Genomic DNA, 57,978 nt, shown 5'->3' with positions numbered 1-57,978 from the left:
TTTTCTTTGAAAACCCAAGGATCACTGAGGTGACTTTCAAGCTTCATCAAGTCACTTGCGTGTAGTGTGAAGGTGTTCCTAGGTAATTAAGCAAAAAGTGTTGTTTCTTGCAGGCTGGAATAGAGGCCTGTGAAAACAAACTGTCACTCAGCTATGACAAGCTGTGTAGAAACAAACGTGCCCACCCAGCTATTACTTTCTTTGCCTGTAGGTGGTAAATTCATCATGACAAGATATGCATGTCTGAACTATGGCTGCGATTACGTTCCTTCCCCATTGTTGACTGATTAATCCTATGCAAAGAGAAATTTGGAGGTATCAAGCAAATGTATCTAAATATATACTTGATATTTATGTATATTTTTAGATTTTTAAAAATAAATTAACCAGTATTGACTACCCATAATATGTTTTATTGATGGAAAATGAGTGTCACAAGAAGTTTAATAAAACTGCATTCAACCAGCATATGTGCATGAAAGAGCCTTCTTTTATTTTTTGCAGTCTTGATATTTGTGCCCTGCTGCTGCTTAATCATCCTCTGAAGCAGCAGCAGGGGTAGTAGATGTACAGTGGTGCATGTGTGTGAGGACATTGCACTTGCGGTAGTTAAAAGAAGATTTTCCATGCTGAGAACAAAGCAGTACAGTGGCTGAGAATGGCAGCAAACACTGCTGACGTATTAAGTGGCACTGTGCATGTGTGTTTGGTGTGTGTGTGTGTGTGTGTGTGTGTGTGTGTGTGTGTGTGTGTGTTAAATACTCCTGGGGGAATTAGGGCCTAATGAAAGGCAGACTGACTGTAGTCCCAGGCAAACTGTGAGACAGCGTGACAATGTGCTAATAATTTATAATAATAATAATAATTACACTGATTTTTTTCTACTTTTTCCTGAGCTCACATGAACATTGAAGAAAAAGAAGTTTTTTTGTTTTGTAAAACCATGATGAAATTGTAAGGGGTGAAACCCACAACTCTCAGCCCACAATCTGATAACTGAAAGCACTTTAGGTGGGTTGCATGGTCGAACGGTTAGCAATGATGCATGTGACACCAGGGGTGCTGAGTTTAAACCCCACATCAGTGAAATTGCTTTTCCACAACCAAAAGTGTTCCAGGAAGAAAGTTGTTGCTCAGACAACCGAATGCCCAAGCAATCACCATCCCAGCATTGACAAATTGTGAGCTTAAAATTATAAGGTTTGGGGTGTTTGAAAATCAACATTTTGACATCCATTCTGATAGCCAAAGCTTTTATACAGCGGAGTTTATCTTTATAACTCAGTAATGCCTGCAACCCAGCTGTGTTTCAAAGCACAATGCTATAAAAAACACTCATATAATTATGTATTTTATTTTTTACAGGGTCCAAACCAAAAAAAGATATTCTAGCTTAGTGGTTCTTGGCTTCTCATGTAATCCTCATATTCAAATGTGGCTGAAAGAAAGAGGAAGAACTTTCATACTAAAATTAAAATTAGTTATCGAAGTGGAAAAAGATAGAGATAGATTTTGCATTTAGATAACTGGAAGTAAAGGTCTGCAGCTATGAAAATGGAAGCAATTTATGCATCCAAAGCTGTTATTCCCCAAATTATCTTGGAGTAGTTATTTTATTTATCAGTCTATCCTGAATTGACTCAGTCAACACCTAAAAAGTACAAATCATGATTAATGTTGTATTTGACAGCACCACACACAAAAAAAAAAAACACGCACAATTATCTAAGTCAGGAGAAAAGAAGCAAATGGTTGTCATCTTTTCTGCAGGTGGTACTGTTGATATAAGTGCTGCTAAAAAGCAACCTGCAGCCTGTAGTAGCTGTGTTGATGATAATGATGGCCTTGTTTTTCCATTTCCAAGTAGGTCCAGTCAGCATTTTATGTCAGTCAACCAAGATATGTTTTTTTTAAATCTTTCAAGTACACACAACAGCCACTTGTCTAGGCTTATACTGTGTATTTACAAGGACCGATACTATTCAACTTGGACACATAAAGACAGAAAGCAAAACCTACTTTCTCTCTATTCATGCATTTGATTTTCCTCAACACCTGTTTTTCTTAATGCTGAATCTCAAATGTATCTTATTAAACATTAAAGCGAAACCACAAAGAAACAAAAACCAGGGAGATTGTTCTTAGTGAGAAACATTCACTTGTATAAAAATAACTAAATAATGTCTCTTTGTAACACATCAACAGATGACTTTATGTGCGTGCGTGTGTGCGTGCGTGCGTGCATGTGTGTGTGTTTCCTGATTGTGGGTGGGCCCATTAGCCCACAGCCTCTCATAGCTTATGGGTCAGTGGTTTCTGAAAAAAAAAATGTTCCGAACCACAACCACACACACACACACACGCACACACACGCACACACGCACACACGCACACACATAAACTAACTAGCCACAACACAGATAACCACACCACCATGCCAAACTATATATACAGCCGCACTGAAAAAACACCCTGATCCTGTGACACCCATCATAATAAACAGTGCTTACATAAACCAAACACCCTGACGTGGTGTGTGTGTATTGTATGAGTCTTTCTTTATTGAAGTTTTATGATGAAACATGAACTGACCCAAATTCAAACCATATGAAGGTACCAGTGTTTGATCTCCACAAGCTCTCTGAGTCACAGAAGGGCCCACGGTGTGTGTGGTCACACATTCACTTCACACATGTGATGGTTTAATGGGCACACACAGACACACACACACACACACAGACACACACAGACACACACACACACACACACAGACACACGCAAAGGCAGAACAAGGCAAGTGAAGTATCCTTGACCAAAGTACTATCAACTACCAATTCAGGCACATTAGCCTGCAGCCTGCACTAAAACATGGTTTGGTTGTCATGTTGTTGACTTTATATATTTAAGCCTAGTGTGCAGATCACATCATGAATATAGATATAAAAAATTATTTTGTATTGATCGTGTATTGTGCATAGTTGGAGAATTTGAAAAGTAAAAGAAAGTGTTGTGTTCATGAACTCAGATGTTGCCAAACAGACTAACAGAAAACAATAACAATAGCCAAACATGAAATTGTTCAAATATATATTACTTATATATTACCCAAAGTTCTCCCAAAAAAATTTGGCAGTAGGAATCAGTTATGACCTATTTGAGATTGTAATGCTTTACTGTATGTGGCAGTGAGTTCAGACCATGCTTTTGTGGAGTTGGACTTCAGATTGCAGTCATAGTGTTAATTTAGTGCACATGTAGCATTAACACAAATAAAGTAAAATTTCATACACACCATAGAGTTAGAGGTTTGCACCTGGGCATACTGAGGCCACATGGCACTTGAACTTCCTGGCACTACTTGTTAGTGTTTCTAAAATTAGGGAACACAACTACACCCATTGGTGATGCTTATATAACACACTCACACTCAAGCTAATTTTTTGTCCGGTTTGCGTTATCCTCTGACGTCTGAGAAGTTGATGCTCATATAGACTTTTCAGGAACACAAAATAAAGCAGTGTGCTGTACACTGTATGCAGTTATTTAAACAAATAAATGCAGCAATAAAATATCTTAAATGAGACATGAGTGAGTCAATCACAAATGAGATGCAAACCTGAATTGAATATACCTTTAAAACACACACCTGCTAATAAACACTGAGTTGTGACAGCACTGGTGCTCCCATTGCCTAGAGGCTTTATGCTGACCCAAGCTAACCACAACTTTTATTACTGTACAAGGACATGAATACAAACAAACAAGTATCCCTCAAGGTGTTGAACAGGTGATTTAAGAGTTAAGAGTTCATTTGTTCTCTTTTCCTCATTTACTCTATTTTCTTTTTTCACCTCTGAACATTTTTTCAACTTTCTGTATTTCTCCCATTTATTTATTTTTTTTCTACAGTTCATTCAAAATGCTTACTCTCCCATTTGTTGTTTTCTCTCCCTTACAGTCTGTATTACTCGCCACCTTTCTCTGCCTGTTTGTTGTTCTCTATTGGCGATGTCTCTCACTCCTGCTCTCGCCTCCTTCTCATGTTTTCACTCTGTTTCTCACCGGTGGTTCTCTTGTGCTGCTATTCTTTCCTCTGGGGAAATCTCACAGTAGAGCAGCACAAAGCTGCAAAGCCCCCATGACTATGTCTGTGTTTCCCATGACAGCCTTACAGGATTCACTGTACACAGAGAGCACACACACATATACAGTACACAGCCACACAAACATGTAGTAATACCATGATGAAGATAATACACACCCTTATACTGTATCACAGTGTGTTTTTTGTGTGTGTGATAGACTGAAACAGGGAGAACTGTTTGTTTGTATTTATTGCATGTTGACCCTGATCAGCACTGTGATGCTGCAATGGGGAAAATTTACTCACACATTCACACGTGTTGAAGCTTAAACAGAATCAAAGTACAGACATACATATACTCACATACTATTGATATGGGAAACTGAATAATCTGAGCAACACAAATGTTTAAGCCAACAAACACACACATATATATGTTTGCTATTGTAGATTGTTACAGTCCTGAAATAAATCCAGTGAGCTTCCAACCAGTTGCAGGTAAATGCACTGGAAGCAGATAAGGTGACTTTCTGTACTTCTTCATATTATGCTCCTGCTGTTAGGTACATCTCATCCTGACATACTCACTGTATTGTTCATGGGTTCACACAGCCAATATTTAGAATGAATGCATGGTACACAGGCAAAAAAGTATATCAGAAGTTTATGTGTTACTTTTGAGCCATTAGTATCTGTCTACTCGATCACAGCATCTTTTTTTTGTTAATACTACATATAGGAGTTCTAAGAAATTCATAAATTAGTCAAATAAGTTTGCAAGGGTTTCATCAGAAATGTATCCACCTCTCCAACTCCTAATTTTTTATGAAATTAAGGTTTTTTATTCCAGTCTGAAAACCTATAATTGCTAAGGGTGCAGGCTTTCTGCAGTCATGGCCAGTTAACCTGTATATTGGTTTTAAAGTCTGAGGCATGAAAGCGTTGATGCTCCAGTATCCTCTAAACACAGATGAAAGTATCTCATTTGTAAGTGGGCCTATTTGCAATTGGCACAAATGTGTGTTTGCATATACAGACGTGTGTGTGTGTGTGGTTGGAGTGAGTTTGTGTTTGTGCGCACGGGTGTGTGTAGCCCCGGGCTGCTGAGAGGAGGCATGTGGTGGCCATTTGGATGAATTAGAATTGTCAGAGACATCAAGCACTACTAATTATTCTGTTAGCAAACTATACTGCAGGGATGCAATGTGTGTGTGTGTGTGTGTGTGTGTGTGTGTGTGTGTTAGCAGAGGGGCTACAGGCAGGGTAGGATGGAGGCAGTGTACTGCTAAAAAGATAAAACGAGCAATGGAAGATAGATGGAAATCAATTGTTTGAGCCAGACAAAAGAGGGCACGAGAGGGTGAAAGAAAGTTCTGAAAGCTACTGTTAATACCCAGAGAGAACAGACTTTCTATATAAAAGATGAATTTCTATGAACAGAGAGAAGGGTAGATTCAGAGGTGTATTAGTGAAAAGCCCTGTGGGAAAATTGGGGAATAACACCAAGATTGAAAAAGAAAGACAAGAGAAGAAAAATGAGAAAACAATGACGCACAGAAGGAAAGATAAAGAAGGAGATGTTCGAAACAAGGTATGGGAGAGAAGAGAGGTGACCTACCTCATGCCTTCATGGATGACTGCATTTGTATCCAAACATCCCAACATGCACTGCTCTGCCACTCGGGGCGAAATCAGCCTGCAGCACCCAATCAGCCGTGGCCTTTTACCACCTCGCCGCGGGGTACTGTGTGCGAGAGTGAGTAAGTGAGTGTATTTGTGTGTTTGCATGTGTGTGAGTTCAAGCCTAAATGCACAGACACACACATCTGTTTGTGTGTATGTGTTTATGGATATAGACCTCCTCACTACACTGCCTCTCTGATTTATCTTCAAACAGACAGCTCACCCATCTCCTCTCCCACACCTCCTTTTTCCATTTATTCCTCCCATCCCTCTCTGTCTCTCTTATGCTCACCACCAAATCCATCCATCTTCCAAAATACTTCTCTCTCTCAATCTACCCCTCCCTTGCTAAATCCATCTCTCCTTCCACACATTTTACTCTCACATCCATCTCTCCCTGTTTCCATCTATCCATCCCTCAGTCTGCATTTACTTCCCGCAGGGTAGACAATTTCCTGAATCCCACTGAAGTGGAAAGATTTCAGATTTAATACATCCACCACTCATGTGATGTGCTCAGGCTTCAGACGAAGGCGTGAGGGGTTCAAAGGGGAGGAAAGGAGAACAAGAAAATGTGCAGCATATTTTAGGATGAACAGATGGATGGATGGAATTGTTAAGGTAGGCTTCTGCTGATCAAACACATAAGCAAGTCTTCATCCTAGAAGAGCTTTTCTTTCTTTTACAACATAAAAATGGAAACATAATACTAACATAAATAACATTCACTAATTAGCACAAATCAAGAACTACAACTGAGGATGATGGGTGTGTCATTAATTTTACATGTTGGCGAATGTGTTTTCACTTTACTGGATAGTTCTTTGTGAAAAGGCAGACAAGTGATATGTGAAAGAAAGCGGGTGTGTCACACGCAACATGGTCCCCAGTCAAAAATTACCCCAGCAGTGCTTTGTCTGAGCAAAATAACATTCTGAGCTTACATTACAATAAAAGAACCAGGACTAACACATGCAAACCTGCAGTACAACAGCACTTCTGTTGATGTTGATGCAGACGTTTTGCCATGACAGCATTAGAGAACATCATGTTACTTCAGACTTTTTGGTCATGGAGGAGATAAATGGTGGGAGGAGTTGAGAATAGACAGAAAACAGAACCAGGCATAGACGAAGGAGCAGTGAGGAAGTTGCAAGCGAGTGACCCAGTGTGTTAAATTGGAAAGCTGCTTTCACTTTATGCTGTGTGTTGATTTTTCCTTAGTATGACAGAGAGATTGTCGCATCACATCACTGACACTCCTCTCTTACTTGTCCATTTGTATTTATGTTTGTGACTCTGTTGATGGATGTACAGTGTAAGGCCCACACACTCATTAACGCACACACAGAGCAGTCATGTGTCTTGCCTCTGAGGGATGGTTGTCAAGGTGATGTATGATGTCTGTGTATAATGTCTGATCAACCTCAGCACCATCACTGCAGAGACCCTGAAGAAAATTAGCTTCACCCAGTCACAGTGTCTTGCTTGTTTGTGTGTTTTGTGTGTACCTGTGTTATGCATTAAAATCCTTATCCAGTGACTTCTTAATTAAATGCTTTTGTAGGTAGGTCCCACGCAATTAGCTGCCAGCTGCGCCACAATCGTAAAACTGCACTATAAACTTCATAGAAAGTGTTTGAATTACCTGGCAGCAGCTGATGTTTCTGACAGCTGTGTGAGGTATGAGAGAAACTTCCTATTTAAAGTGTAAATCCTTGTTTTTTCATGTGATAGTCAGATGGCCTGCATGGTAATCAAAGCCATGGTTACTGCCAAACCAACATCTGCAAAATTACATTCACTTCAGCTAAGGCAGAGAATGACAGTCCTGAGGACAACGCCACATTTTGCTTCATGCTCAGTTTACGCTAAATAAATTTTAGCATCAACTTTGACTTTGTTTTTGTCCTAAATGTGAAACATGTCATGGATGCTGGTATGGCTCTAATTCATTATGCTTCAAGATAAAATGAGTGAAATTCAATCTGCGGGCCTTTTCCCACAAAGTGGAGGCATTCATTACAGCTTTATATGGATTTAAAACTACCTCAAGCTTAAAATATTGACTGGATATCTGGACAAAATGGAAGCGCAGGAACTAAGTTTTAGTTTGGAGGAAACATTGCAACAGTCAACCTCGGAAATTATTTTTAGAGGTAGTCGCTAAAATATTAACATGCCATAAATGTTGGTATAGTTGCTTCAAAAAAGCTCAGGAAAAAATAATTCTGCTTCATTGCATTTTGAAGACCTTGTGATGTTGATGTTTAATTCAACACAACCTTATTACACGTATTGCTTACTAATTATTACATTTCTCTGCCAATCCTGCTCAGAAAATTAATATGGTGGTAGTTACTGCTCTCTGCTGGTGAGAATAGGGAATTATACTAGATATAACAAAGTCAAAATGTATTTCTCAGTTTTTAGAAAGTTAGCTTTATTGTTATATCCCCTCAAAATATTTGATCAATATGAGAAATATTCTCATTTCTCTTATTGTGTCTTATAATTCTGTTGAGAATGTCAGTTTATGTATCTCATCTACATTTGTCTTATTTCTGGTGCTCCCTCTGTCATTTACAGAATAACAATAAAAGAATGAGGCCACACAATACATTGCTATTTTGGTCATAGAGAGACTAAGAAAAATATTACTAATACTCAAAGTGAGCATCTGAAATTTAGGAGAACTGACAAGTAAAAAAGAAAAACAAGACCGACAATTGAAAGAAGAAGACTATCTTCTCCACTTGAAAAAATGATCAGAGAAAGAAAGGGATACAGACAAGGGAGGGAAATGAAAGAAAGAGCAAGAGAGATGATAGACAATTAAAGTCAAATTATGGGAGCATGCCAAGCATATTAGCTGTGATAGCTGAAAATTAATCATCATTGTGCTGCTTGTCAGTGGGTTGTACTCACATCTGTAATTGGGACAAATTGGGAAGCAGTGGGGCATTTAAACTTCAGTGTGTGTGTGCATGTATGTAAGAATGCTTTTGTATTCTCATTACTGTAGAAAGCATAAAATGAAAGCACCATCAAGGATAAACAGCGTCTACTTTTCATTCCTTCTAACTGATTACACTTCATTATTTGGCACCTTGTCAGCTGCAGAGGAGAACACAATCTCTGAAATAAGCAACAATATGCTGCTAGAAAATAATTGTCTGTGGCTACTGGTATTAACCACTATACAGTCTTTCAAAAGAAAGAATGAAAAACAGTATTTTCACTGATAATCATAAGAATGCAGACATTTAAAATATATGAAAATATGAAATTATACAGACCTCTTGATTTAATATCCATCCATTATCTATACCTGCTTAGTCCTAACCAGGGTCACGGGGATCTGCTGGAGTCTATACCAGCTCTCTTTGGGTGAAAGGCAGGGGTACACCCTGGACAGGTCACCAGTCCATCACAGTGATTTAATATCTTGCATGTTAAACTTGTTGCATCCATACATCCCTCCATTCATATATTATCAATATAGTCACAGGGAGAACATGCAAACTCTACACAGAAGAGGTCAGACGGGATATAAAACCTTCCAATGTCTCACCTTATATTCATATATTCAACTTCTATTTCTATAACCTACATTCTTACATATGTATCTCTGTATCAGCCACTCTAATTCACTTTGTCCTCAAGTATGTAACAATTTCTCATTGGACATATTGTATGTATGACAGATTGACTTGGTCCAGCAGAGATACATGCTGATTTCCATTCTTATTCTTTTAGAAAACCACATAGCATGGCCAAAATCAATAACAGATTCTTTATAAATACTGACAAATATAAACAAGTGTTTCCTTGTTTGAGAGAAATTTGTGTAATTGAATTATATTTTATAAGATTCATACTTTTTTATTTTAATTGCCATCTTGCAAAAACAATAAAAAATATTGCATGGGAAGAATGATACTGTATTTCATCAAGTGTACTTTTGACAGCAGCATGCTTTGATTTTAGGCAGATGGAGCTGTTTTTAAATTAAACCATATGATTTAGAAATCCATCCATCAACTGGACCCTTCACTGAGAACAGACTTTACTCCAAAGGATTCCAGCGAATAACAACTTTAATGTTTGGTGCAAAAAGGGTGTAAAAATTCCAGTAGAAAATTTGGCAGTCAAATGTGTTTTCATTGAAAATGTCAAATGAACAATCTTACAGAAAGATACAAGGAAAGAAATTTTCTAAGTTTTTAGAATTGGGGAAAAACAGGCTAACAATTGTTTGGAGCTGTTGAAATCTCTTTGTTTTCAATTAATACCATTGCTGCATCCTTGATGGGACTGATTCACAGAGAAGAGAGTAGAAGTAACATATACACCATATCTTGATTGGTCTGTTTTGATCATTATGAAAGAACTAAAGAACCACTTGAAATAATAGTTTTATATTGATATCAATGATTGGATGACTTATGATGTCAAATTAATATAGTGGACCAGAAAGTAGTAACCTAATAATAAATAGTAAAAAGTAGTATTGTGGGGGCAGCATGGTGGTTAGTACTGTTGCCTCACAGCAAGAAGGTTCCTGGTTTGAAACCCAGCAGGGGCCTTTCTGTGTGGAGTTTGCATGTTCTCCCTTTATGTGGCCCTCTATTAAAGTAGACTACATGAGTGTCAGTGTTGTAGGCTCCTTAAGTACAATTCAGAGGCTCCATCACATATATTTGATAGCTTCTGTTACTAGTCACTTTGCAGATTCATACTATAGAGCAAAAATCGAATTAATTGTTAAGTATGATGTTATTACTTTCTAAGCTACCTGGGATGTAGCTTTAGTAATGGTAAAACTAAGGTTTACACATCTGTAATTATACTTCAATACCTGGCATGGGTTGTTCTGCATAATGAATACCTCTACTGCTGGTACTTTAAGTATACTTTCATGTACTTTACTCAGCCTAACTAAAGTTTTGAATCTGGGATTTATGGCCTGCTGTCATATAATGCCTGCCTATTAAACCCGTCATTTTACACATGCGCACTGCGCCATTGGAGGTAGAAGTGAAGTGGGTCGAGACTTGAACTGACTTGATCCGCGCTGTGGTTTTAAGGATGTCACGCTGTAGCCTGCGAAATAGGACGCTTTTACATCATGTTTAGGAAGTAGCTGGTGACATTTATAGGGGCAATCTAAAAAGTGATACAGGATCTTCTCAGCTCCACCGCTGGCCCGATAAGTTGGGACAGAGGCAGCTGCCACACAAGCTAACTGCAGGTAATGAAGTGTGCTAGCTATTCACATAGCTTTAATCCATTTGGTGTTTAAACTGCATCGTGATCGCTTACTGTTTTCCCACAGTTGCATAAAATTATTTTGTTGCTCTCAAACAAAGTGTTTCACATTTCTTGTCCTGGGTAACTGGCCATAATAAACAAACACGCCTCATAGCAGCATGCTACGTTAGCTAATTTGCTACCAACAACCATCAACGCTAGCTCGTGTTTTAGCAGCAGGTCTTTACCGCAACCGTATTTCCGGCTAGGCTCGTCAAAATAAAACTATATTTGAGCAGTAAGTCGCACATCTCATAGTGGAGTAAAATTAATTTTGCAATAAATATAAATGAATGCTACCCAATGGTAAGAAATACACATATGTTTTATATAACTAAAAATATAACAATTATTCATGTAGTCATAGTTTTAAAAAGATGCCAGACATGATGACCCAGCTTCTAAAACGTGAGAACTTGCTTTTTTTCCCCCGACTTAATATTATCATAATAGCATTGTCTCAGTATTATAGCTGTAAGCAGTTACAAATGGCGTTTTTAACTGTTTAATAGTATCCTGAAGCTGTCTGCATTTAAAATACAGTATGAAAGAAAGGTTTACTTTGCTGTTAGTCAGTGGCGCCTCCAGAAAATTTTCACAAGGGAGGCCAGAGAAAATCTTGGGGTGGCACACCAAATTGGGCCTTTAAATGGTACCTCAGACTGAGTTCAACTCGTGGCTGTCGATGCATGGTCCTTGACTCTTTTCCATTAAAAAGACTATATAAGTCAAACACTTTTACCTCAATTTTGAGAAACACACAAACATTTTGAAAAAAACACGTTTCATATATATATATATATATATATATGAAACGTTTTTTTTTTTTTAAACAGCTTGACTTGTTGTAGCTGTTTATGTCTGTAAATTGACACACCGCCGCGGTCAGCACGCACATTGACTAAAATAGCTCATACACATTGTCAAGACATGATAACATTAAGGCCAACACTACTTAAAATTAATATTACAGCATTCATTTACTTACTGGTTAGCTTTCTGGACTGTCTGGACTGGCTTCAACTGAATAACAGGCTGCTAGCTGCCAGTGTTAGCCTGCCGCAGTGTCCTTCTCAGACAGAGAGAAGATTCTGAAAACGGACAACCTGGAGAGGAAATTAGAGTGAAAATGTGTGAGGCGACTAAGTTTATTTATTATAGATTACAAAAAGTGTGTGTTCTTATTAATATACCTTATGTATATTGGTCGCAATGTTGCTTCTGCTTCTTCTTCTGTTGAGGCACTAAACGCATTTTGGGACATTATCGCCCCTCACAGGTGGAGGTTGGATTTGTTGTTACCAGTCAGTTGAAATTGGTGGGCAGCAGCGCAGGGTTGTATATATATTCTCTTCATGAATCACTTACTTATGATTTATTTTAATTTATTTATTTAGGCTTTGCATTTATGTCTTGATTGAAGATGACTGTATGTGTTGTATGCACTGAGTATGATTTATTAAAAGAGTGGAGCTTTTCTGGGGGGGGGGGGCAGTTCGGCCCTTGGGGGCGCCATTGCTGTTAGCATTGCATACTCGAGATATCTCTCTGATTATCTTGCACTGCACCTTATCAAACATCAGTGTCGCGATATTTGTTGTGATATTTTTAAGTTTGATTGTACGAAGATGTACCTTTATTTTGAAGACAAGGAGCTCTCACATCCGGGTGGTCTTGGCCGTTGGCGGTAGCTTGACGAAGCTTCCAGAACTAACGGCCGCCACAGTGGCGCCGCTAACACTAGCTAAGAAGAACAACGCGGGCACAGCGACTTCAACTTTATTTTTACCCCACTGAAAACAGTTGTAGTGTTTTTAAACTCAACCGCGAGTAGAAAACCTGCTGCTCAGTCATGTCATTATGCCGTTGGTGAGCTGCTGTTAGCATTTTTTGTTCCAGGTTCTGCTTTGTTTGGTCTGCCAACCAAAACAAACGTTTTTAGGTTGTAGTTTGTGGAGCTGAGTACTTGTATTATGTGGGAGTGGTTTCTGATGTTTATATACATTGAAGATACAAAATATTAGCCTGACCTCCTACTAAAAGCCTATAAATCACCTCTAAAACAGCTTAACCTAAAACTTCTGTGTCATCCTCTTGTCCGTCTTCAGATGGTGTCATATGTAGGACTGTGATTACGCACCTCACACAAGAACAGCTGATTGCTCTCTATCAGTCCTGCCAGGATCCACATTGCCCTGGCTTTCTGATGATGTGAAACTGTGTGCACAACATACATATCGTCAGAAAGTGCCTGTCAGACATAAGTCAAAATGTCCATCACCAACACACCCACCAGCAATGACGCCTGCCTGAGCATCGTGCACAGTTTGATGTGTCACAGACAGGGTGGCGAGAGCGAGACTTTCGCCAAGCGGGCCATCGAGAGCCTGGTGAAAAAGCTGAAGGAGAAAAAAGATGAACTGGACTCCCTCATCACAGCAATCACCACCAATGGGGCCCATCCCAGCAAGTGTGTTACCATTCAGAGGACACTTGATGGAAGGTTGCAGGTGGGACAAAACAACAACACAACTGTATGATTTATTAAATGCATACAAGTACATAAATATCAAGGCAGCTTGTACTACTTTGACTTACCCAGGTAACAATTGAATCTGCTGATGTTTGCACATGTTTTTCTAGTCTCACCTATAGTAACCTATACAGGCATCCAGCTACCAGTGCACAACACAAAGATATTCAGGCAATTATCAAAGAAAAGCCATATTTGAGTAACATAAACCTGTAAATATTTGTCATTGTGGTTGCAAAACAACTATAAAATAAAATTATTAATTATTAAAATAATAACTTAAAACTACATATGGCCTTAGCTGTAAGGAAAAGTGAGTTTACATATGAATTAAATCTGTTTCCCTGTATTTCTTTGTCTGTGGTGGTAATGTGTTTCCAGGTGGCAGGACGTAAAGGCTTCCCTCATGTAATCTATGCCCGGCTGTGGCGGTGGCCAGACCTGCATAAGAATGAACTGAAACACGTCAAATACTGCCAGTTTGCCTTTGACCTCAAATGTGACAGTGTGTGTGTCAACCCCTATCACTATGAGAGAGTGGTGTCTCCTGGCATAGGTGAGTAATGGGGAGGTTTCAGTTCTGGATAGAAAAAAAAAGTTCTTGACGTTGTGCAGGGAACAAAAATAAACTCTTAAGAAAGACTAAAATGCAAAAGTTTCAGTTCAGTTTGTTGCAGCACCCTGAAGTGAACTGAGACCAAAAGCTGCCCATTAAATGAAGAAGCTGAAAACAGCAGTTTTAGTAAACTGTCAGGCTAGTTTTAGTTTACACCACTAAAGTGACATGAACTTGAACTTAAATTGGCTTATCTTGAAGCCAAGGTGACATTGTGCTGTGTTTGTACATGCTGACTTCTTCTGCTTCTAGATGCAGTTATTTTTGTTCAACTTGTCCAGCCCCACTTTGCATTGCTGATAATCAGTTTGCTTGTCAGTAACTGTTCCATTACTTTAGTCTTTTCTTTGGTCCACAGACATATCAGGACTGACCCTGACCAGTTCTGGACCCAGCTCAGGACTTATAGTGAAGGATGAGTATGATTTTGATGGACAGCAGAGTCTGCCCTCCATTGATGGAGGGCACTCCATCCAGACTATCCAGCACCCCCCATCCAGCAGCCGCCCAGCCCCTTCAGAATCATTTGTGGCCCCAAACCTGCTCCCACCTACTGAACCCTCCACCTCTGCCTCAACCTCATCTTTCCCTGCTATTGCTGCTGGATCAGGCAGTAAGAAATAGTTTGTTTGTTTTTTTTTTTGGCTGTGCAGTTAGCCTTTATTGTCTTGTTCCAAGATTTTGATTCCATGAAGCAAATGGTTTTTGGACATGTTTGCACGAAATCATTCATAGATAAATCCTTGTCTGCTTCTGTTTTGTGAAATGTACTTTGAATGTTTGCAGAAGTGACAGCAGCACATTTGAGAGGTTGTACTCTTTGTCAGTCCAACTTTGGATCCTGTGACTACTGTTTTCATTTTCTTCTCAGGCACCAGCTCCACCTGGCCTAGAAACAGCAGCTTCACCCCCAACATACCCCACCACACCAATGGCCATCTACAGCACCACCCTCCTATGCCACATCCAACACACTACTGTAAGCACATACTATTACTACAGTTCTACGTTAATCCACAGACAATAGCAAATATGTAAATATAATGCTTTGCAAAGCACGTGGTTACTAACATTACTTTCCTTATTTATCCCAGGGCCAGTGCATAACGAGCTCGCCTTTCAGCCCCCTATTTCCAATCATCCAGGTGAGGACACTCAATCTACAAGTACATCAACAATGGCCATTCAGTTGATAATCACTTGAACTGAAGATTGAACTGAGAACTGAAGGTCCTCAGCTCTTCATTTAGATTTCTCACTTTAAACCATTGACATCAGATTCTTCCCTCTGTTTCAGCTCCTGACTACTGGTGTTCCATTGCCTATTTTGAGATGGATGTTCAGGTGGGGGAGACATTTAAGGTACCCTCTTCTTGCCCCGTCGTTACTGTGGATGGCTATGTCGATCCATCAGGAGGAGACAGGTTCTGTTTGGGCCAGCTCAGCAATGTCCATCGGACTGAGGCTATTGAGAGAGCAAGGTAGGTGACCCAAGTACTCGCTAAAGACATAAATTAGATTTAGAACAAAACACCTGGTGAACAGCATACTTTGTATAATAACACTTGACATTTTTAGACATAGTTAGATCTGACATTTCATTTCCACATTAATTGGTTGTGTGTGAGACTTGACAGCTGACGAGTAGAAGTCACACTTGGTACCTTTTATTCCCTCCTGCGTTAAAGATGCCCTTTAGTTTTAGTGCTAACAGAACTGTAGAGGATGGATTCATGAATGCCCCATAGATTGGTTGTTTGTGTCCTTCTTCTCTCAGAATAACACAAAAGGTACCCACACTTGCAGTCTTGAGCTTATAAGTACATTCACAATCAGCAGATGAACAACAGGAAGATCATGATGTGTTGGATTCAGCAGCATTATTATTTCTTAATAATAATAATTTTTGTATTATTTCTTCTTATTTTTTTCATGTCCAAACACTACAGAGTTATTCCTAAACTTTGAAACACAATAATCTGTCCTTCTCAGTGCCACTGATAAGAATAGGCTGTCTGACAATATCAACATAATTATTAGACATACACATTTACCAGAGACTTTGAGAAGTACTTAAATTCGTTCAGATTAAGTGTTTTAATTGTGCCATGTGCAGTGCATGTATTTACAGGAGTGTGTCCCAGGGAGCTCTGATAAATCACAATATGTTCACAGCCTTAAGCACTGTGGCAATTACCAGAAGTACTTCATACAAGTGGGCCCTTGACTTCTTGCTAATACTGCAAGTATAGGTATTAGGATCTCAGGGAGATTGTGAAAAACATCTAGGGCAACTATGACATGAAACATTTTGCTGTACAAAACAGACACACACTATGTTTTGGTGCGGCTCGTGGTCTAATTGAAAGCTCCACATGGTTCTGTTACTCCTCCCATTCCTTCCCTGTTTTCCTTATTCCTCTCAGGCTTCACATTGGTAAGGGGGTCCAGTTGGAGTGTAAAGGGGAAGGAGATGTTTGGGTGCGATGCCTCAGTGACCATGCAGTATTTGTCCAGAGTTACTATCTGGACAGAGAGGCGGGCCGTGCCCCTGGAGACGCTGTTCACAAAATCTACCCCAGTGCTTACATCAAGGTAAGGACTTGGGCTTAACTGCACTGTAACATGCCCACTTATATGAACTGTTTGAACTGTAAAAAGAAGATGTCACCATTTAAGGTTGAGAATTAAAGAAATGTTTTCTTTTTATCTGGACAGTATTTAAAGTCTCTCCCCTCCCACCAGGTGTTTGACCTTCGGCAGTGCCACAGACAGATGCAACAGCAGGCTGCGACGGCTCAAGCTGCAGCTGCAGCCCAAGCAGCAGCTGTGGCTGGAAACATACCTGGACCGGGATCAGTAGGAGGCATAGCTCCAGCCATTAGTAAGATGCCCCCTCACACACATTCAGTAGGAAGTAGAGACAATGTGTCAGTGGTTCTGGTTCTCGCTTATGATGCAAGTTTGATGTAAATGTTTCCTGTCAATAAGTGTGAGTGTGTGAGCTTTAAAATTTTAGCAACAGAACAAAGAGTTCCTCAGAAAGATGTCTCACCTAATTAGCATTAAAAAAAAAAGAAATGTATCTGTGCTGGTCAAACTTATTTGCTATTACAAAATTATATTGATGTGTTCTGATTTTTTATTATTCAAAAACAGCAACTAGAAGCTGAAACCTGTATTGTTTTGTAACTAAAATGTTCACTAATCAGCAAATCTTTTCTGAGTCTTGAGCCAATGTAACTGAGGTGACTATTTCTTTAGACTGAAGTGATTAGCACATTGGTGTTGGGTTTGTCAGACATACACTGAGATACACTGAGCTGATTGTAACTCCCGTCCTCTCAGGTCTGTCAGCAGCAGCTGGTATCGGGGTTGACGACCTCCGGAGGCTGTGTATTCTCAGGATGAGTTTTGTTAAGGGCTGGGGGCCTGACTACCCTCGTCAGAGCATCAAGGAGACCCCTTGCTGGATTGAAATCCACCTACACAGAGCTCTACAGTTACTCGATGAGGTTCTGCACACTATGCCTATAGCAGACCCACAACCTCTGGACTGAGGTCTCTGCAGCATCGCATTGTAACATACAGTGGCAGTGGAAAGTCTTCCTTGGATGGAGACACCAGTGGGAACAGCTGTGAAGCTGTGATGTTGAAACTGTCCCCACATGAAAAAAATACTTTCGGGTGCGTTAGAGGCAGCTTTGTGCACTGTGGCCCTTACTTTTGCTTTGAAAGCAAAAGTGAGACTCAAATGAGCCAAAGCCGTATATTAAAGGTACCTTTGTCTATTTTTGATAGACGGCTTTGATGTGTGATGACTGGATTTATGTATTTTAGGACAAAAATAAGATGTCAAGATGAATACAAATACACATGCAACACATGAAACATCCACTTAGATGACCTGCAGATCCTGTGAAACTGGAATGTACACCAACCACTAATTGTGCTTGAAGTCCACATCCACTAACTATTGGCAGACAATAGATTCACTGAACAATATAAGAGCATCAAAGGGCTGTACAGCTATAGATGGTATATGGTAGTATTCAATGTGTGGGTGTCAGGGTCCTGCTGGTTTTCTTTTGTGTCAGTTGTCATTTTAAAAAACAGGCTGCTTTACACCTGGGAATGACATGCAAGTTCAGTCAGCTGTCAGAAAATCAGCAGTGCTGTGAACTGCAAGGATCACTGCTGAGCATCATGCTGACAGGACTAGGGACCACCCAGCTGGACATTCACAGCTATCCACGATTGTCATTGAGAATAAAATGACATGCATCATGCCTAAAGCCGAATCTCAGTCTCTGAGCTGAAACAAGTTTACGGACTTTTCTAGGTCAGGTATTGTCAAACTACGGGTTTGGACTTTTAAAAGACAGTGATGAGTCTGCCTGGTGGATTGTCAATGACAAATCATTTCACCTTTTTCCTGTTCAACTGGACACAGAGCAATGAGCGGAACACCTGCTTGAGGTTTTTCACCAGACAATAATGTCCTTTATAAAATCATAGCTAACTAATGCAGATTTTCGAGGGCATCACGACATCATGACTAAGTTAAATTACTCATTTGTGATACAACATATCTGTTTTTACTGACTGCAGTTTTGTAATTTCTCACAAAAAATCTCAAGCGATGGCAAGATGCACGTTTAGTTTCTCGTTCATCGTTGGTTATCCTTCGTCTGTTTCAGGTATGGTTACTGTTGTGGGAAAACTCTTTTATGCTGTCACAAAGGAGGAATCTCACATGCCTTTTGTTAACTCTGCCTTTTCTCGCTTTTATTTTGAGAACAGAAAAAACGGTCGGGACGATTTTGGTTCTGTAAGATTAAGGTTCAATATTTTAGTGAACCAAAAACACACCCAGTCTTCAAGTGTAATAGTGTATTTTAGGCAGCTGCTGGAATTTGCCACAGTTAATTTGGACATTTTGTTAATTGAATATTTTAAGGTAATTCTGTTTATTTGTATTTTTTAACCTCTAAACTGTCTCTCCACACTAGCTGAGAATCAGTCCTTAAATATCTCCTAGCAGCCCACTTACATACTACTACATCCATGTCTCTAGCATATAGTTTACTAACAGATAATGTGTCCCAGCAATATTGATGCATTTTCTTGATTTTTATTTTTTATTACATTTATTAATTGACTGGTATCATGTTTTTAGCACTTTAAATTTTTTGGTTTTTTTTTTTTTTCAAATTCAGTAACACTTAATTTGAGGTGTTTGTCCTGCAATATGAATTATAAGGGAGTAAAAATTATATTTTATTGTGATGCATTTGAAGAACATATGTAACACTAAGACAATTTTAAAATCTGTTTTTGCCTTTTTGCTCTATAGGCATTTATACATCTCTGTAAGGTTTGTTTTGACTCCTGAATTGCGGCCTTTTTATTTTTGATCAGCATTTTTTTTTAATCTGTGTAAATAACTTTGTTTTTTGAAATGCATGTCAGTGTCTGCATGGTTTTTATTTTTATTTTTTGTAGCGGATAGAACCCTTTATATCTGCCCTCTTTTTGAAATACTTCATTGTCCCTGCACCACACTGGACTATTCAGGTGCGTTGTGTTTTGAAGGTTTATAAAAAACGGCATTAAAGACACATGGAGGGAAGCTGCATAGTCACAGCGAATGTAAAGTTATCCAATTCAATAATATAAACTCAACTTTTTAGCATTTGAGTTCCTCAAGAAGCCAACTTGACTCCCAAGACCTAATTTTGTAAAAATACAGTAACTACTATACTTTGGTTACATGCAGCTTCTCTTTGAAAGTAAAAGAATTATAAGCATGATCCAGATGTTGAAACAGGTGACAGTAGATTGACACACAGAAATAATTGATTTCTCGTCTCCTCCCCTCTGCCTTGAGATGCGTTTGACAGCTTGTGTTACATTGCTTTTTCGAGGCTCTTTCCAGAGATCACACACATCACTTAGGAATACAAATTTAATTTACTCCCCTCATGTTGACATCAATATATGTTCATTCTTATTATTCTAGCATACTACTATAATTTTTTCTCACCTGTCGGCATAGCTATATGACAAGAAATTGCTTCATTGAATGTGTGTTTCTGTCCCTAAAAAGGTATGCTATTTTTACATTGCTGTTCAAGGTCTAGTTCAAATTGAGGCTGTTTTTGTTACAGGAAATTCTTCACTTTGCAATTAAGTTGATTTAAGCAAAACTAAGCAGTGGGTTTCCTTGTTCCCTCGGTCCCATCTTTGATGATTTCACTGTAAACTGAAAAACACAGCTTAAAAAAAAAAAGGTTGCACCTACATCAGGGATAAAAAGAGCCAGAAGTTATTCACATAATGATGTAGCCGATGGCAAGAAGCAGGATATTTTATGTTACTGAAAGAACTGATGCTGAACTCAAATATATTATATTCTGTTGTGCTTGAGGGTAAATCCTAATGACACAGCTCATAGGAGTTGGTGTTAAATACTATGACAAATTGCAGATAAACTTTACCTGTATTTCTAATGTGAGAGTCTTTAATTAAACATGGGCTGATATTCTCTAAATGGTGACCTGTTTATTTGCAAGAAACATTTGGTGTATTCAATATGAGAATGTTTTCATTTACAAAGGTTGAAACATCTACATGAATGCAGATTGTCAATGACTGAATTGTAAATTTTTTTAAGTTTTTAAGTCAGTCAAACCTGCAGCAAACACTCACTAATGTTAGCAACAGTAACTAAGAAGTGAACCCACCCATAACTGAAAAGTCAAGATTTTAGCAAAAACTGAAAGAAACTAACCCTGTGATGGACCCCATGACCCTGAATAGGAATAAGTTATAGAGAATGAATGAATATATAAATTCACATACGTAAGTAATTGTAGGCCTCACAGTCTAATTCCAGTATGACAGTGAAACAGGTATTATATTTCATTCTATGTAGCATTCAAAAGGTGTTTAAATAGTCTTCAAATTAACTGAGTGAACACTGCAGAAACCATGATTACGCATGCTGTTCTCTGGAAGACTGAAACCGAGTCATAATTACTGTTATTAATCCAACCTGTGTGTTTCCTGCAATGACATGTTGAAATGTCTGCCTTGGAAAAGAGGATTCTTCTGTGTGAGTGGGTTTATCACACTTGGATACCAGAGTAGTCTTTGACTAACTGCATTTTGCTGTACAATGAGGTCCACATAGTCCCCATTTTTTATTTAAAAAAAAAAAAATTAAATCAAGTACAGGAGTGGAAGAAGTAATTAGATTTTTAAATAGAAAGGCAATAGGCCTACTGCTGCTACTCAGCTCCCAGTCCTACATTCAAAATCTTGATTAAAATATCAACAGTAACATACTCTTATGTACAAATAGGGCCATAACCTGCACCTACAGAAATGCATTATATTTTATAATTATCTATCTCTAAAAATGTCAGCTTTTCATGTGCTAAGAAAAAATGTTGGGACAATGTTTTTTTAAGTTACTTCAATCCATAAAAGACAATGTTTTATATACACACACACACACACACTTACTAAACACATAACATACATGTTACTGGTTAGAAATGAGCAACATTGTGAAAGTTGAGGAACATACTGTGTACGTTAGGCAACAAAATGTGAGTCATTCAACAGGTCCTACACAGCCATGGTAAACCCACACAGGTGATTTCTGTTATTTTGTGTGTGGGCATGCACAGGCATTTGCAAATTGCAGATATATTTGAAAGTTCACCAGCAAACTGCTGATTCACGAGTCATAAATATGGTGTTGGTTTTTAAATGAAATGTGTCACAACGGGGAGGAAGAAAGTTTCTAATGACGTAAATTGCAACATGAAGATCCTACAGAATATGGAAGATGCACATAAGCACAAACACCATTTTACATAATGAATGAATCGCAGTAGTCTGTCGTGGCTTTAAATGAAACCATCTTTATTAAGTAACTTTAATATCAGAAAAATAAAACTCTTAAAATTCTCTTTACAGCAAATATATAATATCAGTGCTTTGGCCGCAATAACTTAAAAGGCCATTATAAAATATAGTCTGCTTTTAAACTCCTGACTCAATTTGAAGAATTTATATGCCACAAGACTCCCCCTACATATACATAACAAAACTGTAGTAAAATTAGCAAATACTCTGAACTGTTGGTACAGCTTAACAATATATGTATTTATATATAGATAATCTAAGATACATTTTACAGTATACCGTTCTTAATTTGGTGGCGTACAGACATGACAGGCAGTTTGAATCCTTGGCCTTTTTACATTTGCAGTGTGATGTTTTACATTGGCGGTATGTTATGAAGACATGCTCGTGATGCACATTCCATTTTCCACTAAGTTAAACAGTAGCTACCAATACTATTATCATCAATACTGTAAACTAATAACTAGAATACAAGCAGATAGCACTGACACTCTCCCGCAACATTTCTGCATTTCCAGCACTTCATTCACTTAATCAAAGTAAAAAAAAAAAAAAAAATTAAAATCTTATTGTAAACACTTTTTTATATAGATATATTTATGCATATATATATGAAATGTAACAAAATAAAAAGTTCTGTATATCTATCAGTAATTAACAGCAATATTATATAGTACATACACAAAAATGTCCATCGCTTTATATCTAAACTGAGGGTCAACAGTGTATTGCATTCCCTCAGAGGGAGAAAGAGCAAAGAGAGATCGACCCTTAAAAGAACTGCTAAAATCAAACCAAAAAGGACGGATAGACCCAAGGGGGCATAAGCAGATGTGGAATTTTTTTTTGGGGGGGGGGGGACTCATTTGGTTTCATTTCCTCAAGAAAGCTCAAGCATCCATGTAAGAGAGGATATTCATGAAATATCTCTCAAACAGTTTACAGCTGGAATGCTAGAGGGCCTGCGGTCCAATGTCCACACAGTAAAGCAACAACATTGACCTTATGTAGTGTCAGCACAATCCAGAATGAAATCATTCCAGCTGCTTCTCCTTTGAAATGTTTGTCAACTCATTCAATCAAGGAAAAGAAAGCCTAGCAACACTGCTGTTTAAAGCTACGATTTAAAAGACTACCACCACTTAGTACCTTTCTTCACTTTTCAGGAAGAGGAACAGATGAAAGCAGGGTGGTGGTGGTGGTGGTGGAAGGGGGGAGGGGGGTCAAACTGTGTCTAAAGTCCTAGCTACTGAAGTAGTATGATTATGGTATGGGAAACACTGTGCTTAGTGGTGCACAGGACAGTAACCAATGAGCTAATAAAGCTCTGTAACTAAAACCCAAGGAGTTGAATTTATTTAGTGCTTCCTCCAGTATTTAAAACACTGGGATGATTTTTGCATAGGCCTGGTTGACAAGTTGTAAGATTAAATAAAAACCAAGTAAAGTGATGAGTGGCCTTCATCTCGCTGTTTCTCGAATAGTTTTTCCTGACTGCTTACCAATAACACAAAATGGCTGTGATGAGATAGCCACAGGGTGGAGCAGTTCATGAGAAAAAACAGCCTGTCTACAGCAGTCAGCTACAGTCAGCAGCCTGTCTACAGTACAGGGATTTATTCCAGATTGCAGCTTTCTAGATAGTAGTTTTGTAGAATATCAGCTCTTTTGGCTCCCTGGTTCGGTACAAGTAATTAACACTTATACCAGCTACAAAAGTGACTGCAATACATGGGAGGAGGAATGTTACCAAAGGTACAAAGCAATGCACGTCTTTCTAGCTGAAAACCTGGAACACAGCAACTGTGTTCCAAAACAAAGACATAATGCAGATATAAGCAGAAATATAAAATAAAGAGGGAAAAGTATGAAAGGAAAATACATGGGAGTGTTTGATGTTAATGAGATAAAGTAGTAGGTGCTAAATACTTCTGGCTCAACAAAATAGCACATAAAAGAAAGCATCCCTGTGATATAAAATTATTGTTCCAACAAGATGCATTTAAAAGACTTAACTCTGACAAAAAAAAAAAAAAAACATTAAGACTTCTGTCTGTCAGCTTGTGTTCTTCCAAGCCAAGATTTGGATTTGTAGATACTGTTATCACTTAATTAGAGGCTTTGAAAAAAGGCCACAAGTTTGTTTTAAGACAGAGCAACATTGTGTGTCCGCCGAACCGCTCGATTCTTTTTGTTTGCTCAGAACGGAATTAGGCACAAGTTTTCCGTAAACAGTTTTTTGTAAGTAGAAATGGGAAAACAACGTGGCGATACTGAAGTGGCACAGCATCCTGGTACTCCACACAAAAAAAAAAAAAAAAAAAAAAAAGTTGCCCACTTGTTTATTCTTGTGTGGGAAAGAAACCTGTGGCAAAAAGATGCTGCCACTGGAGTGTGTTGTGGGTTTGGACCACTTGATTTGAAAACCACCTGTGGGTGTGTTGGTATGCATATCAATATTTTGTTAATATTAGGGGTAACCAAAAACACTGATTTATAATCTTGAGCAGGTAAACATATGTGTTGAAAATAGCACAGACTTGCTTCACTAGACTGCTGATTACCTCAATTAATTTTAAAGATTAAATTACCTAGGATATAATGGCATTATCCTAGGATAATGCCGCTTGTTTATATCGAATTGAGTTTACTGTAGTAGGTCTTCAAATTATGCAGTAACCATATCCATAGGTGTGACTTTTATGTAATGCAAATATATGTAAGTATAGTTTCCTGCCTTAAACACAATAACTGAGAGGCTAAGGGGCTGGGCCATATTTCAGCACATTAAAAACAACTGTAGCTGTAGAGGATTGAAAAAAAAAAAAAAAAAAAGACTAAAACTCACAGGTACACCCAAAATGTTGATTCAAAAGCAAAAATTATGCATCTAACAGAATTCCAAAGAAATTTTAAAAAAGTTTAACAAAATACCGTTAGGTCAGAACTCGTAACCAGATGTTTCAGGGAGAAGAAAATATAAATCCAAATCTTGAGCAAATATATATATCCCACCCCACCCAATGCTACATAGAGGATTTTAAACCCTCCTATTGATCAATCAGTCAAGGTATAAGACTTCACGATAGCAGGCACATGAACAGGCAAAACACCCTAACCTATGCCCTAAATACAGATCAATCCTTAATTACCTATTCTTCCATACTTTTTTTAAACACCATCATGGACAAAACCAAGGTACAGACACAACTAGACACTAATTTGGGGTGACTTTTGTAATTTCCCTCAAACATTATGAATTGGAAGTGTTGGGGAGGCTGATTCATTATCAGCCATCAAGGTAAACCTATTAAAAAAATAAATAAAATTTAAATTTAAAAAAAAAAAAAAAAAAATCACATGTTACGGAGCTGAATGGCCTGTGTAACTGGGGACAGGCACACAGGGCACACAGCTTCTAGACCCTGGCATATCTGGGTGGCACAATCTAGACAGAAGAGGTTATGGCCACAGGGAACCAGTGCAGCGATCACCTGGTTATCCATGCAGTGGATGCATATCTCCTGTCCTCTTGCTGCTGATCCGAGCCCCAGTCGATAAGAGAGGGAGGATTCAGGAGGGGACGAAGAGGAAGCTGTGCTTTCACTGGAGGAGGAAAAGGCTGAGCTGTAAGAGGGGAACCTGTGGGCATCGAGGCTCCCAGCTGAGCCAAAAGGCCCTCGAACACGCTGGGCCTGAGGGTGCTCCAAGGCTTCTGTCCCAGAGAAGGTTGGAGAGAGACGAGGTGTCCCAGGCTGACTGGTCTGAAAACATTGACAAGTCATTATATGACTAAGACCATAAAAATATAGCATCCTAAATATAACTTTCTTAACATAATGGATGACTGTTGAATGTTTTTAAACTGTCAGTCTCACAGCACACACCCAGATCAGGGTTTGCATGGGGCTGTGACTCAATGCAATAAGCTAGAGTAGGTCACAAGCTTTGTGTACAGTGACACAAGCATGTATGTCACCATTGATATGACATGGTCCTCATTGGTTTCAGTTCATCAAAACTGACATACAGGCACATGCCTGTAAAGCAGATATGACTCTGCCAACTGGAAATATTTCACCTTCCATAAACACTTATCCTAAATTTGTCTACAGAAAAGAATTAAAAAGAAGCAGAAGCTATCACTCAAGTTGCTGTTAACTATGGGATGTTTCTTTTCTGTGTGCACAGGAGGCCACAGGCTCCATACTCCTTATGAATTTCACATACCTGAGGATGAAAAGCATCAAAGCCTTGGAAGGGTTGGTGGTCCACGAAGGGACTCCAGATGTGTGGCTGTGCAGCAGAGTGTGAGGCTTGGGCAGTGGAGATGGTTAATGGGTCAAATCCTGAGGAGGGGCTGCCACCTCCCAGGCTGGCCAGCTCTTCAGACCCCACAGGAAGAAGGCTCTCGCCAAACCAGAAAGCTGTATTGCCAGCACTGCTACTGCTGCTGCTGCTGCTGCTGCTGCTGTTGTTGTTGTTGTTGTTGTTGTTGTTGTTGTTGTTGTTGTTGTTGTTAGCATTGGCATTAAATGGACAAGTCGGGCTGAAATCAGGGCGGTTACCATTCCCACTGCCATAGAAAGAGTCAGCTGAGCTGGAGCCACTGCCCAGGGAACTGGAGCTGTCGTTGCGATAGGTGGAAGACATCCTGACACCACTGTTAATATTGCTATTGATTCGCTGAGTACCACTGACGCTAACTGGCAGCAAGCCAACACCACCCGGTGATGAAGTACCTGCACGAAGCCACCCAGCCTCGCCCACCCCAACTGGTGTTGCTGAACTCTCAAAGCTGACGTCTGTCCCGTTGAATTGAAAGTCATTGTTGTCTACACCTGGGGCCTCGATACTCCCGCTGCTTCCAGTGCGGAGAGCGATGTGAGCCTCGATCTCCTCCCTAGCCCGGTCCACATTCTCTGGCATTCCTGTCACCTCGAACACTGGCTCTTTGTCACGACTTGGTGTCACAATGTAAGTGTGAGTCTGTTGCTGAATGCGTTTGATGGTTGCCCCTAAAAGATATGACAAACCAAAAACCCTTGTCAGTCGAACACAAAATATAAATAACGTCTCTGGTCACATGGCTACACAAACGTTGATGGTACACATTTAAAAATCAGCTTGACATAATATGACCACTCTTAAAATATATAGTATACACACACGATATATTACATGTGGAAGCAAAGTATAACTAAGTATCAAGAAGAAAAGAATATTAATAGAATAGTGCTGACTATTAGAAATTCTGAAGAAAACTCAAAACACATCGGTCTATCTCAGTGTCACTTCTTAACTACAGCTTGACCCAACTACATCAAGTTGACAAAATAGCCCAAGCAGATTTATTACTCAAGACAGCACAAATACATTAACAGTATTATAGATTTTCAGGAATTACATATTTTTTCTAACAATAAAACTGGAAGAAATATAGTTGTGCAATAACTGCAGTAACTGCTGTCTGTACGGGTGACTCAGCTGGCTAGAGCACATGCCACCTAACCACAGCACCATGAGTTTCAGTCTAATGTAGAAACTTCCAAAGGTCAGTATGATATATTAGAAACAGACTGGATGAGTTACATTACTTTTTGACATATGGCTTATCTGTAACCATTAAAATTCACAAGCACAGAAATCCAAGCATCCATTCACAAAATGCATGTGTCTCAATGAATGTGTTAACATAAAATAATAAATATAATAATACACACTACCTCTTCTTTCTGTGACACAGAGATATCTCACTCTTCTCAAATTTGTTGACGCTTCTGATTTGTTATCTCACCCTGTGCAGCCTGATGACACATTGCTGAGAACTGCAGCACTTTACAATTCAACCCCGGTCTTTCTGACACAGAGGTGTTAATGCCAACGGGTAAAGGGGTTAAATACTCAGAGAAAAATGTAACTGAGCATCTTAAAGCTCTTTCAGAAGCTGTAAGCAACTAGATAAAACTCTTATCCCCCACATTTTTACACTTTGGATTTGCTTGTGTATGTGGGCAAACACTAGTCCCTAGCTATATTTGCTAACATGTATAAGCTATTTGTTTTTCCACTCACAAAAAAAAACAATAACAACAACTCAACATCAAAACAAAGCTGAAATCTTATGAAGACCAAAGACTGGAGCAGACGTTTTTAAAATACCATATGGATTAAAGACCTACCTTTGGGACCCACAACCAGCCCAACAACACGATATGGTACCCGCACCTGTAGGGTTGAAATGATATGGCATAACTATACACATATAACACAGAAAACACACACGCACAAAAAACACACACAAGCATAGAGAATTTCCTATATAAAGCAAAATGTTACTGGTTGGTAATACACACACACCTGCCATTTCTTTAACACTGATTAATACTATGACGTGCTGACCTGGATAGTTGTCTGTCCAGGTAGTGTGGGGGCCCCTGAACCGGTTACAGCAGTCAGAGGGCCCGCTTTGTTTCGAGAGGCTCTGATGAGGGAGAAGTGCTCGGCTGCAGACAGAATCTCCCTCTTGGCCGTGGCCACATCTTCCTTGCGCCCCGTCACAACAAAGACAGGCTGCTCGCCCCTCACTGGTGTCTTAATGTAGGTGTTGGTCTTGGCACGAAGTGCCTTAATCTTACAACCTGTCAGGGGGCAAGTTAAACACAGTCAAAGAATGAATCTACACATCTACTATCATTATGGAAGAGCTAAAAATGATCATGTAAAGACAGTTTAAGCTTCCAGTCACTAATGGTTATAGATTAAATATCCCTGTGTGCAGTGGTTAGCAGTCCCACATCATTACCAGAGCCATTTCCTGTTGTTGTTGTCAACACTGCAATCTGTGCACCCTCCCCCAACTAACGCTAGTCCGAAACACGACATAATAACACTCTCCAAGCATGCCATCGGGCTCTGTAAAGTTCATGTAAAAGACCAGATAAAGGCGTTGGGCATCTAAGAAAAGCCACTCGTGTTTTGCAGAACCCAGATGTCACGGAGCTGACTTTAACCCACAGCTGATGTGGCAAGACAATGGTGACCAACGCGCTGCGTGAAGAAACAAACAAAAAACAACAAAAAAAACACAGGCTCTCTGCCAAAAGCAAACACCCGTAACACAAACGAACTGTCCAAGAGAGAGGACACGGGAGGATCTGCTGTTTGATAGAAAACTTGTGTCAAAGTTTGATGTCAAAGTTTTGTTGAAGGTTTTGGGCGAAGGTGTAGCTGACCCAGTTAGGAGAAGGGCTAAGCTAGCTAGATGGTTTGAGGCTAACGTTACCTGGAGGAGCTAAAACCAGTTTGCTTAGCGAATTAAAAATGTTCCGCGTAAGACTTAAAACTGTATTATAACTGTAATATGCTTATCAAATGTTAGCCGACGATAACTATAAAAAATAACGCGTAGCGTTACACGTTGCTATTATGGGTGACAATGAGTTAGCTAACGTAAAATAAACAATTAACCTTATTGACAAGTATTCTGCATTTTTAATATTTTATGTCGTAATCATAGTTTCTTGCATTTACTACCCTCTTGTTATTCTGATTTATTTTACTCGTTTTATTGTTGTCTGGACTAACGTTAGCTACATAGTTTCATCGGTTTAACGTTAGCGTTAGCTACTGAAAGGCACCGACCACTCACCCTGTCTCCCGACAATCTCGGCGACGTGCTCCGAGCTCGGCACGGCCACACACTCGGTTGTGTTCACACTCTTTCGCCGAGTCAACAGCGAAGGCTCGGCCTCGTAGCCCGGCTCCCCGTACACGCCGGGCGGGAGCATCGCCATGCTGCTGACTGGTGGTAGGGCGCTGCCGCCAATCCCAGCTTCATCACGCTCGTCTCCGCTGTACAACAGAACCGTCTCGACGTGCGACGGCTCCATCCCGGACGGCATTACGGAGCCACCGGGACCCGATGGGAGGTGCTGATGGCGGTGGGCCTGCGCCAGTAACGAGCCGACGTTATCGGTGCAGCCCGCGGAGTCGGCGGCTACAACTTCTGCTTCTTCGTCTTCAACCACTGCTGTTACGTTCCCTTCATCTCCCGAGGATGGCCGATGTAGGGGCAGGGGCTTCAAGTCTAGGACTGTACCGAGGAGGCTGAAATGAGAGACCGAGGGAAGCTGTTGGTGAAAGAAGCTCTCGTCTGCTTGTTCGGGGCTTTGGCTTTGGATGCCGTGGTGCTCCTCACGGCCCATACCGGCGAAAGCGTGCACTAGCGGCGGTGGGAGCTCGGACTCTCCGTCTTCGGTCTCCAGCAAAGATGTGCTACTTGGCATGATGCAAAACTTTTATGCTGTCGTTTAACGGCGATCAAATAGTTACCTAAATCTAATTTGCTTTACAAAACACAAATACAAAGCGACCAGCGCCTGTTGGTTGAAATGTGTAGCTTTTGTTTTGTCTCCCAGCTCTCCATGCAGCCTTCCCTGCACTGTAATCTCGTACTGCTGAATCACGCGAGAGTCTTTTTTTTTTTCTTTTTTTTGGGTCAAACGTGTATTCACGAGTGTCAGAAAGAGGCAGTCAATGCGCATCATGCGGGGAAGGAGCGCAAAAACGATAACTGATCATAAGTCCTTATGTGTGCCATGCGTTACACACTATGACGATCTGATTCAGTGATCCCCCGGAATAGATATAGCTGTTGTGGTGTTTACATGTTGTAGGACAGAAATTCCCCAACTGTTTTAAGGACAAAATTACACACAAAATTACAAAAGGACCAACTATCTTTTCTGCAGGTGGACCAGTGGCATCTCAGGTGCAAGCAGAATGAGGCTGAAATACATCAGAGCAGCCAGTTCTATGCCAGATTGTTTGAGAAAACAACTCATCCCAGCCGCTATTTATAAAAAAAAAAAAAAAAAAAACCAAGAGATCCACTACTGTAGGTCTTTTATCTCTGCTTCTATGAGGCACTGTTCTCAGTTGTCCACAACAACCCCTGAATGTACACTGTAAATCAGTCATTGTTCAACTTGATTCTACTTATAAATATACCCATGTGACACTACCAGTTTTCATGTTTTTTTTTCTTTCTCAAGCTACAAAAAAAGAAGAGAGTGGAAAACATGTTTATATTTAGGAGCCAGCATTTTGCAGCTGTTTTTAATATATATAATAAATATAGAATTGATATTGTATCTGTAAATAGTGTATTACTCATTTATCTTTGCCTAAAAACAGCTCCAGTTCTCCAAGATAAACTTTATTCCAGACAACTGGCCACAAGCATCTTGGAGAACGTGCCACGTATAACGTATAACTTTTGGCACTTCAAAGAACTTGTGTCAGAACTGGAGACTTAAATAAAATGATGGTTGATAAGATTCTGTGCATCAGTGACTGAAATAATTTGAGATATTTTTCTATACATTTCCAATATTCATGATATTATGTACGTGAACTCTCCAACACAGCCTAATTTAACACAGCCTAATTTTGTGGCTCAACCTGCTCAACAACAGCCACGTTGGAGTGTGTTGAAGAAGGAAGATACACTTCCCCACTATTCGGACATGATCTCACAAAGCCCCGCCTCTTCTTATTTGACCAATCAGAGAAAGAAGGGGGCGGACTTTTACGGATGACAGCCAATGACGTGTGACATTTGTGATACGTTTGTTAGCTTTAGTCGCATCCGGGTGAGCACTTTGAGGTGAGTAGCTAATGCTGACTGGGACAAAACAATGAATTAAGAAATGTTAATGTTTAAATTTACTTTAACTTCAGTAACGACGAATATAACCACAATACACGAAAGTGCTAGTAGTTAAAAAATGTTACAAATGCCAAGTTGCTTTCTGACTAGAAAATATAAAGGCCAGCTAAGCTAGTTAGCTTAAAGCTAATAGCTTGTCGCTGAAATGTCCGGGTTTGCTTTGTCACCATATTCACCACCCTGAGGTTGAGCATGGTGTGTTTGACTTTTAGTCTTTGTTTCCACAGGTCTGCTCAGTTTTTTACTTTGTAACCGCTGGCTCTCGATCTGCAATATGTACGGATCCTTTCGGGTGCTGCTGCAGGTGCTGTGGGCCCAGATGCTCTGTGGCTGGGCGCTGGGCTCCGAGCTAACTTTTGAGCTGCCAGACAACGCCAAGCAGTGTTTCTACGAGGACATCATCATCGGCACGAAGTGTACACTGGAGTTTCAGGTGTGTGGGGCTTCTTTAAGCCCAAAGCTCAGCCTCATCAGGCATATTTATTATGTAAAGGACAATTTTTTAAATTTTCATAGAGTTGAACAGAATCCACACTGTTTTCTTGATGGCAGGTTTAACAGATTTAATGCTCTAAGGCTTGGACCAGCTATCAGACTGATGAATACATCTATTTAGCGCTTAGGATTTTTTTAAATGTTTAATGCTGTGTTAATTAATCTTGTATGAGCCCAGTGGGTTTATATACTGTTCTACTACTACTATGTACGTCTATAGAAATATTGCGCTAGAAACATGATTTTTATTTACATTATAAATATATGAATTATACATATTTACATATAAAGCTACATAAAGTGCTGTTTTCTGGTTTGTTTCTGTTGTTTTGTTCAAGACATAATTCTGGCTTTATACCAGTGGGTGTACAGCATAGCTGTACTCAGTTGTATTTATTTATTTTTTTATTACACATTTATTTTTTTGTAAGAAGCAGGAGCACTTATTTCAATGGAAACAGGTTACCTACATCTGCCATAGAGAGAGCAGTACTTGGCCTTTAGCTCTCATTGGATTCATTTTTAAATACTTCATATTTGGTTTATGTTTTGTCCACATTGTCTGCCCCACTGTCGCCACAGTTTATAGTACCACAAAAACATATTATTGTATTGTATTATGTAGAAAAAAACTTCAAGCTTCTATCCTTATTATTTCCCAGGTGGTGACAGGTGGTCATTATGATGTGGACTGCCGTTTGGAGGACCCAGATGGAACTACACTCTACAAGGAAATGAAGAAACAATATGACAGTTTTACTTTCACAGCAGCTAAGAATGGCACCTACAAATTCTGCTTCAGTAATGAGTTCTCTACTTTCACGCACAAGACAGTTTACTTCGATTTCCAGGTTGGTGACGACCCTCCACTTTTCCCCAATGAGAACAGAGTCACTGCTCTCACTCAGGTGAGTGTGAAATTGTGTGTCTGTTTAATGTTTGAATGTTTGTTTTTGAATGTTGAATGTTAGGGATGCATTGACCGCAGATGTTAAGTCTGGGCTTTCGCTGGTCCACTAGAGAACGGTCAGAGACTTTTTTTCAGGCACTCCAGTGTTGACTTGGCTGTAGAACCCAAGAACATAGCAGTCCCAGTGTAGCACTGTGACATTCATATAAAGATCCACCTGCTTTGTGCTTTTCTTTTTGGGGGGGCAGGAAGTTGTGTTAACAGGGCACCCACCCCTCCACATAAATGGTAGGGGAAACACTGCATTGTGTTGTGGAAATGTTGCTTCAGCCCCAGGCCATGTGCATTCTTCACCAGGTTTTCTTTAAAGTTTTCTCTGAAATTGTTGTCATAGTTCAACCCACATTAAACTGTTAAAGAGGTTGACCCAGCTATTGTGAAAGGCCTGTCTTTGGCACTAGCTCATTATCTATTAGTGCTTGAGCGTTAAAATCTACTTGTTGTAAATTTATCATTACTTCCCAGCCACTGTCAAACTGTATTATATTGACCTTAGCTTTAATTTTTTTAAAACTATTTCCAGATGGAATCAGCCTGTGTGTCCATCCATGAGGCCCTGAAGTCGGTCATTGACTACCAAACACACTTCCGCCTCCGTGAGGCTCAAGGACGCAGTCGGGCAGAGGACCTCAACACACGTGTTGCGTTCTGGTCCATTGGAGAAGCCATTATCCTTCTGGTGGTCAGCATCAGCCAAGTGGTCCTGCTGAGAAGCTTTTTCTCTGACAAGAAGACCACTACAACACGTGTTGGATCATAACAGTCTCTGAGCTCTGTGATCTGATTCAACACTTCCTTTATCTGTAAATGGGTTTGTGTGCATGGAGTGAGTAAGAAAAGCAGTGCTGATCTCAAAGTGGTTCATATCAAGCTGCCGGATCATACAATCTGACATGTAATCCATGTTCAGCACTGCTTTTCTTAGACTTTATGCAAATGAGTGTTGACAAAAAGAGGTTTTATGTGTTTAAAATGTTATTGAGGTGTAAAAGAAAACAACCTAGGAAAGGCAGGAGACAGTTCAAGCACCTGGTCTTATAGTTGAAGCAAACCTGCAGTAGTGATATTTGATATAATTTCAAAATGTGTTTTGTATTTTATTTGTGTCCTTTTCTGCGCCCATTATCTCTTACAACCTCTTGATCTGTTCCATTTTTCAGCTCAAATTGTGCACTGAATTAACCAGGGGAGTTCTAAGTAAACATAATGTAAAGGTGCTGCAGATTTGTGTCCTTATCTGCAAGACATTGGATCTCTAAAACCAGCAAAACCTGCAAGACAAAGGGTGCTTTCCCCCAAAGATTGCATTCAGTTATGAGAAAAAACCTGTTGCATCTTTCTTTATTGTTATTAAACCTCACTATATGGAGTGAGAAAGACTAGGTATTGTGTGTGCTTTTATCTGTTTTGTTATTGGAACAGTGTGCTGTACAGAGTAAGCCATCCTTTAATATTAGATTGAAAATTACAAACAATTTTGTTGATTTACTGCAGTGCCAGTTCCTTCCTTAAATTAAAGTCAGATTTCACATTTTAAATTGCATTCACATAAATGCAAATTTTGGGTATAATGTTTCATTTGGTAACATGGACGAATTATTGCCTAAAAATGTTACAATTACAAGTAGCGCCTTCTTTATTACACCTTTGTGACTTGGTGTGGGAGGTCAAAGAGATATAACCAATGCTATTCATGTTTGAAAATAACACACTGTGTATTAACTGGCAATGCCACCAGTGTAAGTGCACAGACTTGTTATAAAAACTCTTACTGGTTCCTTTGCAATGTTGTTATTTCTGCCTTTACTGTCTAAAGAGTCACAACTTATTTATCTTGTGGGCTAAAATTGTCATCTTGCTTTTATAGACCACTGTTGTAAATTCATACTTTGCTACATATCACATGAATATAAAACAAGCTGGGCTGTAGTTGTAATTTGAAATTCACGTATTGATGGTCCATTTTAAAAAGGAAGGACGATTCAGCCAACCTAAATCAAATGTCTGCAGTGGTTTTGGTCTTTCCACTGTCATTTTTCATTTTTGTTTCAGCAGATTCAATCAGTAATACTCTGAAGAAAAACATTTGAACAATACTACTGATAGTCTTTCTGTCATTATTTATTGCTTTCCAAACAAGATCTGAAATTCAGAATTAACTCTGATCAGAAAAAGCTGAAACATGTATAATGTGGCCAAGTTCTGTAGTATTTTCATAGTTTGTTTGCAGTGTTGGCAGTTGACGCATCTGTATTTTGGACCCAAATTTAGCGGAACCTGTTAAGTTATTGGGATGGTTGAATAAACTTTCTCTTAAAGTCTCAGGGTGTGCATGTATTTAATCATTAAATTAAATTTAGTGAGGAATGACGTTTCAAGATAAGACCTCTAGTCGTGTTTATTTTGTCCTGTAGGGGGTGGTATAATCACGGACATCACACATTATTTATTTAGTTACCAGGACAAACACCGAGGAGGAATTTCTTTTTAGGTTGCTTGCTATTTTCATTGTATCAAGGTTTTCAAAAATAGAAGATCAGTGTGCTAATCCAACAGTTTCATCTCTGTTGTTTTTTATTGGCAACCGACCAGTCCGCCAGCTCCGGGATTGGTTGTTTACACGTCAATCACTCGCCCCAGCCGAGAAAAAAAGACTGTGTTGCGTTTGCGATTTGACAGAAACTGAGTCGTGATCATCCGGTCGAGCCGTGGGTGGACAGCCTTCCCTATTTACCTTCCCCTTCGCTGAGATTACTGTCGTGCCAGCTTGCTGAGTGGCTACATGGACGGCTACTAGTCTCTGTTTTGGGGGTAACGTCCTTTCAGTTGCTTCTCGGTGCGTGTGTGGGGAAGAAAAACCGCTTGGATATCGGGGATTTCCTTGTGTGGCCGATCGAGAGCCCGAGCGTCGTTTTCCCAGGCTAAGCTAACACCAGCTCGGCGTAACGGGTGGGGGTGGATTTCTACGTCTCGGCCCTCGGAAAGCGAATATAAATAAGGTCTCGGGAGTATGTTTGGGAACAATGTCAAGCGCAGGAAGCAGATGTAATGGAGGAGAGCTTCACGGAGCGGAGGAAATGTCAGTGGATGAGTGTCGGTTAGCGACCAATGAAGAGGTGTAAAGTACCGAGCGAAGACTAACGTTAGCTGAATTCATCGAGGAAGTTGGTAGCCACGTTGCTAATTCGGCGATAAATGTAACGTTAGTACTAAAACGCCGAAGTTGCTAATAGAGTTACAGGTTAATCCAAAAATCTAGTTGTGCCAAATTTTAAAAGTTAAAGTTTCTAAAGTAGCGAATTGCAGCGAGCTTCTTTTTTTTTAAAGCAAAACGTTACTGTTAGCTAGAAAGTCGGAGCTTGTTGTAAACAAAGGGTCCAGAGCGTCACCTGTCCGCGGCAGCCTTGCACCTTGTCTCACGGACACACTCTCTTTTTTGTTATTTAGCAGTGAAACTCTCCGAAATGGATTTAAAGACAGCCGTGTTTAACGCAGCCAGGGACGGCAAGCTGCGGCTGCTCCAGAAACTCTTGGAGAACAAAGATGGACACGAGGTGACCAAGTTGATGGGAGAGAAGACGAACGGGGCCACCCCGCTCCTCATGGCCGCCCGGTACGGCCACCTGGACCTGGTGGAGTACCTCCTGGAGTGCTGCTGCGCTCCCGTTGAGATCGGCGGCTCGGTGAACTTTGACGGGGAAACAATCGAGGGAGCTCCCCCTCTTTGGGCCGCCTCCGCGGCGGGTCACCTAAAGGTGGTCCAGTCCCTGCTGGGACACGGGGCTTCTGTCAACAGCACGACTCTGACCAACTCAACCCCCCTGAGAGCTGCCTGCTTTGACGGGCACCTGGACATTGTTAAATACCTGGTGGAGCACAAGGCCGACCTGGAGGTGGCCAACAGACACGGCCACACGTGTCTCATGATTTCCTGCTACAAGGGACACAAGGAGATAGCTCAGTACCTGCTGGAGAAAGGTGCAGATGTCAATAGGAAAAGTGTAAAAGGTGAGTGGAGATATCAGCAACAACTAGCTGGCCTCCTTTATTCAGTTCATCCCTGACCCTCAGATAAGAAACTGGGTCATTCTCCAGATTTATGTATTTCAGTGTTTTAATATAGTTTTAATTTTCTGTTTCACAGTAGACTAGGCCTGTTGTAAGGGATATTATAGTTATCTTCCATAGCTCATAACACATTTGTTTCCAGAAAAATAAAGAATAAACAAGGGTTATATTGTAAACAGATACAATTCCCTCACAGGTGATTGTATATGGAGACTTTACAACCTTTAGAGTTCAATATTATGGCACTCTAATTTCAAACATTTCCATCTGAAATGACTCAACAGATTAACATGAGGTTGTGGTTTCACAATGGAAAGTTGTAAGGCTGACTACGTCAACTTGGACATGTCTGTGGGTGTGTCTAAAACTTTTTTTTTTTTTTTAAATCTTAAATCAGTGGTCTTTTATAAGATAACAAATTACACCATTTTGAATTGCTTGAGTAGGAAGATATTAAAGTGATAACCTGATTTAAATGATTTTGTTTCAGACACTGTTGCTGTAGTTATGCTAGAAGGCTGGAAAATGTATATTCTTGCCTCTTCATTGAGCATAGCAGCTATATCTGGTTTGAATTAGTATTTGTTGCAGTGGATTTAAAAAGTAAGGATATTTATATTTACACTGTGTGTAGTTATTTGTAGGGAAAAATATCCAAGCATCTCAAACCACTCCTGCATCACAGCCCACTTCTCCTGTGACTATCTGTAAACTCAGTGTGCTGAGAATGCAGTGCTGCAAATTTCATTCATGACATCAACATCCAAAACACTGAAGTTGAGAAGTTGTCCTGATGAGTAGAAGAGCACATGTGTATCTGTTGCACAAACTCATGTACCTAAAAGCAGGCTTGACAGCATCATGCTTGCCTGTTCTTCAAACTATCACCTTCCTGTAACAGCTGAACCAACAAGAAGGCAGGAAGGATAAGATGTGTAATATTAGATTTGAAGTTGTAAATTTCCAAAAACAATGGACATCCTGCTAATGGAGAAAAGGAAGCAGTCCCCCCCAGTTTTGTTTGTGGGTTTATCACCCAGACAAGCAACACCAAGATATTATGTATTATATTTTATATTAAAAACTACTGATGTTTATTGATTGCAACACTTTCTCAAGGAGAAGCTTCCATGTTTGGTGACAGCTGGCTTTGAGGAAGGCCCAATAAAGGCATTTTGGTGAAGTATAGCTACATGGAAATTAAATTGTTTAATATTCCTTTGGAGCAAACCTTATTTACCATGATATCTGTGGAAAAAAACACGGACTGTATAATCACCTGGCCAGTTAAAATCGCATAGACAACAAAACCATAACACACCATATTTTATTATGTGTGGTGCACTGTTGCCCTCAAAGTTTTTTGTCAAGAGTTGGCTTGGATTAAAAAAAAAAAAAGTGAATCAGTTCTGGCAGTAACTGAAGACGATAAACAATTGTTGGTCCCTGACTAACTCTGTTTGGTCTCGTCTGCCTGAGTATGGCTCAGACTTGGTGTTAAGGGAGCGGCCATTCTAGAGGCAAATGAAAGTGGCATGAAGTGTTACATGGAAACTTACATAAAATGTTATGAATGTGTGTTATAATGTGTTGAATTGATTTACTTGAAGGCATTTTATTTGTATGTGTGTATATACACACACACACACATATATACATATACATATATATATATATTATTGCTTTTAACTTGATGGAGTCAAATGAGTCACTTATTTTAGCAGACAAGACAGTCTTTGGTTTAATAGTCTTCCACCAATAGACTTTTGCTTCCATGTTACAATATGCATTACTCTTCCTTATGTCCCTGAGCTACTTGTTAGTAAATCATATTTGTTTATCACAATTCTTTATATGATCTATTATATTTTGATCACTGTGTCCTAAATCACAGCCCCACCAAGTTTCAGCTGTGGAGTGAGACACTATTAAGTGCAGGATTTTGTGCAAACATGTCACTGTGTTGGGAAGAAAGTTTTTTTTGTTCAGTTTAGAAATAATTATAAAGGTTTTCCACCCTGTGTGGGCCCAGGTTTGCAGCAGCTGAGCTGACATCTCCCACTGGAAACCTTCCGTTCTGCAGACTTACCCATAAAAGTTCATGTTAAAGCCATAGACCATGGAAGTACATACTGTTAGCATGGCACATCTCACCTAACTGGGTTGAGTTAGTTCCGAACAGTCGGTGCCTCTGTGGCAGAATCCACAGTAATTTGGATCATTAACCGATCTGTATTTTAAATATCTTCAAAGTAAAAGGACAATGTGCTGTGTGTGTGTAAATGCCCTTTGAGCTCTTGTATAACCATTTACTCTATTTAGAAATAATTATTTTAGCACATTTGATCCTGAATTCTGGCCAAGCCTCTGTTGTGGTAATGCTATGTTTGTTGTGTTCTCATTGATTATAAATAATACAGCCCACCTTAATTTTAAAATGTGTCCTCTCTGTTCACAGGCAACACAGCGCTTCATGACTGTGCAGAGTCAGGCAGCCTGGAGATCATGCGGATGTTGCTGCAGTATGGAGCTTCCATGGAGCAGGATGGCTACGGCATGACACCCCTTCTTTCTGCCAGTGTCACAGGCCACACTAACATTGTAGACTTCCTGACAACACACCAGCAGGTCAGGCTGTCACTTATAAAATGTCTGCATAAATGTTTGTAAGCCTATGGTTATGATGTTGTTAATCTATGAAGTATTTATCTTGGGGAAATTTTAAAAAAACAACAACCCTTTGGTCATCTGTAGACAAGTGCCATGGAGCGCATCAATGCCCTGGAACTTTTAGGAGCCACATTTGTGGACAAGAAGAGAGATCTGCTCGGAGCTTTAAAATACTGGAAGAGAGCCATGGACCTCAGGCATATGGACAGTAACAATATAGTCCATAAACCTGAACCCAAGCAGCTGATCATGGCATACGACTATGCCAAGGAGGTGAGTCTGTCTTTGTACTTATGGGAAAAAAATGTGAGCGTTTAGTATTGGAGGTATAGGCTGCAGACTTGTGCATTTACTGTGAATGAATAGAATGAAGAAATCTACAAATCTTTGTTTCACAAAGGAAAAAAAAAAAACAGACCAATGAAAATGGATCATTATGTACAGAGCACTTACTGCAGCAGTCAAATGTCATATCTGTTGTGTTGTTGCTTCTCACAAACCTGATTTTATGTACACTGAAAGCCTCGCATCGTTTCCACCTTCAAATCTTCTTCGTAGGTAACAAACACAGAAGAGCTGGATGGACTGATATCTGACCCAGATGAAATGCGCATGCAAGCTTTGCTCATCCGCGAGAGAATCCTCGGCCCTCAACATCCTGACACTTCTTACTACATTCGTTACCGAGGTGCTGTCTATGCTGACTCTGGGAACTTTGAGCGCTGCATCAATCTGTGGAAGTATGCACTGGACATGCAGCAGAGCAACCTGGACCCCCTCAGCCCCATGACCGGCTCCAGCCTGTTGTCATTTGCTGAGCTCTTCTCCTTCATGCTGCAGGACAGGGCCAAGGGGCTCCTCGGGACATCGGTGTCATTTGAAGACTTGATGGGGATACTTTCCAAAAGTGTGTTGGAGATTGAGCGGGCAGTTAAACAAACTGGATTGATGCCTCCTGATCCTGCACAGCTCAGCAAGGCCCTGTCGATCATCCTGCACCTCATTTGTCTTTTGGAGAAGGTGCCATGTACTGAAGAACAAGATCACTTTAAGAAGGAAACTATCTATAGGTGCGTTTCTGTTTAAAGCATTTGCGTGGGCAATAGTTTATCTTCTGTGAGGGGAAAATCAGCTGTAATAACCTAAGCAGTCTTTAAATGTTGATTGGGGCCATCTTGTGTGTCTGTGCATGCAATACAAAATGTGGACCTTTTAAGTGACTGAATTTCTTTGACCTCTTTTCTGGAAATGGCTTTGTCCTCTCTAATTTTGCTTTGTTAGAGGGAGCTTGTAAGAGTTTAGGGCACATTTACAGCCATCTTTCCGCTAAGAAGAGGATGTTGATCAAACTGAGCCATCCATCTTAACCTCTGCCACTCTGCCTTCTCTGAATTTATGCTAAAGAACCCTCACATGATGTCTGTGTCAAGTCCGGATTCAGTTGGGAAATTGTAGTGTAGCAGCATTGTGCTGTTGCTATGCTGTATGTTGTTCGTCCTGACTGAAAAGTCATCATCCTTTTTGCGTTGTCAGGTTCCTGAAGCTCCAGCCGTGTGGTAAGAACGGCTACAGTCCACTACACCTGGCAGTCGACCGCAATACTACCTGTGTTGGCCGCTACCCTGTCTGCAAGTTCCCTTCTTTCACAGTCGCTTCCATCCTTCTTGAGTGTGGGGCAGATGTTAACAGCCGAGATGAAGATGACAACAGGTCTGTTTTGTTTTGGGGTTTTTTTTTCTTTTTAAATTCTACTCTTGTTTCTCTTTCACTCAATAGATTTTAGTTTTTACATATATTTATCATAGATAATAAGCAACCTTTTTCTCCTGTCAATATATCTGTTCCCCCTTCAGCCCCCTCCACATAGCCGCATCAAATGGTCACCCTGACATCATGAACCTGCTGATTTCCTGCGGGACTCACTTTGACAGTACCAACGCCTTCCAACAAACGGCCTGCGACCTCCTGGATGAGAAGGAGCTGGCTAAGAATGTCATCCAGCCCATAAACCATACCACGCTGCAGTGCCTCGCCGCCAGGGCCATCATCAAGCACAGCCTCAACTACCGGGGAAACATCCCAGAGAAACTAGAGGCCTTCGTCTTGCTCCACAGATAATGATCAAAAAGGAGTAGAGGGGAATGCATGGATGAACAGAGGTTGGGGTGTGAATGCATCGCTTGAACTGGATCATTATAGTTCAACACCTGACCCACAAGGTGTTTGAAGAGCTGAAAGACATGGTTTTGTGGGTTAGGTTTGCAAATTCAAACTATTTGGAGAGTATGAACTTGAAGATCTGTGTGCACAAAAATGTCCTCAATAAACCAGGATGGACTAAAAATGATCCAAGTAAATGGAGGAATGAATGGCCATTTTCTTCCACTATTTGCTCTTTCATGGAGCCATTGGTGGTCACAACCTGGTCTGTGGGGATGCATCAGGAGGGGATTGCAACATCGACAAACACAGTTGTATTTCTAGATAAACTGAGCAAGGGGTTTACATATTTTTGCTTTAGGAAAATTTGATTTTTTTTTTTTTTTTGCATATTCCATGCTATTTATTGAATGAAACTTGAGAGATTTTTCTCCATGCTGGCTTTAACCTAGCCTCAACTTTGCCTGCTTCTCTCTTCTCAAAACAAGGGTTGAGGCAATTCTACATATGCTGGGACTTCAGGTTATTTTTCATTTGTCCTATCACTGTTGCCAACTGTCATGGACCCTTCCTTTAATCATCATTGGGTTAAATTTTTTTTTTGTACCCTAGAATACATTTACTGTCATGCAAATCTGGGTATCTGCCAAGTGGTGTGGATTTTAGACTCACTTGTCGTTCCCTCTTTAGTGTACAACAAAGCTTTACAAGAAGGGTTTAATGTGTGTATGAACACCCTAAGTGCTTTATTCCTTCTATGCACAGGCTAGGCTGTTGGAAAGAGAGACTGTTGCATTCTGTGCCGGCACTTGTCTGTGCAATATCTCATGAGTTTTTGTGTTTACCTCATTGCTGGCGTTTCCTTCAATATCCTCCTACTTCAGTTAAAGGGAGGAGGTGCAAAACTATTGATAATTATAGCTTGTCGTGGGAATGATTTTGAGTGATTGTGTATGTGTCGTGAGTGTGCGTGCCACATGATGAGCTTCTTGTATGCAGAATGTTTTTGATCGTACACAAATGATTGAGGAGAAGAATTTGGTGGAGTAGAGATTCCATAATGCACATGGCTGCCACTGGTAAATTACAGCGGCCATACTAAACCATCTACAACCGCTGGAGTGTGCAGGCTTGTACGCAGACGTGACCTCTTAACATTCATGTATGGGTAACATTTAAATGCCATTGTTCTTTCATAACCTTTATCAAAAAGAAAGGGTCTGGGGAGATTACCAACATTGACCCATTGTGCATGTGCAGCAGCAGCAGCATATCAACCAACCAATCACAGCATAACTTCTCATGAGAACTAGACTCCAAACTAGATGACAGCTAGGATAGTCCTGCGCATTTTGTACAACTGTCGTCCAATTGTATGAGAACTGAAGACACAAACAAGTGGGAGGACACCCTGACATGCAGAAAAGTAAAGCTTTGCGAGTTACCTTGTTTGCACATTAGCTTTAGAAGTGTGGGTTGAAAAAAAGGGCTTTTCATGATTCATAGGATTTCATAGTGCAGTCTATTTAACCTGACAGTTCAACAACAGACATGGAAAATGTATGAGGACACCCAGGGCAACTTGATTTGAACCTGCACTTTACTACAGTGGAGTTTAAGATTTGATATGGCATTAATCAAGTTCATGTCTTAATAACCAGTTTGACAATAAACTCATGTTGCACTTGTCTCATTGTCCAAATATCTTTATTTCCTTATTCTTCTTGTTTAAGGCAAATTTTGAGGTGGCTGAGTTGCTGCTGAGTCTTTTAGTAGTCCCCAAGTGTCTCCATTTCAATTTTAATTGGTGCCAATTATCCAATGGCTAAATGGGATAAAATACAGTCAAACTGCATATGTTCTTTCAATTGATAAAAAGATATTTCCTAGGAGAAAGGGTTGCTTTATTATATTAATATCTTACTGATATTAATATAAGGGTATTCAAAGACATGACTAATGTTTACAGAACGTTTCATGGGAGTATACTATTAGTTATACATTATCAAAAGTGGTCAATATGCTGTTTAAACAGTGTAGAGAACCTTGTTCAGTTGAATAAAGAACATGTCACCGAAAAGACATAATTACCACCATTAGCTAGCTTTCTTGTGACCAGTTGGTTTTGCTTCTTTTCTACGTCTTTACTCTTAGTATTCTCCTTTTGCATTTACAAACTGGTTTGAGTCCACACTCCTGCTGCTTTTACTGCAGAGTCACTGAGAGGTGGAGTCATTCCAGATACATGAACTGTGAGCATGTACACTGAGGACTGCTTGAACTGAAATGTGTCCAGAGAAACTCTTGACATTGCAGGAAGTGTTGCTCATGCTGTGCATCGCTTCCAAGAACTGTCCCAATTAAATTAAGATATTACAATAACTTAAAAAATAAAAACAGTTTTTCACTGGTAAATCAGTGCACATGATCAATATGTTTTTGTTTCATCTGGCATCACACACAGTAAAGATAAAATGGTTAAAAGGAATTTTTTTTTAAAAAATGAAACACGTGATCTTTGAAGGAGAGATGTCTCAATGGCACATTTATTACAATGTATCACAATCCCAATGGAAATAGGTCCCTTTCCTTTCTTACAGTGAAGATAAAATCACCTGCTTCCTCCACACGTGCAGCAGTAATCAGACCCAGAATCTGACACTGATCCGGACTGCCCTGGAATTAGTCACTTACAGCTTCTCTAGGAAAACAGAGTAGAGATTTCATAACAGTTTACCGTCAAGTCCATTTTGAGATCTGTAAACAAAGAGTTTGTAAACCCCTGGGGACCAGGAATCTTTAAAAACACAAAGCCATTTAAAACCATACAGTGGAGTGTTACTCTAATAGTATATGCTGACAGAAACAGGACTACATGTCATTTTGCATCTGAACCAAGAGCTGAGCTGAGAAAAATCAGTTAGGAGAAAAAGAAAAGAGACAAAGTGGTAGATGGGGTGTTTTTGGTCATGCTTTTGAGTTCATGTGGTTTACTGGCAGGGCCTCCCTGAGGAGTGTCATTAAACTATGCTGTTTTGCTTCATCATAAACCACGCCCAGGATTACCTGTTAAAAATAGCACAGATATTATAAGGCGAAGGAGAACACGTTTATTTTTATCTAGTACGAGGAGTAGCATACTACTACGAACTATATCAGTTGGAAAATCATTGTCAGATTCACATCTGTGTAACTCTTCTTTCAACCTGTCATGTCATTTGTGAAAGCTTAGTTAACCAGCAGGAACCTGTTGACCTGTCTCACTGACAGTAATTGTGAAGTATATAGTGCAGGTGTTGCATGTGCTTAGAAGAAGAAATTGAGGCTTGTCACAGCACTGTGTAAAAAGTGAGTTTAGCCCAACTTCACTTAAACCGGCACTGGAGGTTAACATTGCCATCAGCTCTGAGTCGAACGAGATGTTGACATACTGAAGGAGAGATTAAAATGAGGGAGAAAGGAGCAGAGATGAAATGAGGAAAGTCCGCTTGTACACTGGGATGACTGTGTGTATAAAAGCCATATTTTCTAGAAAAATTGTCACCTCAGCAGGGAGGAGGTGTACTGAGTCAGAAGGTTGCCCATGAAGTCCCAGCTATGGAAGCTGGTAAGAATCTACCTTGTTCAAATATATTTACGTGATCGGCCCTTATAACCTCTAGTCCAGCCCACACTAACTGTCAAAAGATCTCATCTTGAAACAATTGAAACAAGTCCTTGTTCTGTGAAAAAATACATTTTGAAGATACAGATCTGGTGGAAACTTTCCAAAGCTATTTTAACATAATACTAAATTCCCTCATTTCATTACTATATGTCTGCTGCTGATGTCTATGAAAGAGGGAAATCCCTGATAACAACATTGCAACTGGAAGATTTGACTTGCCTGAAACCTTGATTTGGCTTAAAGGTTCAATGGTCCATGTGTAAGATGTAAAGCAATCTATTAGCAGAACTGAAATATAATATTTATAAATATGTTGTTATTGGTGTGGAATCACTAGAAAATAACAAGTGTTGCATTTTCTTAATCTTAGAATGAGCCTTTTAAATCTACATAGGAAGTGGGTCTCCTTTCATCGAGGCAGCCATGTTGTGGCACCATGTTTCTACAGTAACCCAGAATGGACAAAACAAACACTAGCTCTAGACGGAATTGTGTTATGTTTGAAAGGCTCAGACTTTTGCATTCTGCAGTGTTACCACTAGATGAAGCTCAAATTTTCACATTTACCTCATTTTAAACATGATTTTGAACTGATTTTTCAGAAGTCTGCTACAGAAAAGTACATTTCCAACATGGAGCAGTGGCTAGCACTGCTGACTCACAGCAAGAAGGTTCTGGGTTTGAATCCCATTTAACCCTGGGGCCTGCATGTTCTCCCAGTGCCTTTTGTTCTGCATACTCTGGCTGCTTCCCACAGTCTAAAGCTATGCAGATTCAGGTTAGGCTGATACATATGGAGCATTGTGTTCTAACCTAATTAATGAGCAAGTTAAGTTGACAAAGACACAAATACAGTGTGGAAACGTATATGACACAGGCTTCACATTATGGCTTATTTTGTGGCCTTTTGGCAGGGCTGTGAGCTCAGCCTACTTCTCTCCTGTCTATATTTAGGGCTGAATAATGCCCCATTGGAAAGCTGTCCTACATTACACGTGCTCTTCCATCTCCAAATACCTACAGGTGAAGTCAGTCACCAGACAACTCTCCTTTCCCCATGTCCTTATTTGCCACTGTCTGTCTACAAGTGCCACTCACCCCATATCATTTCGGCTCAGTCAGGTTTCATGGACATTACAGACCAGAAGAATAATGTTAAAACAGATTCCTAAGAGCAGTAATGAAGCAGAAAATAATGATGAAGAAATCAGGTGTATTGTCTCATGTAATGTTTTATTACTTTGTCAAGCTCTCTTTTTTGATACAGTTTAATGTCTCTGTCATTGCTTTTAGCTGCCAGGGTTCCACCTCCTCCCTCTCTTTATTTTTTCTTTTTCGTTCTTAATTCACTTTCTAGATTTAGAAACAATTAGTCATCATTTAAGGGAATTAATAGATCGTTATTTAAGCTTTTCAGTTGTTAGTTGTTAGTTGCCATGTATTCTCTGTTTCTATCTGGCAAGGCATTGTAGATGATCTTGGGTTTATAGAACTGGTGACCACTTTACATAGGCTTATCAATCAAGTGGAATATGAATCATTAATCAGAATACTCATCATGCTAGACTTTTCAAGCTTTAAAAACTGCCAGTTCTCAGATGCCATCTGGTTCCCTTGTATGAATAAAACCAGATGTCTCAGTTCTTCTCTACTTCAAGATTATATCCTGCCTTTAATAGAAAATACTGACACTTCATTTTGTCTTGAAAAAGGACCCCATCCCACTTGTTGAGGCATGTCAGTGCAGCTGTATAGTGTTATACCATACAAAACTCCAGTGCTCAAACACATTCTGCAAGTTCCTTGGTGTGAATACATGCCTGTGCTTTGTTGTGGACACCACTCTAGCTGTGATTCCTTTTTTAGCCCTGCAGCCCTGGTACAGTAAATCTATCCTCACGGTCCTTCTTAAGCAGAATTTAAATGATGATAGCTCTGTCCTCTGCACTGATTCTCCAGCGTGCCACAGTTAGTTTTCTTATTAACTTTGATGCTTTGACAGAATATTGCTACGGATGAGAGTAGCACCTGCTAAATGTAAAATATGAAGGTTGTGACCGAAAAGGTTATGTTGAGAAACGTGACTGATTACATAAGGGCCCCTGTAGCTAAAATAGATAGGCAGAGTATTAACATGGGGATCATGAAGCTGAATCTGATATTGGTCTGTACTGGACACCCTAGTGTTTGCCACGCTCTTTCTCTTTCTGCCTCACAAACACACACATGCCCACAGCTTGGACCAGGGGGCACTGCTAATTGTGTGCGTCTGTGTGAGTGTGTGCACCTGGTGTGTGTGTGTCTGTGTGTGTGTGAGAGAGAGAGAGAGAGAGAGAGAGAGAGCGAACATGATAGCAGGCATCTCACTGGCACCAAGACATTCCACTTTGAGTCAGCTGTCACAGCAGCGCTCATAAATAGAGGGAGAATTAGCTGGCATGGCAGTGATTATAACAACAAATACACAGATGCAACAGGCACAAACACACAGTGGCAGATCCTCATTTGGCTATGGATTTGACTGTCACTCAAGCTAATTAATGAACTGTGTTAAATCATATGAAATATTATTAAAACACTTGAGGAATAATTGAACACATGCACACCATTCCAAACATTCATTCTTGCTCTGTGTCACTCTTTCAGAATTTTTATTGATATATGTATTGGTATTTTATTTATTAGCTGATAACGACATGACCTGTCAAACTGTATGTTACCAGTTGGACGTGCTTTCAACCACCTGTGATTAGGACTGCATGAAATATAATCATTGATATTGTGTTCTTGATCATAAGGAAACATATGTTCTTATGTTTTATTATATATTAAAGCCCCTAAATCAAAAATAAGTCCAATTAAAGTTAAACTGCGCCTGTTTTGGTACCAGATACAGGTCATGTACTGTTACCAAAGCATTTCTGATATTTTCCTTATGACTTATCATGATGACTCACTAAAAAGGGCCAGTAAAAGCTCACATGTATCTCTATCACGCTATCTATGGCAAATAGGAAGCTTGTTGAGTTTAAAAAACAATCACTGCTGTCATTATCTGTGTGTGTTTGAGGATTTTCTTATTTTCTTACTTTATTTATGAAGTTTTCCTTTTATTTCTAAATATAGAAATATATTATTCAAATTAAATAGAATGCATTTTATACTTGACCAAGAGAAAGCCCTTAACTATTTTTCTTGTTTAAATATCACCTTGTACAACAATGATTCCTCTTGATCGGTTTAAATATTTGGCTGTGCCCACATTTGTTGCCAATGCCAAACCATCTGCCACAAAGCAGCACTGACTCATCAGGTCCGCCTACGCTCTTTTGAGAATCCATGATTTCCACAAGATACCTCCTTTTCTATCTAATCACCATGTACTGTACCTTCCCCGGTATCTCACAGTGGCTCTGCAGTGCTGAATCAAACACAGACCTGAGTATGTGGGCGCAAAGTGTTGCAGATTAAAGAGCAGTCATGGCCAGAACTGCAGCATTGCGACTGATGTGTGAAAACATAATGTAGATTTTTATCAAAGCCCATCCAAATTTCTTAAGTCATGCAACAAGGTTAGAGTCTATATCCCATCTAGTATTGTGTCATGCAGATACATAATAGGCTGTTATGTAGACACACATACCCAGTAATGTTTACATCACCTGAGAGGACATTACACCAATTTACATCCATTTAACCTAATCCTAACCATTATCCTTTAGTCTTGTATGATCTTTTTTTTTTTTTTTACCAGATGTACAGTATGGTCACATGAGATGAGTAATACAAAAAATGGCATTTGCTATTCTATAATTGGGAGGACATTGTTGACATAATGTATTTCCCTGGACCCTTCCCTTAATCTTATTCATTACAAGCACAATGTCCTCACTATGATGGTATCAAACAAAAATTTGTCCAAACGACCATAGAAAGACATGTACGTGCACAGCCTTTCTCTGTTCTAGCACCTATCAGCAGTTGATAATTTACACATAGAGCAATGACAGTGTTTTCTCTGGTCCTGAGCTGCCAAAGACAAACAAGGACAGATCCAGTGTCCAGAGATAAACTAGATGCTTCAACCTGCTGGTGTCTGTTACTCATGACCACACTGATACAGCTGATACCCCACTTTAAACCTTTATATCTCTGTTTCCTTCTCCCTCTATCATATGTGATTTTGGTGTTTTCTTTCTTACACGTATTGTGCATTAAAGGGGATCTCTGATGAATTTACACATGAAAGCCTTTACACAGATGCCTGCACATATTGCTCCATATGTGAAAAGAGGTGAAGTGAAGGAAATACTTCCTAGTGTTTTCAACTGAAAAAAATGTTTACTATTCACACCATGCAAGAACGGAAAGTAGACGACTGCAACTCTGTTGTATTGTTAGAGCATAAATATGACAACTGACAATGTTTTGTTAGACTTCTGGAGTTTGTTTTTTTTTAAAATTTTATTACTTTTTTCTGAATGTCCCTTTGGGGATGAATAAAGTTTATCTTGTCTCATCATTTCATCTCATTTATAACTGTTAGGATACTGATTGTTAGCCCACACAAATTGAAAAGTATGTCATTAAAAGCTTCTTACTGTAACGTGGTGTCAAAACACATTAGTTAAAAACCAGTCAAGTAAACCTGCATGGCAAAAATGTATCCATCTCGCCTTTTACATCCAGGGATTGGTTTTCAATATTCCCATACAAGGAGTGCCTCTGAGGTTTTCTTCAACCATTCATAATAATCACTCAGTGTCACTCCAAATTACTATCATCATCATTATCATTGTCTTGTATATGTATGCATGTTTACTTAGGTTTGTTTTATGTTGTTCTCTCATAGGGCACATAATGTCAGAGGCAAAGTCCTGGGTGTGGCAAAGGGAGAGAAATAAACAAGAGGTGATCTGCCCACATGCCAGAATGAAAGGAGAAAGCCCATCAAAGTTCCTGTCACTCAGAGGACTTCACAAGGATTTTCCTGTTGAACCTTTTCTCTCTGTGGCTGATGTTGGCACCTCAGAAAGACTCCTTAGGAATGAAAAGGCACAAGTTCATAAAGTTCTTCCAAAAAGAGAGGCCAAACCTACTGTCAGAGTTCGCAGTTGTCCTCTTTCCTGTGGTGTAGAATCATCTTTGAGAGTTGTGTGAAAAAGTCTATTGGTCTGATTGCAGCACTGTTCCTTCTATCAAAACACCAGGGATAGGATGACACCAGCAGCCGTGGACTAGTCATGAGTCTGCTCACTAAACCATACACACACACACACACACACACACACACACACACACACACACACACACACACACACATACACATACACACAAGCACACTTGTTTCCATTACTTCCACTTACTTTTATTTCCTAGAGACTTGCCTTAACCTTAAAAACAACCACTACCTGCCTAATCCTAACCCAACCTCATCCTGACTATAAACTTTAAGTCTTTAAAAGTCGGTGATTCATATGGTGGGAACCTGGATTTTGTCCCTGCAAGGAAGCCGGGTCCCTGCATGTCACTGTGTAAACAAAACCAAAAGCAAAAACTTGGTACACACACGTTACCAGTGACCAGTGATAGAGCTGCATGACAAAACTCCCTGGAACCACCCCCAGGCGTGTAAGCGTTTGTTCATTTCCCTCTGGTTAATGCTTAATGAAGTTGTAGAAAACCTCAACACAAGACAGTTACACTCCTGTGGCTATGGCTCTTCATAAGCAGAGAAATTGTTTCACAACAGCTTGAGTTGTGAGAAAAATTGTTGATCAGATATAAAACTTCACAACTGAGCATTTGTTACTACACACTGAGCTAATTAAATAACAAGGAGTACAAGCTTTTCAAAGATATTGTGCACCATCGAATTTGAGGCCTAATTGTAAAGAACAAATTCAACATTTTGTGTATGCTCCTAAGTGATGCTTTTTTTAAATCAAAAGTTAGATGATACAATGAATAGTCACCAGGCTGATTTACAGTGACTTACCCTGTGGCACTGTTGACAGTGAATTGCAACAGAGATAACATGCTCATAAACCTTTGGCGTGCCAGTAAACACAACTTCATTAATTGCAACAAATTCTTTTTATGGTCTATCAGTACGTGAAGTCTAGTTGTAACTCTATAAACTCATGGCTGTGCGTAATGAGATTGTATGTATCCCATGAGAGTAGATACAGCTCTGAGGGAAGCATCCCTTTAGTCAGAGCTGTAGCAGATACACATCTTTGACAGGAGGGGTGACCCACTTGCAACAGCTTTCTCCATGTCTTTATCTTATAAAAAAAGATATTTGCTATATTAAGAGTTCATATCATTACATATGACCAAAAAAGAACAATGAGAGTTTGGATGTAATGTATAAAGTTAATATGAACTTTATAGAGAAATTGAAAACTGCATGAATTCCCTGCATATCCACATTTCATAAATACACTTGGGTACATTAGTTCAATTAAATAGCTCTTTAAACACATTAAATACTGTAGATTTCAGACTATTATCAGTGATGTAACAAAATGCTCTAGCGCAACCACTAAATAAACATGTTGGTGCATTTTCTTCGCCGGCTATCTTTAAAACAAGAACAAGAACATTGTACCTCTCTCTCGGCAGGCCCTATGAAGACAACAGTGTGTACTACCATGCAAGGCATGTGAGTGACAGAAGGACCTGTCACAGAGGTCAGACACCGTAGAAAAGAGCATTGGATTAATTGCATATAATATAATATATAGCCTTCCTTATAAAAGTGATATGACTGGAGCTCTGGCTGGCTCACTCATACAAGAGTGACATTGTTAAAGCTTCTGCTAGTTTCATCTAGAAGCTTTAACAAAGGTCAGTTTACTCTTTAGGTAAAAAATTGTATTTTTAGGTGTCTTGTCTTAAATCCATTAAAACAACTAAACATCCAGCCATCCATTTTCTATACCTGCTTATTCCTATTTAGGGTCATAGGGATCTGCTGGAGCCTATCCCAACTCTTCTTGGGTGAAAGGCAGGGGTACACCCTGGACAGTTAAAACACCTAAACAGTCACATTAATAGTATTTCTTATTTGAAGCTGTGAGCTGGTGTGCTGGACAAGTGGAAAGTTTGACCTGCTGGTGGTGTTAAATGAAAGGTCAGAGGATCACTGAAGTTATCAGGATTCACATTATGGGGATCATTAAGGTCTCTATGCCAAAATTTCAGGGCAATCATTCCAAATTTTGTTGTGTTATTTTCTTGCCCTACAAAAATGAAGAAACATGAGAGCCTTTAGTCACATACATGCATAGTAATGTTGCAGATATACGAGTGCAAATTCACTGGCAAACGTGAAGGAAACCCTTGAGTTGGTATGTAAAGCATTTTCATAAACACACACATAAAATTAGTTAACAGTATGATTTATCGGAGACATGTTCAGTTAGACGAACAGGTAGATTTGGGGAAATGATGATTTATTGACGTCACAGAAAGACAAGACACAAGCCTAAATCACAGCAGGAAAAGCAATTAGACTGATCACGTTCCCTCTGCCTTCCCAAGCTCCTTACTGATATGCAGAAACAGAAACACACACACACACACACACACACACATATATGTGCAGTTGCCAGTCTGAGTCTGGACCTAACATGCCAAATACATGCAGGATTTAGCCAGATCATGTTTCTTTTTACACCATATACAATTACAGCACTCTGCTGTGTGGGTGTGTGTGCGTGCAGATTTTGCATTTTAGTTTACAATATGTATGTTATTTATGTTTGTCCACATAGTCACCCCTTATTCAAACAGGTGTTTTGACTGAAAACTGTCCCATTTTGCAACAGGCTGACCATTGGTGGGAATGTAGCTGATGCCCTCCAACTAGAAACTCACACAAATAAACAGTGTGATAGATGTCTGATTCAAAGAACTGGCGTGAGGGATGTTTAGGGTTCTTCCCTTCCATGAATGCAAAACTGATGGCTCAATTTACAAGGATCATGTCTCATAACATTCCAAACAGCCTGTTAGCTACAAAGAAGTGGTCAAAGGTCATGTCTTTCCTTCTTTTTTAATGTAAGTGAGAAGGCCCAGACTCTATAAAAGGTCACTTCTAAAATAGACTATTTTGTTAATGGAAGAGAAGACTTTTTTGTTTTCCTTTGTAAGGAAAATATGGATTTTGAAAACAATATTAACCACATAAATACTGGCATACAGACGAACAATACTAACTCTGTGCCACACAGAGTTTACTTAGTTGTTATCATGTGACCTATATTTGCATGTGCAATGGTGAAAGATTACGTATTGTATGTAAGATGCAATTTTGATATATTTGAGGTATTTTCAGGTACTTTGAGTATTTCTGTTTAATGCTGGTACAAAACATAATTGAAACCTAAACAATGATGTATTATTCTGAGTTAAACTGTCCAGACAAAGCTGTACTGCAATATTAATGATGCTTACACATTAATGATCTCAAAATTATTTTTCATTGCTATAATATACACTATATTATTCTGAAATGGGACATTCTGTAAAAAACTATTTTAAGTGTATTTTCATGCCAGCACTTTTAATGGTTAGTGGTTTAATTTAATTGAATTTATTTGCATGACTTTTACCAGTGACAGCATCTCTTCACCGTGCTATTGCTACTTTTGATCTGAGAGATTTCTCTAGGTCCAAAGACCTGCAGGCTGTGGTTGGGTTAATAGGTGACTCTAAATTGCCTGTTGGCGTGAATGCGAGTATGAGTGTTTGTCTGTGTCTGTGTTTCAGTCCTGTGATAGACTGGTGAACTGTTCAGGGTATATCCCGCCTCTAACCCAATCTCAGCTGGGATGGCTGGCTGCCTGGATCGGTGGATTTGAGACAAATGAGGATTTCAGTGGCAGCATGGTGGATGAATGGTTAGCACTGTTGCCTCACAGCAAGAATGTCCTGGGTTCGCAACCCGGCCTTTCTATGTGGAGTTTGCATGTTCTCCCCATGCTTGCGTGGGTTTACTCCAGGTACTCTGGTTTCCTCCCACAGTTCAAAAACATACATGTTAAGTTGATTGGTGACTCTAAATTGCCCATAAGAGTGAATGTGAGTGTGAGTGGTTGTTTGTCTTTGTGTGTCTCTATGTGGCCCTGTGATGGACTGGTGACCTGTCCAGGGTGTACCCTTAACTATGACCCGAAAGAGAGCTGGGACAGGCTCCAGCAGATCCCTGTGACCCTGGTTAAGGAATAAGCGGGTATAGAAAATGGATGGATGGATAGAGTATTTCAGTCATATAAAAAGATTGGGTCATAAAATGTTGTACAACCAACTCTCAGTTTAGGTCACCTGATGACGAGTGAGCAGATTTTAACTGCCTATAAGATGCTGTTGAAATGACTGGTCGGTGGACCAGTGTGTTCTTTTTCAGAATGCCTGCTTCTTCGAACTCTCACTCACAAAATGCTATCATAACACACAGAGACAGAAGTGCTTCCCTCATAAAGCTGCATCAACCCCATGTGGTGTGGAAAACCCCTACTTTATACAAGTGTGTTGTTTTTCTGATCTGTTATGCCAACCAATTCGTTGGTTCCCCTCATTGTCTCATTTATCAAAGTGATTCTCTTGGATGAGGATGAAGACAGGAAATTGTAACAGTTTTCATTAAGGAGAACGGTTGCTATTAATGTTGCGACGTCAACTCTGCCACTGCACACAGGGGAGAGACCATCCCCAATATCTGAACTCAATAATGGATTCAGGTTTCTATTTATACTCCCCCGCACTCTCTTTTTCTCTCTCCCTTTTTTTCTCTGACTGTCACTTGGCAGGCTCTCATAATAATTATAGCTGTTGGCCATCATAAAAAGGCTGTTACAGAAATAACCAAGGCCTCAGTAGACAACATAGGCAGTTATCTGAGAGAGTGTAATTCTAACCATCGAGTTGTACCAGGGTAGAGTCAGCTGTTTCTCTACCCCAGACACTGAGTTACAAAAATCTATTCAATGTCATTTTCAAGTAGAAAATGAAGTAGGCAAGTCTTAAATCATACAATACTACATATCCCTGTTATTATCGTCAAAAAAATTAGTACCACTTTTGAATACAGCAAATGTATAAAGGGTTTAGACTATAGCTAATGCCTTTATTCATGCATAATAAATCAGTTACCTCATTCTTTATAGATTAGTTAGAGGTCATAAATAAAAACAAACGTGAGTTGCCAGGTTGCACAAATCTTACTTGAGCACAATATTTGTCTTTCAAACATTTTAACCCCTCCAGTGGACTGAGCACTTAGCTTCTTGATAAAGAGCTGCAGAACATTGGGATCTCAATCTATTTATAAACATAGTAAGATCTTGAATTTGATGAATAAATGAAAATATAAATATTGTTGATGAATGAAGTTTATCTTCTTTACACTTTCAGACTTATGGTATAAGTATTTAGTCATTGATATGCACGCAAAAAGACAGTGCGAGTGTTTTTAGACATTTTTAAATTAAAAGTTCCTGTTCTTTTGCTTGACTGAAGACTCTTTACATTGAACAAATAAAAATGTACACATCATGGGTATGTTACAAACTCCTTCCAATGTTTTTATCAAGTGTTAAAACCAACTAAAGCAAAAGGGTTTAGACTAAGCATGAAGACACATGGTCAGAGGTACAACTAGAAAACTGTCTTGTTTTAGTGTAGATATAATATATTTGCCACATACAGGTGGGGGTCAGTAAGTGCAAAAAAGGTTTTTTCTCCTTGGTACTGATGGGAGCTAATTTATTGCAGTTAGACCACTCTTTCAGGCTGGACACATACAGACGATTAAAGATGAGCAGCGCCCCCTGCTGTCGCGAATCATAAACTACAGGAGTGTTTGACAGGTTTGACTTTTAAATAAAGTTTGGTTTGTTTACAGATTCAACTAAACATGGCCACCTTAGCAACCGCGGGGCAAGCTGATAAACATTGTTCTGTAAGTGTCAGAGAGTTGTTTGCTTCATTTGCTGTGTAATTGAAATATATTAGTTAGTCAGTAAACAACGTTTTGGATATCTGAAGTGTTGAAACATTTTAAGCTAGCGCTAAAGCTCGTGTTGCGAGCTAACTAACTGGCAGAATTAGACGATGCCAGCTTTTTTAGCTTAGCTTGCTAACTTCATTGTTTGTTTTACATGAGCTAGCCACTGGCGTATTGTTACCCGGTGTAACTATACTTTTAAGTATTAGTCTAAATATTTTGAAGTGTTTACCCGGCTTCTTGTTAAAGAACACGCTGCCCCTACTGGCGGCTGTCCGAGAATGGATGCCCAGTGTTGTACTCACTGACCTATGTTTCTGTCGTTATTAATTAACAAGAGGCTTTTGTGTTGTCTCATTGTTCCATTATCGGATGCGACGCTGAAGAAATTTCAAATGTTCCATTCGATTAATTTAGCGTTAATACAAATAAATATTTTCATTAGTTTCGCAATTTGTGTTTTGCTTTTTTAGCTGGGAGAGGGCGACGCTGGAGTCCAGGAGCCCTGGAAATCATCCCCAGTCAGCGGCGAGAGTGTGGGTCACAGGCTGAAAGCAGCACAGTTTCTCAGGGAAGCCGAAAAAAATAGGAGGCAGTAAGTGTAACTGTAACCACAGTGATGGTAACGCCAAATAATAGATGAAGTCAAGCATCTCCACAAACAATACCCTCAGAATAAAGTAAATCACATAGACTATATGAGCTTTAAAAATATAGTTATGCAGAGCTAAAGTACTTGATTGCATAATATTTTATGGTGTTTCATGTTATTCCTTTCATTTTAAATGTAATGTAATAACAAGCTAAATACAGAAAAACAATGCACATTCCTTACTTATGCTGTATTAATGTAAACAATCATTAAACCACTGCGCGTTATCAAATCTGTCAAACATTGTGAAGAGCAGAAACTATATCAGTTTTTTTCACTGGTCAGTACTTTCTTTCCTCCCTTTTCACAGAATTGAAAAGTTGGAAAAAGAGAGGACGCTGACTGTTCAGTGCAGAAAGAATGGTTGGACAGATGTGTGTGG

General features: G+C 39.6%; 5 protein-coding genes across 6 annotated transcripts in view; 4 read left to right on the top strand and 1 right to left on the bottom strand.

Moving 5' to 3' along the window:
* The first annotated feature begins 10,800 nt into the window (after positions 1–10,800).
* On the top strand, positions 10,801–20,782 carry LOC113138813 (mothers against decapentaplegic homolog 4). Of its 2 annotated transcripts, none has more exons than XM_026321599.1 (10): positions 10,801–11,021; positions 13,189–13,590; positions 13,995–14,169; positions 14,588–14,842; positions 15,101–15,208; positions 15,324–15,374; positions 15,527–15,710; positions 16,656–16,824; positions 16,975–17,113; positions 17,578–20,782. In XM_026321599.1, the coding sequence occupies exons 2-10, from the start codon at positions 13,351–13,353 to the stop codon at positions 17,787–17,789; spliced, it is 1,533 nt and encodes a 510-aa protein (XP_026177384.1). In that variant the 5' UTR covers positions 10,801–11,021; positions 13,189–13,350; the 3' UTR covers positions 17,790–20,782. The 2 variants fall into 2 exon arrangements, with proteins under 2 accessions (XP_026177384.1, XP_026177385.1); XM_026321600.1 differs by lacking the exon at positions 10,801–11,021 and adding an exon at positions 12,815–12,949.
* Positions 20,783–25,062: 4,280 nt separating this feature from the next.
* LOC113138884 (RNA-binding protein MEX3B-like) lies at positions 25,063–30,593 on the bottom strand. Its single transcript, XM_026321711.1, has 5 exons — positions 29,819–30,593; positions 28,570–28,808; positions 28,350–28,395; positions 26,398–27,185; positions 25,063–25,931 (listed from the first exon to the last, which is right to left on the bottom strand). Exons 1-5 carry the CDS (start codon positions 30,453–30,455, stop codon positions 25,524–25,526), a joined length of 2,118 nt encoding a protein of 705 aa, XP_026177496.1. The 5' UTR covers positions 30,456–30,593; the 3' UTR covers positions 25,063–25,523.
* Positions 30,594–31,769: 1,176 nt separating this feature from the next.
* tmed7 (transmembrane p24 trafficking protein 7) lies at positions 31,770–35,689 on the top strand. The gene is made up of 4 exons (XM_026322382.1): positions 31,770–31,837; positions 32,128–32,333; positions 33,058–33,303; positions 33,889–35,689. The coding sequence occupies exons 2-4, from the start codon at positions 32,175–32,177 to the stop codon at positions 34,123–34,125; spliced, it is 642 nt and encodes a 213-aa protein (XP_026178167.1). The 5' UTR covers positions 31,770–31,837; positions 32,128–32,174; the 3' UTR covers positions 34,126–35,689.
* A 345-nt stretch (positions 35,690–36,034) lies between these two features.
* On the top strand, positions 36,035–43,951 carry fem1c (fem-1 homolog c). Its single transcript, XM_026321980.2, has 6 exons — positions 36,035–37,373; positions 39,892–40,061; positions 40,188–40,376; positions 40,662–41,173; positions 41,637–41,813; positions 41,957–43,951. Exons 1-6 carry the CDS (start codon positions 36,830–36,832, stop codon positions 42,219–42,221), a joined length of 1,857 nt encoding a protein of 618 aa, XP_026177765.1. The 5' UTR covers positions 36,035–36,829; the 3' UTR covers positions 42,222–43,951.
* Positions 43,952–56,800: 12,849 nt separating this feature from the next.
* The window catches only part of ccdc112 (coiled-coil domain containing 112), a 5,389-nt gene continuing 4,211 nt past the window's right edge, over positions 56,801–57,978 (top strand). Inside the window, exons 1-3 of the mRNA XM_026322007.1 lie at positions 56,801–56,899; positions 57,418–57,539; positions 57,907–57,978. The exon at positions 57,907–57,978 is cut by the window's right edge and continues 50 nt beyond it. Of these exons, the coding sequence (XP_026177792.1) occupies positions 56,855–56,899; positions 57,418–57,539; positions 57,907–57,978 (239 nt within the window). The 5' untranslated portion in view covers positions 56,801–56,854. The remainder of the gene's footprint in view (positions 56,900–57,417; positions 57,540–57,906) is intronic.

This window comes from Mastacembelus armatus, chromosome 9, assembly GCF_900324485.2.
Source record: "Mastacembelus armatus chromosome 9, fMasArm1.2, whole genome shotgun sequence".
Taxonomy (NCBI): Eukaryota; Metazoa; Chordata; class Actinopteri; order Synbranchiformes; family Mastacembelidae; genus Mastacembelus; species Mastacembelus armatus.
The sequence above is the reverse complement of the archived record's forward strand: the minus strand, read 5'-3'. Positions and strand labels throughout refer to the sequence as shown.

Coding starts and splice junctions, on each gene's coding strand:
- LOC113138813 (XM_026321599.1), top strand. CDS start 13,351: ATGTCCATCACCAACACACCCACCAGCAATGACGCCTGCCTGAGCATC. Junction 15,375..15,526: donor CCCTATTTCCAATCATCCAG/GTGAGGACACTC, acceptor CCTCTGTTTCAG/CTCCTGACTACTGGTGTTCC. Junction 16,825..16,974: donor ACCCCAGTGCTTACATCAAG/GTAAGGACTTGG, acceptor CCCTCCCACCAG/GTGTTTGACCTTCGGCAGTG.
- LOC113138884 (XM_026321711.1), bottom strand. CDS start 30,455: ATGCCAAGTAGCACATCTTTGCTGGAGACCGAAGACGGAGAGTCCGAG. Junction 28,809..29,818: donor CGAGATTGTCGGGAGACAGG/GTGAGTGGTCGG, acceptor GCCCCCTGACAG/GTTGTAAGATTAAGGCACTT. Junction 27,186..28,349: donor GCTGGTTGTGGGTCCCAAAG/GTAGGTCTTTAA, acceptor CATATCTTTTAG/GGGCAACCATCAAACGCATT.
- tmed7 (XM_026322382.1), top strand. CDS start 32,175: ATGTACGGATCCTTTCGGGTGCTGCTGCAGGTGCTGTGGGCCCAGATG. Junction 32,334..33,057: donor AGTGTACACTGGAGTTTCAG/GTGTGTGGGGCT, acceptor ATTATTTCCCAG/GTGGTGACAGGTGGTCATTA. Junction 33,304..33,888: donor GAGTCACTGCTCTCACTCAG/GTGAGTGTGAAA, acceptor AACTATTTCCAG/ATGGAATCAGCCTGTGTGTC.
- fem1c (XM_026321980.2), top strand. CDS start 36,830: ATGGATTTAAAGACAGCCGTGTTTAACGCAGCCAGGGACGGCAAGCTG. Junction 37,374..39,891: donor CAATAGGAAAAGTGTAAAAG/GTGAGTGGAGAT, acceptor CTCTGTTCACAG/GCAACACAGCGCTTCATGAC. Junction 40,377..40,661: donor CATACGACTATGCCAAGGAG/GTGAGTCTGTCT, acceptor TCTTCTTCGTAG/GTAACAAACACAGAAGAGCT.